This window comes from Taudactylus pleione, unplaced genomic scaffold (assembly GCF_031769625.1).
Source record: "Taudactylus pleione unplaced genomic scaffold, aTauple2 ptg000796l, whole genome shotgun sequence".
NCBI classification, from domain to species: domain Eukaryota; kingdom Metazoa; phylum Chordata; class Amphibia; order Anura; family Myobatrachidae; genus Taudactylus; species Taudactylus pleione.
Genome location: NW_028285198.1, coordinates 1,404,961 through 1,465,044, shown reverse-complemented (window position 1 = coordinate 1,465,044; position 60,084 = coordinate 1,404,961). Strand labels below are relative to the sequence as shown.

The 60,084-nt window shown below is 46.8% G+C and overlaps 1 protein-coding gene across 2 annotated transcripts; it reads left to right on the top strand.

Annotated features, from left to right (window-relative positions):
- Nucleotides 1-15,641: 15,641 nt before the first annotated feature.
- Nucleotides 15,642-59,616, top strand: LOC148474943 (cholesterol 24-hydroxylase-like). 2 transcript variants are annotated; one of them, XM_088457966.1, is made up of 15 exons: nucleotides 15,642-15,805; nucleotides 16,036-16,113; nucleotides 19,796-19,877; nucleotides 21,793-21,863; nucleotides 22,513-22,599; nucleotides 22,764-22,902; nucleotides 25,138-25,248; nucleotides 28,025-28,181; nucleotides 34,687-34,749; nucleotides 34,916-34,988; nucleotides 37,843-37,927; nucleotides 38,530-38,640; nucleotides 42,478-42,566; nucleotides 44,881-44,947; nucleotides 57,890-59,616. In XM_088457966.1, exons 1-15 carry the CDS (start codon nucleotides 15,669-15,671, stop codon nucleotides 57,908-57,910), a joined length of 1,371 nt encoding a protein of 456 aa, XP_088314092.1. In that variant the 5' UTR covers nucleotides 15,642-15,668; the 3' UTR covers nucleotides 57,911-59,616. The 2 variants fall into 2 exon arrangements, with proteins under 2 accessions (XP_088314092.1, XP_088314091.1); XM_088457965.1 differs by lacking the exon at nucleotides 57,890-59,616 and adding an exon at nucleotides 46,929-47,101.
- The last annotated feature ends 468 nt before the right edge of the window (nucleotides 59,617-60,084 follow it).

The window sequence follows — 60,084 nt, the reverse complement described above, 5'->3', positions numbered from 1 at the left end:
AACAAGCAAAGGCAATGGGGTTACACCGATGATAATCCCCACAGCATCTATCAAAATGGCATCACTACACAACACTAAGCAATGGGTTACACCGATGATAATCCCCACAGCAATCTATTAAATGGCATCACTACACAACACTAAGCAATGGGTTACACCGATGATAATCCCACAGCATCTATAAATGGCATCACTACACAACACTAAGCAATGGGTTACACCGATGATAATCCCCACAGCATCTATAAATGGCATCACTACACGAACACTAAGCAATGGGTTACACCGATGATAATCCCCACAGCATCTATAAATGGCATCACTACACAACACTAAGCAATGGGTTACACCGATGATAATCCCCACAGCATCTATAAATGGCATCACTACACAACACTAAGCAATGGGTTACACCGATGATAATCCCCACAGCATCTATAAATGGCATCACTACACAACACTAAGCAATGGGTTACACCGATGATAATCCCCACAGCATCTATAAATGGCATCACTACACAACACTAAGCAATGGGTTACACCGATGATAATCCTCACAGCATCTATAAATGGCATCACTACACAACACTAAGCAATGGGTTACACCGATGATAATCCCACAGCATCTATAAATGGCATCACTACACAACACTAAGCAATGGGTTACACCGATGATAATCCCCACAGGCATCTATAAATGGCATCACTACACAACACTAAGCAATGGGTTACACCGATGATAATCCCCACAGCATCTATAAATGGCATCACTACACAACACTAAGCAATGGGTTACACCGATGATAATCCCACAGCATCTATAAATGGCATCACTACACAACACTAAGCAATGGGTTACACCGATGATAATCCCCACAGCATCTATAAATGGCATCACTACACAACACTAAGCAATGGGTTACACCGATGATAATCCCCACAGCATCTATAAATGGCATCACTACACAACACTAAGCAATGGGTTACACCGATGATAATCCCTCACAGCATCTATAAATGGCATCACTACACAACACTAAGCAATGGGTTACACCGATGATAATCCCCACAGCATCTATAAATGGCATCACTACACAACACTAAGCAATGGGTTACACCGATGATAATCCCCACAGCATCTATAAATGGCATCACTACACAACACTAAGCAATGGGTTACACCGATGATAATCCCTCACAGCATCTATAAATGGCATCACTACACAACACTAAGCAATGGGTTACACCGATGATAATCCCCACAGCATCTATAAATGGCATCACTACACAACACTAAGCAATGGGTTACACCGATGATAATCCTCACAGCATCTATAAATGGCATCACTACACAACACTAAGCAATGGGTTACACCGATGATAATCCTCACAGCATCTATAAATGCATCACTACACAACACTAAGCAATGGGTTACACCGATGATAATCCCCACAGCATCTATAAATGGCATCACTACACAACACTAAGCAATGGGTTACACCGATGATAATCCCCACAGCATCTATAAATGGCATCACTACACAACACTAAGCAATGGGTTACACCGATGATAATCCCCACAGCATCTATAAATGGCATCACTACACAACACTAAGCAATGGGTTACACCGATGATAATCCTCACAGCATCTATAAATGGCATCCACTACACAACACTAAGCAATGGGTTACACGATGATAATCCCCACAGCATCTATAAATGGCATCACTACACAACACTAAGCAATGGGTTACACCGATGATAATCCCCACAGCATCTATAAATGGCATCACTACACAACACTAAGCAATGGGTTACACCGATGATAATCCCCACAGCATCTATAAATGGCATCACTACACAACACTAAGCAATGGGTTACACCGATGATAATCCCCACAGCATCTATAAATGGCATCACTACACAACACTAAGCAATGGGTTACACCGATGATAATCCCCACAGCATCTATAAATGGCATCACTACACAACACTAAGCAATGGGTTACACCGATGATAATCCCCACAGCATCTATAAATGGCATCACTACACAACACTAAGCAATGGGTTACACCGATGATAATCCCCACAGCATCTATAAATGGCATCACTACACAACACTAAGCAATGGGTTACACCGATGATAATCCCCACAGCATCTATAAATGGCATCACTACACAACACTAAGCAATGGGTTACACCGATGATAATCCCCACAGCATCTATAAATGGCATCACTACACAACACTAAGCAATGGGTTACACCGATGATAATCCTCACAGCATCTATAAATGGCATCACTACACAACACTAAGCAATGGGTTACACCGATGATAATCCTCACAGCATCTATAAATGGCATCACTACACAACACTAAGCAATGGGTTACACCGATGATAATCCCACAGCATCTATAAATGGCATCACTACAGCAATGGGTTACACCGATGATAATCCCCACAGCATCTATAAATGGCATCACTACACAACACTAAGCAATGGGTTACACTGATGATAATCCCCACAGCATCTATAAATGGCATCACTACACAACACTAAGCAATGGGTTACACCGATGATAATCCCCACAGCATCTATAAATGGCATCACTACACAACACTAAGCAATGGGTTACACCGATGATAATCCTCACAGCATCTATAAATGGCATCACTACACAACACTAAGCAATGGATTACACCTGATGATAATCCCCACAGCATCTATAAATGGCATCACTACACAACACTAAGCAATGGGTTACACCGATGATAATCCCCACAGCATCTATAAATGGCATCACTACACAACACTAAGCAATGGGTTACACCGATGATAATCCCTACAGCATCTATAAATGGCATCACTACACAACACTAAGCAATGGGTTACACCTGATGATAATCCCCACAGCATCTATAAATGGCATCACTACACAACACTAAGCAATGGGTTACACCGATGATAATCCTCACAGCATCTATAAATGGCATCACTACACAACACTAAGCAATGGGTTACACCGATGATAATCCTCACAGCATCTATAAATGGCATCACTACACAACACTAAGCAATGGGTTACACCGATGATAATCCTCACAGCATCTATAAATGGCATCACTACACAACACTAAGCAATGGGTTACACCGATGATAATCCTCACAGCATCTATAAATGGCATCACTACACAACACTAAGCAATGGGTTACACCGATGATAATCCTCACAGCATCTATAAATGGCATCACTACACAACACTAAGCAATGGGTTACACCGATGATAATCCTCACAGCATCTATAAATGGCATCACTACACAACACTAAGCAATGGGTTACACCGATGATAATCCCCACAGCATCTATAAATGGCATCACTACACAACACTAAGCAATGGGTTACACCGATGATAATCCCCACAGCATCTATAAATGGCATCACTACACAACACTAAGCAATGGGTTACACCGATGATAATCCTCACAGCATCTATAAATGGCATCACTACACAACACTAAGCAATGGGTTACACCGATGATAATCCTCACAGCATCTATAAATGGCATCACTACACAACACTAAGCAATGGGTTACACCGATGATAATCCTCACAGCATCTATAAATGGCATCACTACACAACACTAAGCAATGGGTTACACCGATGATAATCCTCACAGCATCTATAAATGGCATCACTACACAACACTAAGCAATGGGTTACACCGATGATAATCCTCACAGCATCTATAATGGCATCACTACACAACACTAAGCAATGGGTTACACCGATGATAATCCTCACAGCATCTATAAATGGCATCACTACACAACACTAAGCAATGGGTTACACCGATGATAATCCCCACAGCATCTATAAATGGCATCACTACACAACACTAAGCAATGGGTTACACCGATGATAATCCTCACAGCATCTATAAATGGCATCACTACACAACACTAAGCAATGGGTTACACCGATGATAATCCTCACAGCATCTATAAATGGCATCACTACACAACACTAAGCAATGGGTTACACCGATGATAATCCTCACAGCATCTATAAATGGCATCACTACACAACACTAAGCAATGGGTTACACCGATGATAATCCCCACAGCATCTATAAATGGCATCACTACAAGCAATGGGTTACACCGATGATAATCCCCACAGCATCTATAAATGGCATCACTACACAACACTAAGCAATGGGTTACACTGATGATAATCCCCACAGCATCTATAAATGGCATCACTACACAACACTAAGCAATGGGTTACACCGATGATAATCCCCACAGCATCTATAAATGGCATCACTACACAACACTAAGCAATGGGTTACACCGATGATAATCCTCACAGCATCTATAAATGGCATCACTACACAACACTAAGCAATGGATTACACTGATGATAATCCCCACAGCATCTATAAATGGCATCACTACACAACACTAAGCAATGGGTTACACCGATGATAATCCCACAGCATCTATAAATGGCATCACTACACAACACTAAGCAATGGGTTACACCGATGATAATCCCTACAGCATCTATAAATGGCATCACTACACAACACTAAGCAATGGGTTACACTGATGATAATCCCCACAGCATCTATAAATGGCATCACTACACAACACTAAGCAATGGGTTACACCGATGATAATCCTCACAGCATCTATAAATGGCATCACTACACAACACTAAGCAATGGGTTACACCGATGATAATCCTCACAGCATCTATAAATGGCATCACTACACAACAATAAGCAATGGGTTACACCGATGATAATCCTCACAGCATCTATAAATGGCATCACTACACAACACTAAGCAATGGGTTACACCGATGATAATCCTCACAGCATCTATAAATGGCATCACTACACAACAATAAGCAATGGGTTACACCGATGATAATCCTCACAGCATCTATAAATGGCATCACTACACAACACTAAGCAATGGGTTACACCGATGATAATCCCCACAGCATCTATAAATGGCATCACTACACAACACTAAGCAATGGGTTACACCGATGATAATCCTCACAGCATCTATAAATGGCATCACTACACAACACTAAGCAATGGGTTACACCGATGATAATCCTCACAGCATCTATAAATGGCATCACTACACAACACTAAGCAATGGGTTACACCGATGATAATCCTCACAGCATCTATAAATGGCATCACTACACAACAATAAGCAATGGGTTACACCGATGATAATCCTCACAGCATCTATAAATGGCATCACTACACAACACTAAGCAATGGGTTACACCGATGATAATCCTCACAGCATCTATAAATGGCATCACTACACAACACTAAGCAATGGGTTACACCGATGATAATCCTCACAGCATCTATAAATGGCATCACTACACAACAATAAGCAATGGGTTACACCGATGATAATCCTCACAGCATCTATAAATGGCAATCACTACACAACACTAAGCAATGGGTTACACCGATGATAATCCCCACAGCATCTATAAATGGCATCACTACACAACACTAAGCAATGGGTTACACCGATGATAATCCCCACAGCATCTATAAATGGCATCACTACACAACACTAAGCAATGGGTTACACCGATGATAATCCCCACAGCATCTATAAATGGCATCACTACACAACACTAAGCAATGGGTTACACCGATGATAATCCTCACAGCATCTATAAATGGCATCACTACACAACACTAAGCAATGGGTTTACACCGATGATAATCCCCACAGCATCTATAAATGGCATCACTACACAACACTAAGCAATGGGTTACACCGATGATAATCCCACAGCATCTATAAATGGCATCACTACACAACACTAAGCAATGGGTTACACCGATGATAATCCCCACAGCATCTATAAATGGCATCACTACACAACAATAAGCAATGGGTTACACCGATGATAATCCTCACAGCATCTATAAATGGCATCACTACACAACACTAAGCAATGGGTTACACCGATGATAATCCCCACAGCATCTATAAATGGCATCACTACACAACACTAAGCAATGGGTTACACCGATGATAATCCCCACAGCATCTATAAATGGCATCACTACACAACACTAAGCAATGGGTTACACCGATGATAATCCCCACAGCATCTATAAATGGCATCACTACACAACACTAAGCAATGGGTTACACCGATGATAATCCTCACAGCATCTATAAATGGCATCACTACACAACACTAAGCAATGGGTTACACCGATGATAATCCTCACAGCATCTATAAATGGCATCACTACACAACACTAAGCAATGGGTTACACCGATGATAATCCCCACAGCATCTATAAATGGCATCACTACACAACAATAAGCAATGGGTTACACCGATGATAATCCTCACAGCATCTATAAATGCATCACTACACAACACTAAGCAATGGGTTACACCGATGATAATCCCCACAGCATCTATAAATGGCATCACTACACAACACTAAGCAATGGGTTACACCGATGATAATCCCCACAGCATCTATAAATGGCATCACTACACAACACTAAGCAATGGGTTACACCGATGATAATCCCCACAGCATCTATAAATGGCATCACTACACAACACTAAGCAATGGGTTACACCGATGATAATCCCCACAGCATCTATAAATGGCATCACTACACAACACTAAGCAATGGGTTACACCGATGATAATCCCCACAGCATCTATAAATGGCATCACTACACAACACTAAGCAATGGGTTACACCGATGATAATCCCCACAGCATCTATAAATGGCATCACTACACAACACTAAGCAATGGGTTACACCGATGATAATCCTCACAGCATCTATAAATGGCATCACTACACAACAATAAGCAATGGGTTACACCGATGATAATCCCCACAGCATCTATAAATGGCATCACTACACAACACTAAGCAATGGGTTACACCGATGATAATCCCACAGCATCTATAAATGGCATCACTACACAACACTAAGCAATGGGTTACACCGATGATAATCCCCACAGCATCTATAAATGGCATCACTACACAACACTAAGCAATGGGTTACACCGATGATAATCCCCACAGCATCTATAAATGGCATCACTACACAACACTAAGCAATGGGTTACACCGATGATAATCCTCACAGCATCTATAAATGGCATCACTACACAACAATAAGCAATGGGTTACACCGATGATAATCCTCACAGCATCTATAAATGGCATCACTACACAACACTAAGCAATGGGTTACACCGATGATAATCCTCACAGCATCTATAAATGGCATCACTACACAACACTAAGCAATGGGTTACACCGATGATAATCCTCACAGCATCTATAAATGGCATCACTACACAACACTAAGCAATGGGTTACACCGATGATAATCCCCACAGCATCTATAAATGGCATCACTACACAACACTAAGCAATGGGTTACACCGATGATAATCCCCACAGCATCTATAAATGGCATCACTACACAACAATAAGCAATGGGTTACACCGATGATAATCCCCACAGCATCTATAAATGGCATCACTACACAACACTAAGCAATGGGTTACACCGATGATAATCCCACAGCATCTATAAATGGCATCACTACACAACACTAAGCAATGGGTTACACCGATGATAATCCTCACAGCATCTATAAATGGCATCACTACACAACACTAAGCAATGGGTTACACCGATGATAATCCCCACAGCATCTATAAATGGTATCACTACACAACACTAAGCAATGGGTTACACCGATGATAATCCCCACAGCATCTATAAATGGTATCACTACACAACACTAAGCAATGGGTTACACCGATGATAATCCCCACAGCATCTATAAATGGCATCACTACACAACACTAAGCAATGGGTTACACCGATGATAATCCTCACAGCATCTATAAATGGCATCACTACACAACACTAAGCAATGGGTTACACCGATGATAATCCTCACAGCATCTATAAATGGCATCACTACACAACAATAAGCAATGGGTTACACCGATGATAATCCTCACAGCATCTATAAATGGCATCACTACACAACACTAAGCAATGGGTTACACCGATGATAATCCCCACAGCATCTATAAATGGCATCACTACACAACACTAAGCAATGGGTTACACCGATGATAATCCCCACAGCATCTATAAATGGCATCACTACACAACACTAAGCAATGGGTTACACCGATGATAATCCCCACAGCATCTATAAATGGTATCACTACACAACACTAAGCAATGGGTTACACCGATGATAATCCCCACAGCATCTATAAATGGTATCACTACACAACACTAAGCAATGGGTTACACGATGATAATCCCCACAGCATCTATAAATGGCATCACTACACAACAATAAGCAATGGGTTACACCGATGATAATCCCCACAGCATCTATAAATGGCATCACTACACAACACTAAGCAATGGGTTACACCGATGATAATCCCCACAGCATCTATAAATGGCATCACTACACAACACTAAGCAATGGGTTACACCGATGATAATCCCCACAGCATCTATAAATGGCATCACTACACAACACTAAGCAATGGGTTACACCGATGATAATCCCCACAGCATCTATAAATGGCATCACTACACAACACTAAGCAATGGGTTACACCGATGATAATCCTCACAGCATCTATAAATGGCATCACTACACAACACTAAGCAATGGGTTACACCGATGATAATCCTCACAGCATCTATAAATGGCATCACTACACAACACTAAGCAATGGGTTACACCGATGATAATCCTCACAGCATCTATAAATGGCATCACTACACAACACTAAGCAATGGGTTACACCGATGATAATCCTCACAGCATCTATAAATGGCATCACTACACAACACTAAGCAATGGGTTACACCGATGATAATCCCCACAGCATCTATAAATGGCATCACTACACAACACTAAGCAATGGGTTACACCGATGATAATCCCCACAGCATCTATAAATGGCATCACTACACAACACTAAGCAATGGGTTACACCGATGATAATCCCCACAGCATCTATAAATGGTATCACTACACAACACTAAGCAATGGGTTACACCGATGATAATCCCCACAGCATCTATAAATGGTATCACTACACAACACTAAGCAATGGGTTACACCGATGATAATCCCCACAGCATCTATAAATGGCATCACTACACAACAATAAGCAATGGGTTACACCGATGATAATCCCCACAGCATCTATAAATGGCATCACTACACAACACTAAGCAATGGGTTACACCGATGATAATCCCCACAGCATCTATAAATGGCATCACTACACAACACTAAGCAATGGGTTACACCGATGATAATCCCCACAGCATCTATAAATGGCATCACTACACAACACTAAGCAATGGGTTACACCGATGATAATCCCCACAGCATCTATAAATGGCATCACTACACAACACTAAGCAATGGGTTACACCGATGATAATCCTCACAGCATCTATAAATGGCATCACTACACAACACTAAGCAATGGGTTACACCGATGATAATCCTCACAGCATCTATAAATGGCATCACTACACAACACTAAGCAATGGGTTACACCGATGATAATCCTCACAGCATCTATAAATGGCATCACTACACAACACTAAGCAATGGGTTACACCGATGATAATCCTCACAGCATCTATAAATGGCATCACTACACAACACTAAGCAATGGGTTACACCGATGATAATCCCCACAGCATCTATAAATTTATTATTTATTTATTTATTTATTAACAGTTTCTTATATAGCGCAGCATATTCCGTTGCGCTTTACAATTGGAAACATTAATAGAACAAAACAGGGTAATAACAGACAGACATAGAGGTAAGAGGGCCCTGCTTGCAAGCTTATAATCTATAGGGAAATAGGCATTGATACACAAGGATAGGTGCTATATATATTGCAATTTGGTCTGGCCAGAATCCAGAGTTTCTTGGTGGGCTGCATGATCCAGTCACACAGGAATGTCGGCAAAATGTCAGGAGTATGTGAAAGAAAGACAATATGCTGAGGTTATGTGTGGACTGTGAGAGTGGATGTGATAAGACATGGAAGCTATGAAGGTTATGTGGTCGGTTCTGGAATCTGATAAGCTTGTCTGAAGAGGTGAGTTTTCAGGGAACGCTTGAAGTATTGAAGAGTAGAGGTAAGTCTTATTGTGTGTGGTAAGGCATTCCATAGAGTGGGTGCAGCCCGAAGAAAGTCCTGTAACCGTAAATGGGAGCAAGTAATTGTGGGGTTGAGAGACGCAGTTCTTGTGCTGAGCGGAGAGGTCGGGTTGGGAGATATTTTGAGATGAGTGAAGAGATGTATGTTGGTGTAATTCGGTTAATGGCCTTATGTGTAAGTAACAGTATTTTGTATTGAATACGGTAGAAAACTGGCAACCAATGGAGGGACTGACAGAGCGGGGCAGCAGACGATGAACGTTTGGCAAGGAAGATAAGCCTCGCAGCTGCATTCATAATGGATTGTAATGGCGATAGCCTGTTTTTGGAAGACCAGTAAGGAGACTATTGCAATATTCAATGCGGGAAATAATGAGTGCATGGATTAGAGTTTTTGCAGTGTCTTGTGTGAGATATGGTCGAATTTTGTATATGTTTTTTAGATGTATGTAACATGATTTTGAGACAGCTTGAATGTGGGGAACAAAGGACAATTCAGAATCAAGGATGACACCAAGGCAGCGAGCTTGTGGGGTGGGGTGGATTGTTGAGTTATCAACAGTGATAAAGAGATCAGATTGGTAACTTATTGGCCGGTGGAAATATAATTAATTCTGTTTTAGAAATATTAAGTTTCAGGTAGCGAGATGACATCCAAGATGAAATGGCAGAAATACATTCAGTGACACGGACCAATACAGATGGTGATAAATCTGGAGAGGATAGGTAGATTTGAGTATCATCCGCATACAGATGGTACTGAAATCCAAAAGAGCGGATTAGTTTGCCAAGAGAGGTGGTATAGATTGAGAATAGCAAAGGACCTAAGACAGAGCCTTGCGGTACTCCAACTGATAGAGGTAGCGAAGAGGAGGCAGAATCAGAAAAACGAACAGAAAAAGAGCGATCAGATAGGTAGGAAGAGAACCAAGAAAGGGCTGTGTCCTTAAGACCTAGGGATTGTAATGTTTGTACGAGAAGAGAGTGGTCAACAGTGTCAAAAGCAGCAGAGAGATCTAGAAGAATTAGAAGTGAGTAATGGCCTTTAGCCTTGGCAGTGACCAAATCATTTACTACCTTAGTCAGTGCTGTCTCTGTGGAGTGCTGGGAACGGAAGCCAGACTGAAGTGGGTCCAATAAGTTGTGGGTGTTAAGAAAGTGTGTGAGGCGGGTGTAGACAAGTCTCTCCAGTAGCTTGGAGGGGCATGGGAGCTGGGAGATAGGACGGTAATTAGAGAGAGTGTTAGGGTCAGAATTTTGTTTTTTCAGAATGGGAGTAATCACTGCATGCTTGAACAGTGATGGAAAGATGCCAGTAGAAAGAGAGAGATTACAGATTTTAGTTAGGGTTGGGATGAGCACAGGAGACAGAGCTTTACTAATTTGTGAGGGTATAGGATCTAGAGGAGAGGTAATAGAGTAGGAGGATGAGAAGAGTGTAGATACTTCATCTTCATTTGTGGGGTCAAATGAAGAGAATGTGCCAGAGGGTTCAGGTAGGGAATTGAGTAGGTCACTAGCTGAGGAAGAGAATAACATTTCATTTCGGATATTATCAATCTTGTCCTTGAAATAGGAAGCAAGATCTTGTGCACAGATAGTAGCAGGTGGCTTGGGTGAGGGAGGGGTAAGAAGCAGTTTAAATGTATTAAAAAGTCGCTTGGGGTTAGAGGCTTGAGCAGAGATTAGAGATTGGAAATATATTTGCTTGGCAGTGTCCAGAGCAGTACGATAAGAGTTGTAGATAGACTTATATGTGAGGAAGTCACTTGGAGTGCGAGACTTTCGCCACTGACGTTCTACTTTACCTGAGAGTTTTTGTAGATGCCTTGTTAAGTTAGAATGCCACGGTTGACGTCTGAGTCTACGCGGAGTGTGATGGGTAGCTGGAGCTACTTCATCGAGGGCTTTTACTAAAATCTGGTTTAGCTGTGATGCAGCAGTCTCAGGAGAAGTGAGTGCAGAAATTGGTGAGAGTTGTTGTTGTAGAGAGGTAGATAGTTGTTGAAAGTTAATCACATTAATATTTCTGCGGGTTTTAGGAGGTTTCACTACACAACACTAAGCAATGGGTTACACCGATGATAATCCTCACAGCATCTATAAATGGCATCACTACACAACACTAAGCAATGGGTTACACCGATGATAATCCTCACAGCATCTATAAATGGCATCACTACACAACACTAAGCAATGGGTTACACCGATGATAATCCTCACAGCATCTATAAATGGCATCACTACACAACACTAAGCAATGGGTTACACCGATGATAATCCTCACAGCATCTATAAATGGCATCACTTCACAACACTAAGCAATGGGTTACACCGATGATAATCCTCACAGCATCTATAAATGGCATCACTACACAACACTAAGCAATGGGTTACACCGATGATAATCCTCACAGCATCTATAAATGGCATCACTACACAACACTAAGCAATGGGTTACACCGATGATAATCCCCACAGCATCTATAAATGGCATCACTACACAACACTAAGCAATGGGTTACACCGATGATAATCCCCACAGCATCTATAAATGGCATCACTACACAACACTAAGCAATGGGTTACACTGATTTCAGAAAAATAATATTTTGTGATATAGGGCCTTATTCACTACGAAACGCAACTGCGAATGCAATAGCGATTACGCACGCAGTCCCACTGCGATAGTATGCTAAGCCATTGCTATGCTATGCCCTCACAGCACTAAATAAGGATGCCCACTTTACCTTACACACATCCGAAATGTTTAGCAAGTCTGCGACACCATCGGTAACATGGAGTACCATCGCAGCCTCACGCACACTTGCACAGGCTCTGACCTTACTCAGGAATTGCTAACTTCAGCGCACGCTATCAGGCCTAAGGCTGCGTAGGGCTTCACAGTGGATAATTTATGCATGCCCCTGCAATGCCATTCAAACGCAATAGTATGCCTTCATTTGCCCGACCACCCCCCTGTTACCACCCACAAACAGCACTTCCTGTCAATCACTCTGCGATGGGTCTGCGTAGTCACTGCGACCGCAGTCACGATAGCAATGGCTGGTTAGTGCACGCGCATTGCGATGCATACACATGCGCAGTACGCAACAATCGGCCAATTGCGTGCGTATTAGCAACTGCGTTCCTTGCTGACTCAGGAGCTCATTCAGACCCATTCGCTAAGATGCATGCTCTCGCTGCTGCCGATGGTATGCAGTGTGTATGCATTGTGTGCATACCTTAGCAAAAGTTCACAATGCGTTCGCTCGCTGTGCACAAACAGCCCAGCAAAGTGAGTGATAGGAGGAGCCGTTTGTAGGTGGTAACAGGGGCTGGCCATGTGGGTGTCTGCATACACTATGTGATTGCTCTATAAGAAATACTGGGCGTGCTAATGCATTGCTGTGCGATTGCACTGCCCACGCAATTTGAATATACATCGTGTGAGCGATCGCATCTAGCGAGCACCTCTGAATCAGCTCCTCAGTCCCATAATCAGCAAAATGTCAGCCAAGTCTTTACAATAAATAATACTACATGCGTAGCTTCCTGTCCATCGGTGGAACAATATGGGTGCGGTTCCCAAGGTACCTACCTCTGGAGATCTTCATACTTACCACCCAGGCTCAGGGGTGCCCAGGGGGTGAAAAGCAGGTATAGGGCTCCTGTGGAGGCACAAACACTCCACCAAGAAGGCGTGACACCCCCCTTTAGCAAGTGGCACTGACAAGGATCAGCAGCACTAGCTGGCAGCTTCTGATTGGCTGACTGCATCTAGACCCCTCCCACTTATAGTTAGTAATTCATTAGTGGGGCTGGCATGTTATATCAAGCCGCGGCTGTCTATTGGTATTACCTAGCGGTTATTTCTGTATGGACTGCGACATGATTTGATTGTTGCAGAAAAAAACAACAGATGTTTGTATTTTGTTTCATTTAATTTACACTTTTAGGGGCTAATTCAGTGCTGTACGCAAGTCAATTTAGTGAACGGATTTTGTGACTCTTAGCTGAGCATACGCAACGCTGAGCAAGTACGGGTGACTCAGAGTCCTGCGCGTGTCAGCTGCTTCTCCACTTGTGCCTGAGGGGGTGTAACTGGGCGGCAACAGGGCACCGGCCGCCCAGTTTCCAACTAGCTTAATTAGTCCTTAATTACTCACCTTCCGAAGTGGTGTCCTCGGCATCCAGTGTCGGGAGCAGGGTCTTCTACAGCAGGGTGAGTATGTCATGTGTTTATGAGTGAGTGTGTTTGTGCATGAGAGTGTGTGACCCCTCCCCATCCTGTGTGAATGTATAGCCTGTAACGGGAGCAGGGAGAACTACATCACCCAGCACCTCCCATCAGCCGCCAGGACTCCTAGCATCCCCCTCCCCAGTGACAAGATGGAGGAAAGGCCACCGGGAGCCGCGGAGACCCCAGGTCATGTAAGTATATATATTTTTTCTTTTTCTTTCACGCAACCACTTTTTTTTAAAATGGATACCGCGAGAACGCGCATACCCGCGGTAATCCAAAATTGGGTGGGAGTTTTTTTTACCTCGCTAAATCTCGCCCCCAATTGAATATGCCCCGTACTGTGCGTTTACATTTAATTATACTTTACATGGCAAATGGGACTTTCTCGTCTATTAATAACTGTTTAGGTACTATTCTTCTTATGTATATGACACCTTATCACATTGTGTACATATCGGGGAACGCGCCTTCCACATTGGCCTGCTGTCACTGTCTAAGTGCGCCTCTACGCTATCCCGAGACTCCCTCTATGCGACCATGGGGCCTAGGTGTACACGTGTGTTGCTTGCGACGTAAACCTGACGCATAGGTGAGCGTCTCATAGCTGGCTGCACGTTGTGATACGCCCTAATGAACACATAGCTGTAAATGCGTTTTTCCTGCGTGTTTTTCTTTTCCGCGTATGTTCTCGTCACAAACGCGTCAACCGCTACTCCAGGCCCCAAGTTTTTCATAGGGAACTAGTGTTACTAATCTTACATAGTAATCTGCTTCTCATGAAATCTGCAGATATGTGATTGGTCTAGATATGATCATTTTTATAAAAAATAAATAAAAATAAACCAACCCCGGCCGCTCGATATACTGTAAGATGTTCCGAATGTATGCAAAAACCCCACTCTGTGTATATGATTTACATTCAGTGTGTGGGGGCTTGTACTGTATTAGGGGATGTCTGTATTACAGCACACACTAATCTCCATGATCTGTACAGGCCCCCAGCCCACAGTGACTCAGCACAACAAACACTCCCTTGCCTCATCTTCCTGGTTGGAGTTAGGACTCAGCCCTTATTATATAAGTGACACCTGCAGCTCTCAGACACCTGATCCTGCTCTGTGTGCGGTCACTATGGGGCTCTGGGCCCTTATCTCATGGGCCTTCCTGCTGCTACTGGGCCTGGCTGCTGTCAGCTTCCTCCTGTACTGCGCTTACATCCAGTACATCCACATGAAGTACGACCACATTCCGGGGCCCCCCAGGGACAGGTGAGGGTTCTGCCCCCCAGCATGATTATATATACAGAAAGATGTGTATGTATGTAATGTATCACTGTGCACTGAGCAACAATGTAGCAAATACTGCTCTACAATCTTATGACAGATTCTAAACAACTTTTCTCTGCACCCTCATGAAACTTTAGACCCCATGTTTACAATGCTCCCCCTAAAGTGATACACTTTATGTCAATATATATATTATTATTATTTTTTTGCAGTTTTCTTTTTGGCAATTCTCCCACTTTGATGAAATCTATGAAGGGCGATAACCTGGTGCATGAACTGTTACTGCAATGGTGAGTCCTGTTTCCCCTTTAAAAAATCATCATCCTTATTAATATCAATTTTCTGGGCCAAGTTTCTTCATATGGGCCAATCCAAGTATGTGCGAGTTGCTGTTTTCTAAACGAATTCACATTGCAAATTTATTTTGCAATCCATTTAGCAACTCGCACTGAACCAGTCAGTGTAAACTCGCATTATTTCATTCGCACCCCCCTGAGGGTGAAAGATAGTAGGAAAAATCTTTATTTTAAGGTTAAAATGTCGGGACACCATGCAGAACCCCTTGGACCCCCCTCCCCCCCTTCCCATTAACTAATTAGGCAATTGGAAGTTTCCTATGAATTAGTCCAATATTTATATGTCATTTTTTGGGGTTAAAAAAAATGGTCATAAATTACTCCCATATCAACTATTTTGTTGCTTTATGCATCCCACATTTAATTTGAGTACAGGTTGAAGGGTATACTGTATTTACTAATGTTTGATTTGGATTTTTGAGTGATTTGCAGTCGATTTTCCATTTGGATATACTTTATACTAAAGGCAAAATCGAATATCAAATGGAACATAAAACTGAATCCCACTCAAATCCCACTTCAAATCGAACATAGGAAAAACAGTACTTTTCCATAGACCAACGTACAAATCCCACATTTACTAAGATTCGATTTGAAAAGGAACACCAAATTGAACTTAAAAATTAACTTCAAATCCCCAAAATAATAGACCTGCTTCATGCTTGCAGATGCATGCACCTGTGTGGAAAGTGTTAAAAAAAATAAAATAATGTTAGGTACCCCCTAAAAGCACAACCAGCACCAGGCTTTTCAGAACCAGTTCTGGTTGAGTAAATATGGGCAACAAAAGGCGAAGGGATCCCCCGTATTTTGCACAACCAGCACTGGGCTCAGGTCCTGGTTTGGCAAATATGGGGGACAAAAGAAGTAGGGGTCCCCCGCATTTCCAAAACCAGCACCAGACTCTTTTTAGCTGGGGTGTAATGCCACAGCCAGGGGCACCCTTTCACCGGGTCCCCCGGCCAAAGAATTATACCTGGCCGCTAGTCAGCCAAGGCCGCGGATCCCTGGGGAGGTTGGGACCCCCCATTAAAGGTGCCCCCCTCTTCAAGGCATCCTAGGTCTGGGCCAATAGCAGTGGTGTCCCCACCTGGTGCGGAGAGGGATGCTGTGCTCACAGCAGTGAAAAGGGGCCGTGACCATGTGGGAAGGGACGTGGCTTCGCGTCCTGAACTCCATAGTCCCGGCTCCCGTGCTTTTTACGGGGGGCGGCCGGGGGGGTGCAGGAGGTGCGGATGGCCCTGTGTTCAATGCCGGCACCCTCACAGTGTCAGGAGCCAAGTACTGCACTTAATACTATAGTGCAACACCCGGCTCCTGTCACTGAGGGGGAGTCTGCACCTTGGTGTCACCCCTCGGCGGGTGACACCCGGGTGCGGCCCGCACCCCCTTGTGATGCCACTGGCTGATAGCCAGGGCTATCCCCGGCACCCCTGGCCGGTGGGTGCCAGGTTGACTGTTTATAAAATAAGATATAGTAACATTGTCTTTTACAGTAGAACTACAGGTCCCAGCAAGCCTCCCCCGCATGCTGGTGCTTGGAGAACCACAAGGACCATCATGCAGGGCATTAAGGGCCCGCTGGTACCTCTAGGTCACATGTAAAAGAAATATTAAAATAAACACAAGACACACACACCGTGAAAGTATAACTGTATTACACTCACACTCACACATATTCACCTACAATCCCTGGAAACTTCCTCTTGTCCATGTAGGCAATCATCCACGTCTTCCTAAAACAAAAAACGCCAAGTCCCGATCCACAAACATAAGTACCATCCTCTAAGGACGGTACATCCCGATTGCCAGCTCACTCAGCTCAACCATGGCATTTCTGATAGAGATGCCTGGGCTGAGCATTCATTGGCTGAGAGAGGTGAGCCTTCGCCTTCGCCTCTCTCAGCCAATGAACGGTTCTCACCATTGACTTTAGTGATGAGAACCGCCAGGTTACTAAAGGTTAAAAAAAAATCTATATTTTGGAATAAATGGATATTGGAGACAACTTGTACCCCAAAAGCATATTTTGTCCTAATTTTTTTTTGCATTTTTCGTTTTATTCGTATAAAAGTAAACCAAAAAAAAGATTGCTTTTTAATAAAAATTATTATTTTCTAAAAATATGCACTAATCAGCCTTTTAAAACCATTTAAATACTTCCAGTACGTTCCTTTTGTCCACTAACGGACTCCTGTCTGATTCTGCAAATTGAATTGTCAGTTATTTGGGATCCAGGAAGGTCACCCCACTTTTCATGCACTTCTCACACGTCGCATTTGGCTAACAAATCGCAAACCCCCGCTGCCAGTACTGCGATTAGGCATTTTTAATTGGATTGGAGGATACTCGAGTGCGCGCACTCGTGCGAAGTCTGTGAGTTTAATGAAACAAGCTCGCAACTTGCCCCAAATTGGATCCACCCCATAATATTAATGGCTCAGTCTGTCGTACCACTAGGAGTATAAGAGAGAACGTAGTTATGCCATAGCTCCCAACTGTCCGGGACAGTCCCTAATCATGTACCTCAAAGTGAAGCAGGGCGTATGGAGATGGATCGGGAGCAATGTTTGAATGCTAGGAGGTTTGCATACTTCCCAACACTTTATAAGCCAAAATTCTGACATAAACAGACCATGCCCAAACTCACATTATAGTGAGGCCACACTCCATCTGGGGTAGTAAATAGGTACTGTTGGGTGATATAGTTATACGAAGTATATTGGTTTAGGCTGACGTATTCCAAATACGGTGTAAATGTTGTCTCTATAACTGACAAGTTTACTAGAATATAGGGGGAGATGTATCAAAGCTTGGAGAGATAAATGCCATTTTTCAAACACAGCCTGTAAAGTGACAATTAGGAGCTGATTGATTGGTACTTTACCTCCATCCACTTTATCTCTCTCCAAGCTTTGATAAATCTCCCATTATAAAATGTAAGCTTTGCAGGTATGTTGGGCTTGATATATAGAGGTGGTCTCTGAAGCACCCGCTGCTGCATCAATTAGCGGTCGCCATCTGCGTCTTTATGCAAATGCCGATACAAAGGCCTTCCCTAGTGTGACAGGATGTGCAAGGTCTGAGACCCCCACTGTCAGCGTCCGTACACGCAGTAATACCGATTGGTGTGTCCTTAGACGCTACCATTGGTTGCACCAGCCCTGGGGCAGACGCAGTCTCTCCGTCCATGTATGGCCTCTAATGCGAGCGGCCCATCTCCTTGCTGGCGCTAAGACACCTCCCTGCCACTGCATGGGAACGCCCTGCTACATTTTCAATACACTTCCCCCTGCGAAATTACAACTGCGACTATACGGACACAATCGTATTCGTAACGCATGCGCGCTGACGCTTGCACAGTAGCAAAAAAACGCTCCACTGCGTCTGAGATCGGCAGTGCCTCCACCTGTGAATCAGGCTCCTTTGTCCGATCTATAAGCACATACAGTAAATATTAGTGCGCTGTGGCCAGCTAACTAATAGGAAAAGGTCCTGCGCCAGGAGATGTGATGGAGGATCTGAGGTAAAACCGTTATTGGTTGGATTTAATGTAAACTTGCAGTGGAAATTCTCCAATGAAATGCTCTGTTTTATCGCTCTGTTTCCTTCTCAGGGCCCAGCGGTACGGTCCTGTTGTACGAATCTACGCCCTGCACAATGTGATGATCCTTATCACCAGCCCTGACGCAGTGAAGGTACAGTACTCCATGAAAACCCTGTGCTAGGAATACTAGTAGACTATGGACTCAGGGCCTGATTCAGACCCGGACGCTATTTGCGGCTGCTCGCTCTCAAAAAGGGGCCGTCTATACAAAACATGCGCTCGCTCTCTGCGGTGTAAGGACACCTCTATGTCTTAGTGGGTGAGGGCTTATTGCGCTCGCAAGTGTTTAAAGACGCCCCCTTGCCACTCGCATCAAACGTCATCTTCGGGAAATGTAGGATTAATCGGGACCATCGGGAGCCATCGGAGCTGCTTGCAGCACTTAAGGTAGACCTAGCCTCCCGCAAGCAGTGCGAGCAGTACATGGAAAAATCATCCAAGTCACATGTTCGATGATGCTACTTTGCTAATTATGCACACCCATTAAACTCCTATCTGACGGCCAGACACACCTACGTTCACATGCACCTTCCCCTGTTACAACCCACAAACGGCACTATCTGTCACTCAAAATAGTGGCCCAACTGCGGGCTACGGGTGAGCATTTTCCCATCGCACTGACTGGTTCGCGCATGCGCATTGAGAATTATACGCATGCGCAGATTGAGAAAAATTGCTCAATGCAAGTGAGCGCAGCATAGCGAACGGGTCTGGATCAGGCCCTCAATTCAGAGTTGGACGTGATGCCGATGTTTACGCAGTTGAGTGATTATCAGTGGTCTGCGCATGTCCGATGTCGCTGGCAGCGAGAATTTGTTCGCAAAGTGATTGACAGACTGGGGCCGTTTGCGGTTGGCAACAGGGGAGGGGGTGAGTCAAATGCATGTGGGTCGCAACCACTTTTGGGCCGGGCCAACAACTGCGATCCCGTACGTTGTAAACTAGACTCCGGCATCTCAGATCTGGCGGCCATTCTGCGCGATAATAGGAGCCCGATAATCCTCTGATCCGCAAATGATTCTGCGTTGTCGCATGCAGTCACTTGGATTTACAAGGCCGCCAGCGGGTGTCTCAATGCAAATTCTGGCGGCTGAGGCATTTCCATATTTTAGCGCAGCTGCTGGGTACAAATTCTCAGGTGTGGCGACATTAGCGTCCATCTCTGAATCAGAGCCTATGTATTAACCCTACAACTGACACTTTTGAAGAGGACGCCGACACATGGTTGTACACGAGGGAGGGGCTTGTAGTGACATTTACATAAAGTCGCTGAAGTAATACCAGCAAAAGGCGCAGACACCGACCTGCAGCGTCCGACTCCGAATTCAGGCCCTGTGACATTACTTTGCTGAGATAGAGGCAGGGGCGTATCTATAATGGGTGCAGGGTGTCCGGTGTCCAGGGGGTGCCCGTACCACACACCCTGCTCCCATATTATCTAAAACTTACCTCTCCGAGGTCCCGCGTCGGATGTCTAAGCGCTGCTCAAAACGGTGGAAAATGGCTGCTGCGACCATTTTTTCGAGCATTTTGCACATGCGCAGTGAGGAAATAGATGGGAAAATGGCGGCAGCGCCATTTCCACGGCTGTCTGCGCATGCGCAGTAGACTCTGGGCACACTTTAGTGCCCAGAGTCTACTGATGCTGTGGTGGCTGGCCAGCCACCTCAGTCAGCGGCTGGCCACCGGGCACAGAGGAGGGGGCCCTGGACAGGGAATGTACACGGGCCCCCCTTCTCTCTTAACCGTAATATTTAGCAAGACTGCGGAGTCATCGGTACCATTGCACCTCCCCCAAATGTCACTTCCTGTCAATCACTCTGCGATCACAGTCCCGATCGCATCGGCCTGGTCTCGGCAAGCACACTATGATGCATGCGCATAATGAAAGAGTGCGTAATCGCAGTTGCGTACGGTAGTGAATCAAGCCCTGTACTCACTGATATTTTTTGCTTTATATGTTTTATATTGCCTCGTGTAAGAAATATTTTCTGTGCACATTGCAGGAAATCCTGATGTCACCTAAATTTACAAAGGACGTGATCTACAAACGCGCATTCAGTCTTTTCGGTGTAAGGTTGGTATATCCCGGATGTCAGACGCAGCACAAAAAAAAATTGTCATCAGGTTTCCATAGTTAATAATTACATGTCCGCATTTTTGCCAGATTAGCAGATGTTATCGCTGCTGTTCGTAGCAAGAACTGATTGATTAGCTTGGCTACTTATCACTGAAGTCATGCTGGGGTAGTGCATCTGATGAGAAGTTGTCCTGAGGATGACTTTCCCACTTTAAGACCTCCTTCACCACTTGCTTGTTGCAGCGATTATCATAGGTCCGTCTCCAGGCTACTAGGGAGGGATCTGATCTGAATATCCAGCAAATATGTAGCCTATACAATCTGAAGATGGCATTAATCCATGGGGCTATCGTCCAAATAATCTAAACTTTGCAGAGCTTGGTAGAATAATGGGGACTACGACATCCTGTGTTACTTAGATGAATGCCGGCGGAACCTCTGCTATAAATATGTTGGTAAATTGCAGGATACATAAATCACCCGGAAACTGAGGCTCCGCATGACTTAAAGGACCAATAAGCTTGATAAATAGGACCCTAAATCACCCCTTAGGACTAATTTGCCTATGGGGAAACTGTTCTAGTGGCGGTAATCCTATATCTTGTGGCTTTCTACTTGCATGTATCTATTTAATTGCTAATTTCAGGTTTATGGGGACCGGCTTGGTGACAGATCGCGATTATGACCATTGGTACAAACAGAGGAGAGTTATGGATCCTGCCTTTAGCAGAACGTAAGTTTAGATGAGAATTTCCGCTATAACCCATGAATAATTCTCATACGATATACTGACCCTTCCTGTATAGAGATGGAGAACCATGCAGATAGATTTCCCCATGAAGCCAGCAGTGTTGCCGCATAGCTATGTACTATTGGGAAGATGTTTCTCATCTCCAGGTATTTGATGGGGTTAATGGGAACCTTTAATGAGAAAGCAGAGGAGCTAATGGAGAGATTGTTTGAAAGAGCAGATGGGAAAAGTGAGCTCTCCATGCACGAAATGATGACCAAGATGACATTGGATGTGATTGCAAAGGTAATTACAGTCATGCCTCTACAATTAGGCTAATGTTGGTCCTCACCTTTAGCAGCTGGAACGTGGACACCGGTGCTTGGATGCCAACAGGTCCTGTGGCACAGTAATAGAGGTTTAGGGGTATATTTATTAAAGTATGGGTTTATCGAACCAGATCTACTTATCATTTATCTAGCACCTTATAAAAGCTAATAGCTAGAATCTGATTGGCTGCTATGGGCAACAACTCCACTTCTAAAAACCTACGCTTTAGTAAATATACCGCTTATTCTCATGATGATGTCAGGGGGGGGGGGGGGACTGTACTCTGAGCGATAACATAAACTCATGACAAGTACAACAGAACCAAGTCCTTAATCCAGGCAGTGTAGCCACAAAGCCAGATGGCCATAAGTAATGTAATAATGTCAGTGAGGGCTACGGCTGTCTCCACCTACATTAATGTATAACCATAATGTAGTAGCAAGCAGCCAATCGGAAAGCACCATGTGAAACTGAGATTTGTTTGTCAATCGCTCATGACGTTACAAATTCAAATGACCCTTCCTCAAAGGCGAGGGAGAGTAAACTGCGCCAACCATAACAATTACCCAGTACAGCATAGAATTCAGGATGCATGGCCCCCAGGAATCCCTGAGTCACCAACCTGTATTCCTGTATAAAACACAGTTATTAAGGAAATGGACAGAGATCATTTTTTGAAGAGTTCAGTATAGTTGACAGAGCTGCAATAACTTCTGTTACTTCTGATGGAGCCATAACAATGTATTCACTTATAGGGGTCTATTCATGATGTTAATTATAGGGGTCCGTTCAGACCCCGATAATCAACATTCTAAAACGATGATGAGAGCACCGGAGCGATTCATCATCATCAGTGTTGGCCTGGGGTCAGTGGGATGTGCGAATGTTGGCCTGGAGTCAGTGGAATGTGTGAGTGTTGGCCTGGGGTCAGTGGGATGTGTGAGTGTTGGCTGGGGTCAGTGGGATGTGTGAGTGTTGGCCTGGGGTTAGCGGGATGTGTGAGTGTTGGCCTGGGGTCAGTGGGATGTGCGAATGTTGGCCTGGAGTCAGTGGAATGTGTGAGTGTTGGCCTGGGGTCAGTGGGATGTGTGAGTGTTGGCCTGGGGTTAGCGGGATGTGTGAGTGTTGGCTTGGGGTTAGCGGGATGTGTGAGTGTTGGCCTGGGGTCAGTGGGATGTGCGAGTGTTGGCCTGGGGTTAGCGGGATGTGTGAGTGTTGGCCTGGGGTCAGTAGGATGTGTGAGTGTTGGCCTGGAGTCAGTGGGATGTGTGAGTGTTGGCCTGGGGTCAGTGGGGGGATGTATTTAAAAAGCCGGCGGGCTGGATCCCAGCCGCTGATATACCGCCGACAGCCCGCAAAATGCACCACTATCCCAAATGAGATCAGAATAGCGGTATTGGCATCTGACCACCAGAATCCCAAACCTGTGTGTGTGTGTGTGTGTGTGTGTGTGTGTGTGTGTGTGTGTGTGTGTGTGTGTGTGTGTGTGTGTACAGAAAGAGAACATATGTTATTATATGTGGACTGTGTAGAGGGGAGGTAATTAGAATAGCTTATGGAGGTTATGTGGGTGGTTCTTTATGGCGTTGCCCAGCAGCAGAAAGGCACGCTTTCTAATGTTTGATAAATAGATCAGACACAGCAGCCCCCATAGAATGTATGGAGACGCAGTAATGGATGAAAAAAGAAAAGCCGTAAGTCAAATCAGTGCTTTCTCTGTGGTGCCCCTCATATGATATGATGCTTATCAAAAAAAGCCTGAAAAAGGGTCCTAAATAGACCCCTAAGTCTTCTCTAGATAGCCAGAGGCTGTGTTCAGACCACAGCACACATGTGTGCCAGGCCCTGCCTTCAACACACTGCAATGGCACATTACTCTTTCTGCCTGCACATATCAAGGCGCACTGCATCATTTTCTGAGAGCCTACCAGAGAAAAGAACGCTGCTTGCAGCGCTTAGGCCAGTGGTTGATGAGTCTCTTACAGAGAAGTGCACAGTTTGAGCTGGTGGAAAGCATTAATTATATCACTACTATATCATCATTTCATATAATGTATGTACATATACTGTATGTTAGAGCATTTGGCAGCATTGTTTAGTGTGTATCATTTTTATGTTTTATTTGGCTTCTTTTTGCGGTTCCGGTCTGGATGAGATTCTCGTACATATGATATGACCCTATGACTGGATTAGCAAATGTATGAATTTCAGGTTGCGTTTGGGATGGATCTGAACTCTCTACAGAATGACCAAACTCCTTTCCCACGAGCCATCTCAATGGCCATGAGGGGTCTGGCCGAAACACGGAATCCTCTGGCAGAGGTTGGTGTCATCCTTCTTTCATGTACGGGATACCCTCTGATTTCGTTACCGGGTTTTATACATGTCAACTGCCCTTAGAATACATGTGGAAACAGCAGATACATACAGGTTGTCATACAAGATAGTAGGGAAGAAGAAAGGAACATGGGTGGGCATAGAGCTGGCACTGGAAGCTGAATGAGCTGATTAGTTCACCAGATGAAGTGTACAGAGGGCTGAGAAGAGAGTCTCGTGAAACCCCAATAAATGGGAAGAGTGGAGCAGAGGATGTGGCAACACTGGTAGAAACCTGTAGCAGCAGTTCGATAGGTAGGTAGTAAAATGGGAAGAGTGTGGAGGATGGGACCGGTGGTGCTGAAAGTGGCAGATAGTTCCAGGAAGATCATACTTGCCAGCTTTTGCTACCTGGCCTCTGGGAAATCCAGAGAGGTCCAGGTGAGAGCGACGGGGGGCGATGCCACGATCAGCCCCAGCAATGTAATGCCGCGATACTCAGGAGTAGTTGGCAGGATGCACTAGGGTTGACCACTATACCAGGAGACAGGAGAACAACCCCCACCTCCTCCAAATTCAGAAGTCTCCCAGGTGGGCAACTACGAGGAGGATAAGGATGAAGAGGTAACTCTCAGACTTTGCTGTAAGGTGATCACTGATCACTGTGTGAGGTCACTCAGTAAAATATTGGAGGTAGATGCCTGATTCTAGAGAGATGAGATGGATGTTAGAGGAGAGAAAGTGAGTAAAGTGGTTTCCTTAAAACTTGTGTGTTGAACTCGGAGGGTGGGAATGAGCTGGTGGAAAAAGACAGGTTGAAGAGCTTACATGAAGCCTTGTAGTGGGAGAGAGACAGAATGGAGAAGTTGATAGGACACCGGGCAGATAATGGAATGAGATTCAGGAGAAGTTGGTTCTGCCATGTGTGTGGTCTGGCATGAGGAGAGGTAGTGTCTATAGTATTCATTTTGTATTTGGAGTAGATGGCAGTGCCATATACTGTGAGGGAGGTGGTGCAGATAGTCGGAGAACTGAGATGAATTTGGCAAAGAGGTGCCAGATGGTTAGAGGACAGGGCTGATATTGGAGTAGTGGTTTGCCAGGCAAGTACAAATTTCCGTGTTGTAAAATGAAGTCATGAATGTGTATCCAAGGAAGTACAAGCGGACGTGAATCCCTGAAGACTTGCTGTTTGGAGAACATTGTCTAGGGCTAAAGTGAGTGTGCCGAAAGAGACAAACAGATCAGGGCAGGGCGGTGTAGTTATTGGAGAAAGGAGTAGTTTTAATGATGATGAGATGCGAATCATGTCAAGAGCATAGGTATCGCTGTATGTGGAATTGGGTGTAGGTTGGGGAGCATGAGCTACGTCAAGGCTGAAAGGAAGAAAGTTGTGGTCAGAGAGCGAGAAGGCTGACTTGGGAAAGCCGCACGTAGAGCAGTAGGAGACAACACAAGGTCAAGCAAGTGTCCAACACGTTGGACGAAAGATGACACCCACTAGGGAAGCAGTGACAATTTCTCTCCAATGGTATTTTGAATCTTTTCTTACAATTTCTTTATGCAAGTTAAAAGCTCACCAAGGAAGTTGCTTTAGTACATTTGAAATGAATAAGATGTGAAACCGCATAGTAGTCGCCAACCTTGATTGAGATCAGAGCTACTTTAGAAAAGACAGAATGATTGCATGAGAACGGCGTGGGTTAAACTTCGAGTCTGGGGGCTGGCTTAGGTAACACCATGTGACTTAGTTTGCCCTATTAGGATAGGTGTGTGTGTTTTAACTTGGTATGTGAGGCTGTGTGGGCTGAGACAAAGGGCCTGATTCAGAGCCGGTCGCTATTTGCGGTCGTTCGTTCAACAAAAAGGGGTGGCTATTCAAATGAACCGTTCGCTCTTTGCGGTCTGTTGACGCCTCTATGTCTGAACGAGCGAACAAAACTTGCGGTTGTAATTTTGAAAAAGACGCCCCCTGGCCGCTCGCATCATACGTCATGTCCGCTATTTATTAGATTAATCGAGTACATTCTTGGGGCTGGTGTTTGCTACCACAAATTTGCGAGCAGTTCTGGCTATAAAATAACCCAGTGACGTGGTCAATGACACTCCAGTAGTAATTATGCACACCCTTAAAACGCCCGTTTTGACCTTTAAGCACGCCTGCGTTCTGATTTCCACTCCAACGGCGCCCAGGGCATGCACCCCGCTCGCCCTGCCCTAGTTACGCCACTGGTATGGTGTTACACAAGGCACCCCTCTGACGATTGAAAGTTTAATGAAACTCCTGAAGAGCTACTTAAATTGTAGAAAACAAAATCTGGCTAATAAGTGAACAATTGAAGGTCATTTAATAAAAATGAAAGAAGTTTAATAATGCATCTAATTATTTCAGTGATATTGTTGTAGTTTGTCAATAAAATTTAAGCACAGGCACATTTCACTGTTAATTACTGGCTGTAAGGGGGTACGTGCAGTAGAGAGGCAACAGATATACAGTAGGCAGGGCTGTGGTGAGATTTTCCGGCAGGGCTGGCCGGGAGTAACTCGCTCCGCCGTAGCATAGACGCCGCGGTTGGAACCACGGGGAAGCACGTCAGGTGATTGCTGTAGAGGCTGCGGAAATAACCTGATGTGCTTCCCTGTGGCTCCACCCATGGTGTCGATGCCATGGGGGATCACACATCAGAGGTCACTTCCTCCTAGTTGACTCGGCAATACTGCAGCTGGATGAGCTACAGGTTGGAGACCACTGGTTTAGACTCTCCTGTTATTATTTAAACAGTACACCCCAGGAAGACAAGCTTTTCTCAGAGACATCCGGGAGAGTGTAAGGCTGCTCCGCCAAACAGGGAAGGAATGCATAGAGAGGAGACAGAAGGCGATACAAGATGGAGAGGAGGTTCCAGGGGATATACTGTCGCAGATTCTCAAGGGGGCAGGTACATAGAGAAGACCTTTTCTCCTGTGGTGGCACTGTCGTTAGAGCCTCAGATACTTCTATGCCAACCTAGGCGATCATATAGGCCACCAAGGTTTAGGAAGCATCTGAGAAAATTAAGGAGAGATGTATCAAACCTTGGAGAGAGATAAAGTGAAGAAGTTACCCATGGCAAGCAATCAGATTGTAGCTCTCCTTTATCTAGCACAGTCTATAAAATTACAGTTAGAAGGTGATTGGTTGCTATGGGTAACTTCTCCACTTAAACGTCTAATGTGACGCATTCAGTGATCATTTTTACCCAGGGGCTCCCCTTCACTGGCTGGCAGCTGCCGCAGATGGCGACTTCCTCTTCCATGTTGATGATGGGCAATGAGTCTGGCCCTCTTATGGGCATCACCTGAGAGGAAGGGCCAGAGGTGGTGATAGGGCACCCAGTGCAGCTGCTAACACACATGGGTCTATTTACTAAGCTTTGGATGGAGATAAAGGGCCTGATTCAGCAAGGAACGCACGCTAGCAGACGCACGCACCCGCCCACTGCGAGAATATGCTAATCAATGCATACGCACGGAGACCGCAGCACAAGATGCAGAGGCCCAGCCCCATACTAAGCCGCCCATCTCCCTTTACTCACAGCCTGATCAGTACGCAAGATAGCGTAAACATCGGTAACATCGAGCACTATCGGACCCATACGCACAATAGTGGTTGACCTGAGCTGTCGCAGGATTCTGGCCGCTTCCTGTGTACAGCTTACGGTATGGCTGTGTATGCTGCCGCACTGCATTAATTATGCACGCCCCTATAACGGCGTTATAACGCCTGCGTTCGCCTGACCACCCTCCCGTCACCACCCACAAATGGCACTACCTGTCAATCAATATCGGAAGGGTCTGCGTGCACACTGCGTGTAGTCTGCATACCCTAACCCGATCGCTCTGGCTAGTTCGCACACGCGCAGTACGATGCATATGCATGCACAGAGAAAAAACATCGGCCCAGTGCGTGCGTTCTCTCCTTTGCGTTCCTTGCTGTATCAGGCCCTAAGTGTACGGAGATAAGGCACCAACCAATCAGCTCCTAACTGCCATGTCACAGGCTGTGTTTAAATGACAGGAGCTGATTGGTTGGGACTTTATCTCCGTTCACTTTATCTCCATCCAAGGCTTAGTAAATAAACCCCATAGCGATTAGGCAATTTACCAGGTGCTTACCAAGAAATATACCCCTCACCAATAAACAAATAGCCATTATTGGGGCTTTTTGTCCCTCATGCACTAGTACTAAACAGGTTTCTGGGCAACGGATAGGCAGCAATGGGATTGATGTAACAAGCAGTGAAAAGAGCGGGAAAGTGAACCAGTGGAGGCGATAAGAGCAAGCAACCAATCCCCTTCTACGTATAATTTTATATAGTGTATTTAATAAATGTTACCCTCATTACCTGATAGGTTGCTATGGGCAACTTCTCCAGTCTTTTCACAGCTTGATACAGTATCCCCATGATCCCCGATCAGAGACACCAGGCAAGGAAAGGCAGGGAGACTTGTCATGTGCCCAGTAAGCTGCCATAGGTTCCCTATATATCAGGGGTGGGGAACCTTTTTTCTGCCGAGGGCCATTTTGAGACACATATATATATATATATATATATATATTAGGGGTGTGCACCGGCCACTTTTCGTGTTTTGTGTTTTGGTTTTGGATCTGGATCTTTCTTCGTGTTTTCGATCTGGATTGGTTTTGCCAAAACCACCCTTCCGTGTTTTGGGTTCTGGGTTTTGTGTTTTGGATCTGTATTTTTTTGAAAAAAAGCATAAAAACAGCTAAAATCACAGAATTTGTAGGTTTTTCTGCTCCTATGCTATTATTAACCTCAATAACCTTAATTTCCACTAATTTCCAGTCTATTCTGAACACCTCACACCTCACAATAGTGTTTTTATGTCCAAAAGGTTGCACCGAGGTAGCTGGATGACTATGCTAAGCGACACGAGTGGGCGGCACAAACACGTGACCCATCTAGGCGTGAAACTGCAGTGGCAGACAGGATGGCAGTTTGAAAAACTAGGCCCCAAACTGTACATAATGCAAAGAAAAAAAAGAGGTGCAAGATGGAATTGTCCTTGGGCCCTCCCACCCACCCTTATGTTGTATAAACAGGACATGCACACTTTAACAAACCAATCATTTCAGCGCCAGGGTCTGCCACACAACTGTGGCTGAAATGATTGGTTCGTTTGGGCCCCCACAAAACAAGCTGGCAATTAATCTGTCCCTGCACAAACTGGCTCTACGGAGGCAAGATGTCATCCTCATCCTCCTCATCCACCGATTCCTCACCCTCTTCAGTGTGTACATCCTCATCCTCACAGAGTATTAATTCGTCCCTGCTGGAACCACAGGTCCCTCTGTACGTTCTGGAGGCTGGTCTCCCTGGAAGAGTTGATAATTCATTTTATGAACATCATCTTCTCCACATTTTGTGGAAGCAACCTCCTACGCCTTTCGCTGACAAGGTTCCCGGCTGCACTAAACACTCTTTCGGAGTACACACTGGAGGGGGGGCAACTCAGGTAAAATAGAGCCAGTTTGTACAGGGACCTCCAAATTGCTTCTTTTTCCTGCCAGTACAGGTACGGACTGTCTGACATGCCTACTTGGATGCTGTCACCGATGTAATCCTTTAACAGACAGACGCACGCTTGTCGCTGCTGCTTTGAGGATGCAAGTGCGGCTACAGCCCACACAATTCACAAAAAAAAAAAAAAGAATAATTTTATTGTTTGTGGAGCGCACTTTGAGGGTTACACCACCCTTTAACAGACAGACGCACGCTTGTCGCTGCTGCTTTGAGGATGCAAGTGCGGCTACAGCCCACACAATTCACAAAGACAGAAAAAAGAAGAAAAATATTTTTATTGTTTGTGTAGCACACTTTGAGGGTGTCACCACCCTTTAACAGACAGACGCACGCTTGTCGCTGCTGCTTTAAGGATGCAGGTGCGGCTACAGCCCACACATTTCACAAAGACCGAAAAAAGAAGAATATTTTTATTGTTTGTGTAGCACACTTTGAGGGTGTCACCACCCTTTAACAGACAGACGCACGCTTGTCGCTGCTGCTTTGAGGATGCAAGTGCGGCTACATCGCACACAAGTCACAAACACATTAAAAAAATAGTTTTTTATTTTTTGGAGCACTTTGAGAGATACACCACCCTTTAACAGACAGACGCACGCTTGTCGCTGCTGCTTTAAGGATGCAGGTGCGGCTACAGCCCACACATTTCACAAAGAACGAAAAAAAAAGAACAATATTTTAATTGTTTGTGTAGCACACTATGAGGGTGTCACCACCCTTTAACAGACAGACGCACGCTTGTCGCTGCTGCTTTAAGGATGCAGGTGCGGCTACAGCCCACACAATTCACAAAGACAGAAAAAAGAAGAAGAATATTTTTATTGTTTGTGTAGCACACTTTGAGGGTGTCACCACCCTTTAACAGACAGACGCATGCTTGTCGCTGCTGCTTTGAGGATGCAGGTGGAATCTAGATGGGATTTGGAACCGAGGACACACTACCTCCATCAATTGTCTAAATCCCACTGCACTAATGGCGGATACCGGACGCACGTCTAACACCAACATAGCAGTCAAGGCCTCAGTTATACATTTTGCTTCAGGATGACTGCTGTCGTACTTCATCCTCATCGCTAGGGACTGTTGGAGGGTCAATTGTTTAGTAAAAGTAGTGATGTTCCTACTTCCTCTCTGGGATGATGAACAACTCCCAGCAGCAGCAACAGCACTAGGAGGAAGTGGTTCTTGATCTTTCCCTATTTTATTTTTATCGGAGAAAGTTTGGTCCTCCATTTATGTTATATTGATATATACGTGCGGCTAAAGCGCACACAAACACAGAAAATATTTTTTTATTTTTGCTGGAGAGTAGAGCACTTTGTGGGTTACACCACCCTTTAAGAAATGAGCCAGCCGGCTCTTTACTTATGGGACACAGGCGCACGCTTGGCGCTGCTCCTTTGTTGATGCACGTGCAGCCACAGTGCACACAAGTCACAAACACAGAAAATATATATTTTTTTGTTTTGGAGTGTACTTTGGGGGTTACAGAACCCTTTAACGGTCAAGCCAGCCGGCCCTTTACTTATGACACAGGCGCACGCTTGGCACTACTTTGTTGATGCACGTGCGGCTACTGCGCACACAATTCACAAACACAGAAAATAATTTTTTTTTTGGTTTGGACTGGAGTGTACTTTCGGGGGTTACAGCACCCTTAACGGTCAAGCTAGCCGGCCCTTTACTTATGACACAGGCGCACGCTTGGCACTACTTTGTTGATGCACGTGCGGCTACTGCGCACACAATTCACAAACACAGAAAATTATTATTTTTTTGGTTTGGACTGGAGTGTACTTTCGGGGGTTACAGCACCCTTTAACGGTCAAGCCAGCCGGCCCTTTACTTATGACACAGGCGCACGCTTGGCACTACTTTGTTGATGCACGTGCGGCTACTGCGCACACAATTCACAAACACAGAAAATAATTTTTTTTTTGGTTTGGACTGGAGTGTACTTTCGGGGGTTACAGCACCCTTAACGGTCAAGCCAGCCGGCCCTTTACTTATGACACAGGCGCACGCTTGGCACTACTTTGTTGATGCACGTGCGGCTACTGCGCACACAATTCACAAACACAGAAAATAATATATTTTTTTGGTTTGGACTGGAGTGTACTTTCGGGGGTTACAGCACCCTTAACGGTCAAGCCAGCCGGCCCTTTACTTATGACACAGGCGCACGCTTGGCACTACTTTGTTGATGCACGTGCGGCTACTGCGCACACAATTCACAAACACAGAAAATATATTATTTTTTTAGCACTTGGGGGGAGCACCCCTGATGGACAGAGCACCCCCTGGACAACACTACAGCACCCCTTTAGGACTGGGACACTGCACAGGACTTTGGAGTGGACACAGCCCCTATGGAGAACTGACTGCACAACACAGTCCAGCCAGCCCCTATGGACTTTGAAGTAGTGGACACAGCCCCTATTAACAACAGCAGCACAGCACAACACAGCCAGCCCCTATGGACTTTGAAGTAGTGGACAACAGCAGCACTACACTACACTACACTACACAGACCTAACTCCCACCCTCCCTCTTCACTGTCCACAGCCGAGTGAGAAAATGGCGCCGACGCGGGTACCTTATATAGGATCCAAAACCCGCGAGACTCGGAAGGCGGGATGATGACGTTTTGCCTCGATTTCAGATCCGAGTCAGGCGGGAAAAGTCGAGCCTGACTCGGATCGGACTCGGATCGGGGGGGCTCGGGGGGGTTCGGATTTCAGAAATCCGAACCCGCTCGCCCCTAATATATATATATATATAACATTATTCGCGGGCCTGGTGTAGGGCACACCCCCGTGTGATGTGACCCGGGGGCGGAGCCGCAATCACCGGTGATTACAGCAATGCCCGGAGCATCCTGAGGATGCTCCGGGGAGCTGTAAGGGCAGCGGTGTGACCGTCTGAAGCGTCCTAATGACTCTCGAGGCGGCACTGCTGCATAGATTCTGGCTGCAGGGTGCCAGTCTAGGCACCCTGTTAGCCAGATGAGGATAGCAGAAAAAAGCATAGAGGGCCAGACCAAATGATTCTGCGGGCCTTATATGGCCCCCGGGCCTGAAGTTCCCCATCCCTGCTATATATGTTCAACAGTCACAAAATCAACATTCCTCGCGTCGACATGACATGGTTGTAATGACATCCATGTCAGCTTGGGAGCCTCCCGAAAATCATGTGCCATTCCCCCGAAAAGGCAGGCAAGCCTCCCGGCTGCTGCCAATTCCTACGGCCCCCTCCGCGGTTTAGGAGAAACGCCTGCAGCGGGGGAGGCCGATGACGCGATTCACGCTGAATCGTGTAATTTCGTGATAATCTCGGCATTGTGTAGCAGGGGCAGGGCCAAAATTATGAAATCGTGTGGCCACGTCCCCTGCTCCACCCACGAAACTGTCTGATCACCCCCCCTGCAATGCCGATCTGGCTGCCCCCTCCTGGAAGGGGAAGCCAGAATAACGGCAACCCTGACATAGTGGTTTTATCCTGAGTCTAACCCTAACGGTATCCCTAACCCCAACCCTTCTGCAAGTGACGACATGTTGACATGTTGCAGGTGTCGACATTAATGATGTTGACATTGTAGTCTTGTCGACATCATCCATTTTGACCTTCTGGTACTTACATGCCCTAGTCGGGATCTTCAGTGATCGGGCTTATGGCGTTATTTCAAATGGCGGCTATTCAGCCGACGGAATCTCATGCCCATGCCATTGTACTGTATTTGCCCATTTCTGGTCTGCCCTCATGGAAGCTCTCTTTGATAACGGCAAAGTAAGAACTGGCCAGGAATATTTGGCGTCATGTAGGGGTAGTTATTTTATTTTTCTCTTTTGTATCTTTACAGCTTTGGAAGAAACGTGTGACATGGAAACTTTGCTGGATAATTTTGTCACCTTTTTCATTGCTGGTATGTATGAAGTTTATTGTATATTAACAAACTATTAGTACTTATCATCCTTGGCTCATATTGATGTGCTGGCAGTTACCCGCTATAGGGATAACCGTTCTGCCTGTAACCCACTGCAATGTGTCATTGGAATTGATTTCCATTATTATATTAATCCATTTTTTAGGCCAAGAAACAACAGCCAATCAGTTGTCCTTTGCAGTAATGGAACTGGCCCGGAACCCAGAAGTACTGGAAAGGTTGGTCAGCTAATTACTGACGAATAACAATGATCATTAGTGCAAATGAAGCGTTATACTTGGCCTCCACAAATGAGGACCTAATATTGCGCATATGAGTGCAGAGTAAGGTTCTGCTGAGACCGCTCCGATCCTCTTGGTGCCGCTACTTGATTTCAGTAAAGACATTTGAAAGTCCTAGAGTGGTAGTCATTGGGGGCCCTACTATGTAGACCTGCCTGGGTTTTAGGCTGAGAGAGGGGAGGGTTAGGGTTAGGCTGCAGGAAGGGAGGGCTAAGCTGTGAGGGAGGAGGGTTAGGGTTAGGCTGCAGGATGGGAGGGTTAGGCTGGGGGAGGGGAAGGTTAGGCTGCGGGAGGGGAAGGTTAGGCTGCGGGAGGGGAAGGTTAGGGTTAGGCTGTGGTACGGGAGGGTTAGGCTGCGGGATGGGAGGGTTAGTGTTAGGCTGCAGGAGGGAAGTGTTAGGGTTAGGCTGCGGGTGGCGAGGTTAGGTTTAGGCTGCAGGAGGGGAGGGTTAGGGTTAGGCTGCGGGATGGGAGGGTTAGGCTGAGGGAGGAGAGATTGGGGCTAGGCTGTGGGAGGGGAGGGATAGGGTTAGGCTGCAGGAAGTGAGATTGGGGCTAGGCTGTGGGAGGGGAGGGTTAGGGTTAGGCTGCGGGATGGGAGGGTTAGGTTGAGGGAGGGGAGGGTTAGGGTTAGGCTGCAGGAGGCGAGATTGGGGCTAGGCTGTGGGAGGCGAGGGTTAGGGTTAGGCAGCGGGATAGGAGGGTTAGGCTGCGGGATGGGAGGGTTAGGATTAGGCTGCGGGAGGGGAGGGTTAGGCTGCAGGAGGGGAGGGTTAGGCTGCAGGATGGGAGGGTTAGGCTGCGGGAGGGGAGGGTTAGGCTGCAGGATGGGAGGGTTGGGCTGCGGGAGGGGAGGGTTGGGCTGCGGGATGGGAGGGTTGGGCTGCGGGATGGGAGGGTTAGGCTGAGGGAGGGAGGGATAGGGTTAGGCTGCAGGAGGCGAGATAGGGGCTAGGCTGTGGGTGAGGAGGGTTAGGCTGAGGGAGGGGAGGGTTAGGGTTAGGCTGCAGGAGGCGACATTGGGACTAGGCTGTGGGAGAGGAGGGTTAGTGATACAATAGGGGAGGGTTAGGGTTAGGCTGCGAGAGGGGAGGGTTAGTGTTAGGATGCAGGAGGCGAGGTTGGGGTTAGGGATTAGTGATAAGCACTGCCGGAAGCACTGAGAATCCTCACTAGCCGATACTGGACCTGGAAGACACCGCTGGAGCCGGCGTAACCAGCAAACCACCACTAGACCACCAAGAAAGATTTCTCGACATTCTAATCATGCCAACATTTCATCAGTGTCAACATGATGAATGTCTAAACGTTCAGTGTCGACATTATGACCATGCCCACATTTTCATGTCAACAAAATATACACCACCTCTCCATCCCTAACACGTTGTATCTCCTCAATACTTCAATTCTTCCCCTTTCCTTTTAGAATGTAAATTCTGGAGAACATAGACCTCCCTCCTCTTGTTTCATCCTCCCCTTTAGGCTCAGCTAATAGGTATATGCTGTCATTACTATTACTACACATGTAGTCATGTCATATAGAAAATGTAACTGACTGCACACCTTGTATATTATATATATACATAATTGGAGGTGCTACCTGTGGAGACAATTGATATATGCACAAAAAGAAGAAATACAGGTGCTCAACTCCAAATTAACTGATTGTATGTATGTATGTATGTATGTATGTATGTATGTATGTATGTGTATATATATATATATATATATATATATATATACACAATCAGTTGAGCACCTGTATTTCTTCTTTCTGTACATGTAGTTATGTCAGTATGTTTTTCTGTTACTTTGTTTTATTTGTGTGATGCCTTATAAATAAATGCAAATCCTAAAAATGAATAGCGGAGACAGCTAGGGTATACAATCGGGAAGCCGGCTGCCTTAATACCGGCAGCCGGCTTCCCGACTGTATTATCCCGCCGAGGGTGAAATGCCCGGCGTCTAGATGTAGACGCCTAACATTTCCCCGATGCCGGGAGACAGGCGCCCGGCATTCCGATCGAAGGGATGCCAGACGCCGCGAGTGGACAACCACGGGGGGGGGGGGGTAGGGTTAGGTTTAGGGCACCCGGGGGAGACTTAGGGTTAGGCGACCCCCCCCGGGAGGGTTAGGGTTAGGCTAGGGGGAGGGAGGATTAGGGTTAGGCACCCCCGGGGGAAACTTAGGGTTAGGCACCCCCCCAGGAGGGTTAGGGTTAGGCACTTAGAGGGGGGATTAGGGTTAGGCACTTGGGAGGGAGGATTGGGGTCAGGCACCCCAGGGGGGGACTTAAGGTTAGGCACCCCCCCGGGGGACTTAGGTTTAGGAAGCGGGGAAGGGGGGGTTAAGTTTAGGCACTTAGAGGGGGGATTAGGGTTAGGCACTTGGGGGGGAGGTTAGGGTTAGGCACCCCTAAGAAGGGTTAGGGGGTTAGGTTAGGTTAGTTTATACTTACCTATCCACGATCGGGATTTCCAGCGCTGTCGGGCTTCCGCTGCCGGGAACTCTGCTGATATCGGCCAGGCACTGCCGGGAATCGAACCGCCGGCCATACCGATTCCACAACTAGAGAGATCGAGAGGGTGGATAAGGGGTGGTGTGGCTAAATCTGAATACATTTGATGATCTGCTGCTTTTCCCGAGCACCCAAACGCACCACACCGCCATGCATCTCCGAATGGAAGCCTCAGTGATGTGGGTGATGGGGGCTGGAGGCAGCTCTAAGAAGAGCATTAAAAAAAAATTAAAATGATTAATTAAAATATATGTCTCTATGTCTCTATGCAGAGTCCAAGCTGAAGTGGATGAAGTAATTGGTTCGAAAAGAGATATTGAATTTGAAGATCTGAATAAGCTGCAATACTTATCCCAGGTGCGTCTGTAATAAAACTGGACTATCATTAAAGACTGGTATAAACCTTGGTTTCGGGAGTACCCCATGCACCTGCAACACATCACAATCCATAAGGTCTTTCAATTTAAGGGGTCTAGTTACTAAGCAGTGTTATGAGACAGAGTGAAAATTGATAAGGTACCAGCCAATCAGCTCCCAACTGTCATTTTTCAAACACGGCCTGTGAGATGACGACAGTTAGGAGCTGATTGGCTGGCACCTTATCACTTTTCACTCTGTCTCCCAACACTGCTTAGTAACTAGACCCCTAAATCTTTTTAAACAAACGATACGTACAACCCTGCGTACATGCAAATATACAAATCTACTTCTCTGCGCGCAATGTAGGAGCGATTACGTCAGATCTGCGTCCAGCGCCACATCCGTGTTTTGGGAGTGACGTTTCGGCTGAAGCTGGATGAAGTGTATGTTTTAGTGTCTGCCTAAGTGATACCTCTTATGGCCTTACTGAAAAGGGACAGTCTGCAACATTCCTGGTTTACTAAAGTCGTTGCTACACTTATGTATCTATGAGCTGAGCGCATAGACCTATGAAACATAAATGTTCTGCCTTGACGTAGGTCCTCAAAGAGACGTTACGCCTGTACCCCACCGCGCCTGGTACTTCCCGGCTTCTGGATAAGGAAATGGTGATTGAAGGATCTTCTATTCCTCCCAGAGTCTCTTTAGTGGTAAGTTACTGTATGATCATCCCGTAATGGGAAATGTCCACCTCAGGGGCGTATCTACAATGGGTGCAGGGTGTGCGGTGCCCATGGGCCCCTGATGACATAAATACATGGCTGAAAAGCACAGACAGATAAAGCTACGTATATAGTAAAGGTTGCTGGAGAAAATGTGCAAGCCGATAACTTAAAGGTGCTTGAAAGTGGACAACTATTTTTAATACTGTATGCCACAAGGGGTCCATAGCACTGTAGGGTGATGAGAACAATTACATGAATATTACATACACACAGTGATAAACTATAGACAGTGGTGGTAGAGGGAGTAGAGGGCAGGACAGAGTGACTCGCTAGGGGGCCCATTTATCAAGGATGGCTTTTACAATGCGATCAGGCCATGCCAGTAACCACCATGAGCGCATTGCAAAAAGCCTTCCTCTCGGCCGGATGTATCATCCGGGACATGCAGGGACACGGGCTGCCGGCCAGTGCAGGAGGTGGTGCGCATGCGCAGTCCCGGGGAGGGTTTCGGCTGATCCCTCTGCCGGCTTATAGAGGTCGGTGTAACCCATAGGCTTCAGATGGCGTTAGCTGCGGGGGCCAATATCTGGAATGCATCGTATTCCGGATATTGCTAAATCTTGCAGCATCGCATCCCCCATAGAAACTTATGGGGGAGGCAGCTGCCAGAGGCAATGGAGGGACACGCCCCCGAAACGGTTCGGATACCCCATTGTCCTTTACCGCCACCGCTGCCTGCTTCAAATGCCCCCTGACTGTCAATCACAGTACGAGTAAATAATCACTGCAACTATTTACAGGGTAATGTACCTTGACACATGCGCCGTGCGACTTAGACGCATATTGGGTTTGTCGATCATCGCTCAACTGTGAAAACATCGACATAGCTTACATGTGATAAAGTCAGCTTGGTGCATTTTTACTTGTTTGGTGTTACAAAATGTGTCACGTACTCTGTATGGGGGAGATGTACCAAGCTCTGGGGTTGGGTACAAGTTCCGGCCGGTTTGGATGCTGCTGGTCAGAATACCGACAGTGAAAATCCTGATAGCGGTAAGGTAAGTATACTACCATTAACCCTAACCCCTACCCTAACCCTCCCTCCCCGATGCCTAAACCTAACCCCTGATACTTACCTTCGGAATGCTGGTGGACGAGATACTGGAGCCGGGATCCCGATACTGTCGGGATTCCGGCGCCGGTATTTAGACCGTCGGCTTCCCGCACACAGAGATGCGAACTACATCCCCTGGAAAATAATAAATTGGAGAGTTATAAAGTAAAAAATCAATCAGTTCCTGACTGTCATGTTACAGGCTGTGTTTGAAAAATGACAGTTAGGAGCTGATTGGTTGGTACTTTATCTCTCTCGAATTTATCGCTTTCCCGAGCTTAGTACATCTGCCCCTGAGGGACCTATTCATCATTACTAAACATTCCCTGGAGGTAATTAGGTTTAGAACTGGCATGGAGTTCTACCTAATTACCAGATGAATTCATCATTCCTCCTCCCCATAACTATCTATTTCAAAAAGATGTAATTTTTGCGATGACAGCTTTTCGGGAAATAGATAGTTTTCCCTCTCTACACTAACTTACCGCAGCTGTAATCAGTGCTGCGCATGCGCTGTTAAATTCGTTAACCCAGCGCATGCGCAGCACTGCCTACTCATGCGGTAAGTTGTGTCCCCCCCTCTGCTCACCTGCCCCCCCTTCCCCCCACTCACCTCCCCCTCGTCCCGCACTTACCTGTCCGCACAGCAGCCTCCGGCTCCGTCCTGCTGGTCTGTCACATAGGGCTCTATTTACTACAATCCGCATATTGAATGCAGATTGTAGTGTGATATTGCCTGAATTCGCAATGCGAATTCACTCGGTAATATCACAGGGATTTACTACAAATCCCTTGCAGGGACAGAGCTTGCGATCAAGCTCTGTCCCTGCAAATCCCCTTCGGAGCCTTATCACAGTATTTTCGCAAAAAATACCATGATGAAGTGCCCGCGCATGCGCAGACCGGTCGCCGCTGCTACCCCCCCTGGCGCTAAGCCCTGCCCCCCGGCGCTAAGGCCCGCCCCGCAATCACGGACCCCCCCGCGACCCCCCCTCCCCCTGTGACCCCCCTCTCCCTTAATTACACTTACCTGCATGCTCCGGGCCTCCGGTGATGTTCTCCATTCCTCCGGTCTGGTGATATCCCATACTGCACTGGGGCCCGATCACCTGATGACCGGGCAGCAGTGCACTATGGGAGACTAGCTGACCGGAGGGGAGTCATCACCGGAGGCCCGATCACCGGTCCCTGGAGTTAGGTAAGTAATTTTTTTTTTTACTATTTTTTTTTTTCTTTTTTTTACAGTAATCAGCTTGCTGTCTGTTTAGACCACACAGCTGATTACTGGGACCGACTCCCGGCTCTGCTCTCCCCGTTAGAGCAGGGCAGGAGGCTGGTAACCGGGGGAGACCCTGGATAACGCCACCTCCAGATGGCGTTATTATCACAGGGCTTTCCCCGATATTTTTTCACATTTTATTTTTAGTAACTCTGGTCGGATCACATTTCCCATTACAATTATGGGAAATGCGATCTGCTTACTAAAAATAAGTGATACTTAGGGGTTGGAGTAGAATTTTATGAATTCTACTCCAATTGCCCTATAGTAACTCTAGGTGATACTAAAATAATGTGAAAAGGGTGTGAAAACACCCTTTTTCACTTTATTTTAGTCAAAATAATGTTAATAAATAGAGCCCGTTGTCTCCCAGCAGACCACAGTACAGATTAGAAAAAAAATATATATATTTTTTTCTAATCTTTATTGTGTTCTGCTGGGAGAACACAGTGTCCGACAAGCCTCCGGAGCCAGAGGACACACCAGACCGCCGGAGGAAGACGCCGGGGGACCTGTCCAGCTGGAAGCAGGTAAGTTTCACATGCTATTCGCCACCTCACAGTGGCGGATAGTACCTCCATCAAATTCTGAAAATTCATAATTTTCGGAATTTGATGAAAACTATAATTTCCACATCCCAATACTAATGTACTAATGTATGGGGAGTGTGGAAATGAACACAGGGGGACTTAGCAAGGAGATATCTGTTATATGTCCTGTGCTAAGTGGCTTCATGAATACTAAAATAACGTTATTTAAGGAAAATGTCCTTAAAAACGTTAATTTAGTGTTGATGAATAGGCCCCTGAGTCTTAAAACCACTTTACCAGTTTTGTAGAAATGTTCATCTTTAGTTATACACTGTATATTGCTATGTCTGTTTCCAAAGTGTCTTTGGTGGCTTAAGCTGCTGGATTCAAAAGTGCAACAATATTAAAATACAAAACCTGGCTTGTTATGTAGAGATGAGCGGCGCGGTTTTATTATGTTCTTTTCGCCAAAATAGCGCAAGTTTGAATAACTCTTACTGGCTATCCAAAACAGGGTAAGAGCCAGATAGCCAATAAGATGCCATTTTTGAGTTCCGAACATAACCGAGTAAAACCGAACCACTCATCTATAGTATTATGTATTTAATGTTATTCCCCCTTTTAAATCCAGCGTCTGAGACCACCAAAGACACGGTAGCTTTGGAAAACGCTGTTTGGTAGATTACCCTTTAGTAAAATTTACAATAAGTAAATGCTGGGAAGATTTGTAATAAAATTGAATAAATTAAAATAAGTAAAGGAATTGTCAGTCGCAGATAGACCCCCATTAAAGTGAAAGGCGCTCATACAGAATTACGTACACATTGTGTGTTATATTTACATTAAGCCCCCCCATCAATTCACCACTGCCATTATTCCTTGTGTCCCCCTCTTTGCAGTTTAACTCGTACGTTTTTGGGAGGATGGATCAGTTTTTCAAGGATCCCCTCACCTTTGACCCAGCGCGGTTTAGCCCTGATTCCCAGAGGTAAATATTTATTTTGTATCTGTTGCGTTATGTTGTGTTACTGTTTATACTTACAAAGGAAGTGCGCTATGCTATAATAGAGATATAAAGCATCAACATCTCCTGCTTATCTTTGCACACGGCAATCCTATATATATACAAGCATGGGCGCCGAGAGGGGGGGGGGCGGATACAGTTTACCCGGGCCCGGGCTTCCAGAGGGGCCCGGCGGGGGCACGGGTCCGGCACTGCCCCCCCTCACTTCCTCCCTCCCTCTGCAGCAGCTCAGCACACAGCGGGCTGCAGTGGGAGATTGCTTGCGGCTGCTAAGTAGCAGCCACAGCGATCTCCTATGCCTGAGGGGGGGAGCGATCACACTGATCGCGCTCCCCTCTGGCTTTGTGCCGGGCTGAGGGGCTCACAGCGCCCCCTCCCCTGCAAAACAATGTTTTTTAGTTTTTTTCTCCCCAAGGTGGCGTGACCACGCCTCCCGTGATTAGGCCACGCCCCCTCTTTACCGGGATCCCGCGTGGCTCTCTACGCCCCTGTATACAAGGCCTGGTTTGCAGAGCGTTATTGCATGTCTTCGCACTGTGCGTTCTCTGGAACTGGTGACGCAGAATTGTTCGCTCTTCATTCACATATCCACTTGCAACTGCAGGGGTGTAACTGGGTAGTGGTTAGTATTGTCTCACGGCACTGAGGTCCTTTGGTTTTACTCCCTCCATTGCCATATCTGTGTGGAGTTAGTATGAGCTCCATGCAGTAGCGTTACAAGGGGGGTGCCAGCTGAGGGGGTGACACCAAAGTGCCGACTCCTCTTCAGTGACAGGAGCCGGGTGCTGCACTGTAGCATTGCGTGCAGCACTCGGTCCTGACACAGCGAGGGAGCTGGCACTGCACACAGACTGGTTCCCGGGGCCAGGGCCGTAGAGAGCCCTGCCGGGCCCAGGTAAAGAGGGGCGTGGCCTAACAGTGGGAGACGTGGCCACGGCCCCTTGCACACAAAAAAAATATAACACACTTTTGCAGCGCCGCGAAGCTCCCTCCCCACAGGCATAGGAGACTGCTGTGTGCTGGGCTGCTGTGAGGGAGAGAGAATGGAGGGGAGAGGGCGGCGCCAGGCCCCTCAGGAAGCCCGGGTATACAGTACCCGCTCCCCTCCCTCTCTGCGCCCCTGCCCGGGGCCGTCTGCATCTCCGGAACCCCATTGAGTGACTAAAATGGGGTTTTGGGTCGTGAGGCCACGCCTACTGCACGCGAGGCCATGCCCCTGACCTGCGATGTCACAGCCCTTTTTGCCGGTACTACAATACTACCAGCACCAGGTGACGCCACTGCCTCCCTGTGTTTGCATGGGTTTCCACAGGGTACTCCGGTTTCCTCTAATAATGCAAAAAACATAGGGGTAGGTTAATTGGTTTCTGACAAAGATGAACCCTAGTGTGTATGTGTGTCTGTGCACACGTAGGGGGGATACAGAGCTGCCAGCTGGGCGGAGTTGGATAGAATAAATATTATGGCTGTTTTGAAATGTATCATTTGCACCAAGTACAGACTGTTCGATGCTAATGATAAGTATCAAACTAAATGTATGTACGTGTTTTTTAAATGTATGTATATGTTTTAGATCCGCCTACGGAATGCGGGAGCAATTACGGGCGGAAGATGTCGGTGAAGGGACTTCCCCGGCCCATTCATGTCTGCTCCCTGCTGATTACTCCAGCAGCACAGGCACTCTTGGAGGCTCCGGACTGGTCCGGGGTATAAAAGGGGGGACCAAGTGTCCCCCTAGTACAACCCCTGTCACCGGGCCTGATTAGACAATACAAGCCAGGTACAGATAGCTGGACTGGCGTCCTCAGAGTGACAGACGTTCACAGCATTGCGGCGAATGGTGCGGGCATGTACTATTATTTCACTTTGTATGACCCATCGCTATTATCTTGTATATATGTATTTTATTTTTTTTTACCCCATTTGACATTAATATAACATACAGACACAATGGGGAGGAATCAATTCTTGGCTATGGCTGCGCGGTATATTTGGAACAGTTATGGCATACACTAGGCGACCATCCATATTCCCCTCCTATTTTATGCATCCCATAGAGATGTGCAGGAAAACCAGCTCCCGGTAATCAATGGTAATGAGCATCACCTAGAATTGAATCTGCCCCAATAGGAATGACATCCCCGCTCAGACGAGATTACAATCTCACTAGCTACTTCGGCTGCGGGCATGTCCACTCCATATATGCTAAAGTCTGAAAACCTGTACATGCATTTCACTATGATCTATTGGGTGATAATATGTATATTTCCCCCTCTAGGCCGCACTTCACCTACTTCCCATTTTCCCTCGGCCCACGGTCTTGTATCGGACAAGTGTTTTCCCAGGTAAGTACACATCACACTGTATGTTCTGTAATGACCGATGAGTGTCGGGGTCTTTGTGTCACCTATAGTTAATCCCCCCCCACTGTGCATTATCTGTTTCATACATTCCCAGAGGGTCTTATTCTCCTATTCCTTTCATTGGGCAGAATTCCCTTATGTTACACTACACTTTATACCACACAAAGTCACCTGACACAGTAGTTAATACGTTTTGGTGGATTACTACACGTGCCAAGGTCGGTACAGCAGGTCCTGTTTTAGCCATGAAAAAGATGAAGGTATACTGCACATACAAATCAACTGGATAATTACTGAGCATGTCAGCCAACGTGGTTGGAAGATGGCTGCTGATTATTGTTCTGTGTGGGGCGGAGTGTCAGCTTCCGGACGTTTACAGGCTCCATTTAATTTGAGGGCCAAAAGGCTCGTTCCCCTGTAATTTGGCCACTATATGTCCTGTTTGAGTTTTTCTTAGCAATTGCAGCGGTGATGGCCATTCTTGTAACTGAATATAGATCCAGGGTGGTTGGGTACGTGATCCCAGCATGCAGGTACAGTATTCTAACCCTACTCCTAACCCTCCCCTACTGCAACCTAACCCTAACAACCACAGGCCCCCGCTACCTACTTAACCTTAAACCTCCCCCTAACGCCTGCGGTATTGCAGCTGTCAGGATTCCGACCATTGGCATTGTGTGTGCCGGGATGCCAACTAATTCCATGGATGGGATGAAATGTCAGTTCCAATTACAGGGTCAGTAAGTAACCTGTTTTTCCATACCTTGTAAAAATATAGCATTCAGTACTCAGTACAACTACCTATTATAATTTATAAGCCCTTTCTATGTATTTGTATGTAATTTAACTTTTTATATGTGTTTTCCAGCAGGATTTCTAAATGAATGCACCTATATTGTTAGTCCAGCCAAGCTTGTGCATCTAGTGCTATTTTGGGATTCGTAACTCTTTACATGATATCAATAGGTGGCTAATTTTGATATTGGTGGTGTTTTTGTTTTTGTAGTTTTTTTTTATTTTTTATAGTTTTACTGAATGTGCAAGTGGGACCTTTCCACAAAACCAGGCCTGTTACTCAGGGGCCTATTCATCAACACTAAAATAACGGTTTTAAGGACATTTTCTTAAATTACCGTTATTTTAGTATTCATTAACACACTTAACACAGGATATATCACTGATATCTCCTGGTTATGTCCGTCTGTGTTAATTTCCACACTCCCCATACATTAGTACATTAGTATGGGTACATTAGTATGGGTACATTAGTACATTAGTATGGGGATGTAGAAGTTAGTCTATTCATCAATTTCCGAAAATTCTGTATTTTCGGAATTTGATAATGTTACTATACGCCACTTTCAGACGGCGTATAGCGGTTTACACTTACCTGCTGTCAGCTAGGCAGGTCCTCCTTGGCTCCCTCCGTCATTCCCTCGTCCCTCCTCTGGCTCCGGCTGCTACTCCGACTGTTGTTCTCCCAGCAGAACACAGTAAAGTTTTAAAAAAAAAATATATATATATATTTTTGCTTTTACTTTACTGTTTTCTCCTCTTCAGATGGGAGGTCGGGGTTTGCACCGGCCAAGAAGGTGGAGAACAGGGAGGTGAGCGGAGGGGGGGAGGGGGAGGGGGTTGGGGAGGACACAGAGTTACCGCAGCTATAATCAGTACTGCACATGCGCTGGTATTATGAATGTAACGGCGTATGTGCAGCACAGATTACAGCTGCGGTAAGGTAGTGTAGGCAGGGAAAAGTATTTATTTCCTGAAAAGCTGTCATTGCAAAAATGACAGCTTTTCGGAATAGATAGTTATGGAGAGGAGGAATGATGAATTCCTCCGGTAATTAGGTAGATCTCCATGCCAGTTCTAAATCTAATTACCGCCATTTATTTTTTTGTGTTGATGAATAGGCCCCTGAGACTGTCCTGTTATGTAAACTCACTTTCTTGTCTAACAGATGGAGGCAAAAGTAGTAATGGCCAAACTATTGCAAAGGTTTGAGTTTCAGCTGACAGAGGGGCAGAGTTTTGCTATAATAGATACCGGAACCCTGCGGCCCAAGGACAGCGTGATCTGCAGACTGAGACTTCGCACAAGCAAGACAGAAACTGAATAAAGATAATTATTGTATCAAGTAGCAACTAATATTTTTCACACAGATATTTGTACGAAGTTTAAGAGCTTAGCGCTATTAAAGCTTTTATTTATCAAGCTTTCTATCACAGGGATGCAATTTAGCAGTGCACCTCAGATTTCCTGTCTGTAAACCAGGGGCGGATTGGGACAGAAAACCAGCCCGGGAAATTTATGAAAGCAGCCCTATGGGGCGGAGTCTGTTGAGGAGGTGAGGTCTGTCAATAGGGGCGGGATCCCTTCTTATAGGGCCTGATTCTGAGTTGGACACAGTTGCAGCCATCTTTGCATCTTCTACTGCTGTCTGTGACTTCAGCCTAATGAGCCTACAATGCCCTTCCCTGGTGTACAGACCTGCGTCCGAATATGCAAGGACTGAGACCCCCACTGTTTGTGTCTAAAGCATACTTGCCTACTCTCCCGATTTGGTTGGGAGCCTCCCGAAAATCGGGTGCCGCTCCCGGCCTCCCGGGAAGGCAGGCAAGTCTCCCGACCTCCGGCGACGTGTCTGCAACCCATGGACTTGTAAGGATAAAGCCCGGCAGCGGGGGGGCGGTGACGCGATTCACGCTGAATCGCGTCATCGTGGCTCCGCCCCCTGATCCACAATGCCATTAATATCTGCATTGTGAAGAGGGGGCGGAGCCATGATGACACGATTGCGCTGTCACGCCCCCATGCTCCGCCCCCAATGACGAGTCACTGCCGGGTCCCGCCCCCTTTGACACGCCATGCCCCCCTGCACTGTAAGCCCGACAGCTCCCTCCCGGAAGGAGGGAGCTAAATGACGGCAAGTCTGGTCTAAACGATTGGAACTATGGAGTATGGCCTCCAATGTGGGCAATTCAGCATCTCTATAGCCAGCCCTGAACACCCAACACATTTCTAATACACTTCTTGGTACATGCAACTGAATCTGCACTGCAACTCAGACACATGTGCAGAAATAATGCATAAGAAAAAAATAAAAACACATTGGTCCTCACAGGAGAAAACACACACTTTGACCCCTACAGAAAAAAAACCACATTTGACCCCGACAGGGAAAAAAAAAAACATTTGCCCCCACAGGACACAATAAAACACACTGGCTCCTACAGGAAAAAAATAAAACACATTAGCCTCAACAAAAAATAAAATAAAACACACACTGGCCCCCACAAAAAATAACCAGACAAACACATTGACCCCTACAGGAAAAAAACAAAACAAAACACATCGGCCCTCACAAAAAAATTAAAATACATTGATCCCCACAGGAAAAAAAAACAAAACACAGATTCGTCTCCACAAGGAAAAAAATAAAACACACACTGGCCCCCCCAAAAAAACACATTGGCCCGCACAGAAAAAAAATGAAACACATTGGTCCCCACTGGAAAAAATAAACACAATGGGCTTGATTCAACTGAACGCAAATTAAATAGTGCAGGGAGGGAGCTCCCGAAGCTATTGAATTCAGCACTTTGTTAGGTCGGAGAATGCCGGTTTTCCCACCCCCTCGCACCTTAAACAGGGTGTTTAGTTGTGAGAACTCGCATTCTCCGACTAAACTTCCCGGCACGATACTGTTTCCGTCGCGCTAAGGGCAGAAAACAGCATCGCGCCTGGACTTTTGTTTTTATTCGCATCCCATGAGGGATGAGAGAAGAAATCCTTAATCAGGCTTAGCAGCGCGATTAATTGAATAATTCCAGTAGCTCATTCCCGGCGCTATTCACTTCGCGTTTAATAGAATTGAGCCCATTGGCTCCTACAGAAATCAATAAAACACAATGGCCCCCACAGGGAAAAAAAAACACATTGACCTCTGACAGGTAAAAAAAAACACACTGGTCCCCCACAGAAAAAGAAAAACACATTGGCCCCTGTAGGAAAATCAATAAAAACTAATTGACCTCTGCAACAAAAGCAGTGTATGTTCCTGCAGTGGGCAGGATGGGAGTAGTAGTCAGAAGTGGGGGCAGGATGGGAGTAGTAGTAGTGGGAAATAGGGGGGTCAATGGAAGAAGTAGTAGCACAGATCAGGGGGCAGGACTGGAGTTGTAGTAGTGTGGATCAGGGGGCAGGATGGGAGTATTCGTAATGGCAGAGCAGGGGCAGGCTTGGAGCAGTAGCAATGTGGGACAGGCTGGGAGTAGTAGTAGTAGTAAATCAGAGGAAGGGGCAGGATTGCAGTAATAGTGGCAGGGGCAGGACATGCTAATCTTGACTATTATATGTGGATATGTCATTTATTATTTCAGAAGTGTATATATTATAAATGTTTTCATAGAACTCTTTGCTTTACATTTGTTTCTCTCCTTGTGTAGTAGTGTGGAGCAGGGTAGCTGTAGTGGTGGGAATAAGAGGGCAGGATGGGAGTGGTAGTGTGGAGGAGGGTAGCTGTAGTGGTGGGAATAAGAGGGCAGGATGGGAGTGGTAGTGTGGAGGAGGGTAGCTGTAGTGGTGGGAATAAGAGGGCAGGATGGGAGTGGTAGTGTGGAGGAGGGTAGCTGTAGTGGTGGGAATAAGAGGGCAGGATGGGAGTGGTAGTGTGGAGGAGGGTAGCTGTAGTGGTGGGAGTAAGGGGGCAGGATGGGAGTGGTAGTGTGGAGGAGGGTAGCTGTAGTGGTGGGAATAAGAGGGCAGGATGGGAGTGGTAGTGTGGAGGAGGGTAGCTGTAGTGGTGGGAATAAGAGGGCAGGATGGGAGTGGTAGTGTGGAGGAGGGTAGCTGTAGTGGTGGGAATAAGAGGGCAGGATGGGAGTGGTAGTGTGGAGGAGGGTAGCTGTAGTGGTGGGAATAAGGGGGCAGGATGGGAGTGGTAGTGTGGAGGAGGGTAGCTGTAGTGGTGGGAATAAGAGGGCAGGATGGGAGTGGTAGTGTGGAGCAGGGTAGCTGTAGTGGTGGGAGTAAGGGGGCAGGATGGGAGTGGTAGTGTGGAGGAGGGTAGCTGTAGTGGTGGGAATAAGAGGGCAGGATGGGAGTGGTAGTGTGGAGGAGGGTAGCTGTAGTGGTGGGAATAAGAGGGCAGGATGGGAGTGGTAGTGTGGAGGAGGGTAGCTGTAGTGGTGGGAATAAGAGGGCAGGATGGGAGTGGTAGTGTGGAGCAGGGTAGCTGTAGTGGTGGGAATAAGAGGGCAGGATGGGAGTGGTAGTGTGGAGGAGGGTAGCTGTAGTGGTGGGAATAAGAGGGCAGGATGGGAGTGGTAGTGTGGAGGAGGGTAGCTGTAGTGGTGGGAATAAGAGGGCAGGATGGGAGTGGTAGTGTGGAGGAGGGTAGCTGTAGTGGTGGGAATAAGAGGGCAGGATGGGAGTGGTAGTGTGGAGGAGGGTAGCTGTAGTGGTGGGAATAAGAGGGCAGGATGGGAGTGGTAGTGTGGAGGAGGGTAGCTGTAGTGGTGGGAATAAGAGGGCAGGATGGGAGTGGTAGTGTGGAGGAGGGTAGCTGTAGTGGTGGGAATAAGAGGGCAGGATGGGAGTGGTAGTGTGGAGGAGGGTAGCTGTAGTGGTGGGAATAAGAGGGCAGGATGGGAGTGGTAGTGTGGAGGAGGGTAGCTGTAGTGGTGGGAATAAGAGGGCAGGATGGGAGTGGTAGTGTGGAGGAGGGTAGCTGTAGTGGTGGGAATAAGAGGGCAGGATGGGAGTGGTAGTGTGGAGGAGGGTAGCTGTAGTGGTGGGAATAAGAGGGCAGGATGGGAGTGGTAGTGTGGAGGAGGGTAGCTGTAGTGGTGGGAGTAAGGGGGCAGGATGGGAGTGGTAGTGTGGAGGAGGGTAGCTGTAGTGGTGGGAATAAGAGGGCAGGATGGGAGTGGTAGTGTGGAGGAGGGTAGCTGTAGTGGTGGGAATAAGAGGGCAGGATGGGAGTGGTAGTGTGGAGGAGGGTAGCTGTAGTGGTGGGAATAAGAGGGCAGGATGGGAGTGGTAGTGTGGAGGAGGGTAGCTGTAGTGGTGGGAATAAGAGGGCAGGATGGGAGTGGTAGTGTGGAGGAGGGTAGCTGTAGTGGTGGGAATAAGAGGGCAGGATGGGAGTGGTAGTGTGGAGGAGGGTAGCTGTAGTGGTGGGAATAAGAGGGCAGGATGGGAGTGGTAGTGTGGAGGAGGGTAGCTGTAGTGGTGGGAGTAAGGGGGCAGGATGGGAATGGTAGTGTGGAGCAGGGTAGCTGTAGTGGTGGGAGTAAGGGGGCAGGATGGGAGTGGTAGTGTGGAGGAGGGTAGCTGTAGTGGTGGGAATAAGAGGGCAGGATGGGAGTGGTAGTGTGGAGGAGGGTAGCTGTAGTGGTGGGAGTAAGGGGGCAGGATGGGAGTGGAAGAAGAAGCTGAACAGGAATTACCTCCACACTCCACAGTCACCTCAGCTCATCGGTCCCGGCTGCCTCCCCTCTGGTGGGGCCGGGAGCTTTCGGTTTCCGTAACTTGCGTTCCATAGCAGAACGCAAATACTAGAACCGCGGCTGCCGGCAGTCAGTGTCTGCCCAGCCTGGCCGGCAGTGTCGGCCAGCCCAGCATAGGGGTTAATGTGGCCGGCCCAGCGGGAACTTTCCTGCTTTCCCGGCAGCCCAATCCGCCCCTGCTGTAAACCCAGTGACTTATACTGCAGACAGCCCTTCTAGCCTAAGATGGAAAATAGTATTATCGGTCAGTTGTAGCTGGTTTTGTTTTATAACTATGTCTACCTCCATAATACCACTTCTAAGTGCTGTATGAAATTCTTTGTATTCCATTTGTTCTGTAAACTATATACATTTTAGAGACATAGTAGATTTAAAGTGACCTCTGAACAATGCAGAGAGCATTCTTGTGACCTGTGCAATGCAGAGAGCATTCTTGTTACCTGTGCAATGCAGAGAGCATTCTTGTGACCTGTGCAATTCATTTTACTGATCACTATACAGTATAGAGAGCCAGTGGCGTCGCTACCTGTTCTTACACCCGGTGCGGGTAGAGATGGGCTGCCTTGTAGAGTGTGCGGCAAAACCGCCTGTCGGTAAAATAGGGGCGTGGCCTCACAGGTGGGGGTGTAGCCTCACGGGCCGAACCCCCGTATTAGTCACTCCGGGGTGCCGGAGGTGCGGACTGCCCCTGGGGACCAGTTTGTTTTGCAGCGCCGGCTCCCTCATTGTGCTGCACGTAATGCTACAGTGCAGCACCCAGCTCCTGTCATTGAGGAGTCGGCACTTTGGTGTCACCCATCGGCGGGTGCCGTCCGGGTGCGCTCCGCACCCCCCTTGTGACACCACAGTAGAGAGCTTATTAATACAACAAAAACAATATAGAGAATATCTTGGTGACCCCAAGTACAATACTCGTACACAGAGCCGGATTCATTATGGATCACTATTGCGATCGCAGATGCGATTACGCACGGAGGTCTGCAAACACATAGCTATTATAGAGACGCCCAAGGCCAGCATAGAGACGCTCACTGCCGCCTTCGCACATCTGTAATACTTTGCAATTCTGTGTATACATCGGGAACATCGAGTAACATCGGCCCCTCGCGCAGAATTACAGCAGCTTTACTCAGAAATTGCTAACCTCGTCGCATGCAGTGAGTACTCAGGCTGCGTATGATATTTGAACTAGGGGTGTGCACCGGCCCCTTTTCGTGTTTTGTGTTTTGGTTTTGGATCTGGATCTTTCTTCGTGTTTTGGATCTGGATTGGTTTTGCCAAAACCACCCTTCCGTGTTTTGGGTTCTGGGTTTTGTGTTTTGGATCTGTATTTTTTTTAAAAAAAGCATAAAAACAGCTAAAATCACAGAATTTGTAGGTTTTTCTGCTCCTATGCTATTATTAACCTCAAAAACCTTAATTTCCACTCACTTCCAGTCTATTCTGAACACCTCACACCTCACAATAGTGTTTTTATGTCCAAAAGGTTGCACCGAGGTAGCTGGATGACTATGCTAAGCGACACGAGTGGGCGGCACAAACACGTGGCCCATCTAGGAGTGACACTGCAGTGGCAGACAGGATGGCAGTTTGAAAAACTAGGCCCCAAACTGTACATAATGCAAAGAAAAAAAAGAGGTGCAAGATGGAATTGTCCTTGGGCCCTCCCACCCACCCTTATGTTGTATAAACAGGACATGCACACTTTAACAAACCAATCATTTCAGCGCCAGGGTCTGCCACACAACTGTGGCTGAAATGATTGGTTCGTTTGGGCCCCCACAAAACAAGCTGGTAATTAATCTGTTCCTGCACAAACTGGCTCTACGGAGGCAAGATGTCGTCCTCATCCTCCTCATCCACCGATTCCTCACCCTCTTCAGTGTGTACATCCTCATCCTCACAGAGTATTAATTCGTCCCCGCTGGAATCCACAACCACAGGTCCCTCTGTACATTCTGGAGGCTGGTCTCCCTGGAAGAGTTGATAATTCATTTTGATGAACATCATCTTCTCCACATTTTGTGGAAGCAACCTCCTACGCCTTTCGCTGACAAGGTTCCCGGCTGCACTAAACACTCTTTCAGAGTACACACTGGAGGGGGGGCAACTCAGGTAAAATAGAGCCAGTTTGTACAGGGGCCTACAAATTGCCTCTTTTTCCTGCCAGTACAGGTATGGACTGTCTGACATGCCTACTTGGCTGCTGTCACCGATGTAATCCTCCACCATTCTGTCAATGGTGACAGTATCATATGTAGTGACAGTAGACATGTCAGAAATTGTTGCCAGGTCCTTCAGTCCAGACCAGATGTCCAAACTTGGTCCTGCCTGCCCTGCATCACCGCCAGTGGGTTGCTTAGGATAGCTAAGTTTTTTCCTGGCAGCCCCAGTTGCGGGAGAAAATGAAGAAGGAGCTGTTGACGTGTCACGTTCCGCTTCAGCTGACAGTGTGTTCACCAGCAGGTCTTTGCACCTCTGCAGGCTTGTGTCGGTCGGAAAGAGAGACACCACATAGGCTTTAAACCTAGGATCGAGCACGGTGGCCAAAATGTAGTGGTCTGATTTCAACAGATTGACCACCCTGGAATCCTGGCAAAACGAATGAAGGGCTTCATCCACAAGTCCCACATGCCGAGCGGAATCGGTCCGTCTTAGCTCCTTCACTTTCTCCAGCTGCTTCTGCAAAAGCCCGATGAAGGGAATGACCTGACTCAAGCTGGCAGTGTCTGAACTGACTTCATGTGTGGCAAGTTCGAAGGGCTGGAGAACCTTGCACAACACGGAAATCATTCTCCACTGCGCTTGAGTCAGGTGCATACCCCCTCCTTTGCCTATGTCATAGGTGGATGTATAGGCTTGTATGGCCTTTTGCTGCTCCTCCATTCTCTGAAGCATATAGAGGGTTGAGTTCCACCGCGTCACAACCTCTTGCTTCAGGTGATGGCGGGGCAGGTTCAAGAGTGTTTGCTGGCGCTCCAGTCTTTGGCACGCAGTCGCTGAATGGCGAAAGTGGCCAGAAATTTTTCGGGCCACCCAAAGCATCTCCTGCACGCCCCTGTCGCTTTTCAGAAAATTCTGCACCACCAAATTTATTGTGTGAGCAAAACATGGGACGTGCTGGAATTTGCCCAGATGTAATGCCCACACAATATTGGTGGCGTTGTCAGATATCAGAAATCCCCAGGAGAGTCTAAGTGGGGTAAGCCACTGGGCGATGATTTCCCTCAGTTTCTCAATGAGGTTGTCGGCGGTGTGCCTCTTACTGAAACCGGTGATACACAGCGTAGCCTGCCTTGGAACGAGCTGGCGTTTCTGAGATGCTGCTACTGGTGACGCTGCTGCTGTTGCTGCGTAAGGTGATACATCTACCCAGTGGGCTGTCACAGTCATATAGTCCTTAGTCTGCCCTGTTCCACTTGTCCACATGTCCGTGGTTAAGTGGACATTGGGTACAACGGCATTTTTCAGGACACTGAGGACACTTTTTCTGACGTTTCTGTACAGTCTCGGTATCGCCTGCCTAGTGAAGTGGACTCTAGACGGGATTTGGAACCGGGGACACACTACCTCCATCAATTGTCTAAATCCCACTGCACTAATGGCGGATACCGGACGCACGTCTAACACCAACATAGCAGTCAAGGCCTCAGTTATACGTTTTGCTTCAGGATGACTGCTGTCGTACTTCATCCACCTCGCTAAGGACTGTTGGAGGGTCAATTGTTTAGTAAAAGTAGTGGTGTTCCTACTTCCTCTCTGGGATGATGAATGACTCCCAGCAGCAGCAGCGGCAGCAGGAGGCGTAGCAATGCAGGATCCTCCGGAGGAATCCCGGATAGGAGAGTCAGTCATTCCAGTGACATGGCCTGCAGGACTACTTCCGATCCTGACTAAGGAGGAAATTGACGAGGAGGGAGTTGACGGTGTGGTTTGCAGGCACTTGGATACAACAGGACAACGGGATTTAGGTGTCCCTGGACTGCTTACGGCCTTAGCCAAAGTTTCTGAACTTGACAGTAACTTTTTATGAACGCGCTGCAGGTGCCGTATAAGGGAGGATGTTCCTAGGTGGTTAACGTCCCTACCCCTACTTATTTCACCTTTACATATGGTACATATGGCAAGACAGTTGTTGTCCGGATTTGGATAGAAATATTGCCAGACCAAAGAGGTGGAATGTTTGGTCTTCTGCCCAGGCATGACCGTGATGGGCTTTTTCATCCCACGGACAACAACTGTCTCCCCCGGAGCCTGATTTAAACAAACCACATCACCATCAGAATCCTCCTCGCCAACTTCCTCCTCAGCGCCAGCTACACCAGTATCCTCATTCTGTTGTACTTCAACAGTGACATCTTCAATTTGCATATCAGCAAGTGGACTGTGGGTGCTCCTTTCAGCACTTGCAGGGGGCATGCAAATGGTGGAAAGAGCCACCTCTTCCCGTCCAGTGCTGGGAAGGTCAGGCATCGCAACCGCCACCACACTTGGACTCTCCTTGGGGATTTGTGATATCTTCTTAGAACGCACAGTTCTTCGCTGTGCTTTTGCCAGCTTAACTCTTTTGATTTTTTTAGTGGGAGGAGGGCTTCCATCGTCATGTAAAGCTGAACCACTATTCATGAACATAGCGAAAGACCTTAGCCATTCCTTGCCACTCCGTTTCGTAAATGGCATATTGGCAAGTTTACGTTTCTCTTCAGATTTAAATGTTTTTTTCAAGGTCATTTTCCTGAACTTTGCCATTTGGGATTGTATGTGCCCTCTACTATGACATTGGGCATCGGCCTTGGCAGACGACGTTGATGGCATGTTATCGTCTATGTCATGACTAGTGGCAGCAGCTTCAGCACTAAGAGGAAGTGGTTCTTGATCTTTCTCTATTTTATTTTTATCGGAGAAAGTTTGGTCCTCCATTTATGTTATATCGATTTGATATATACGTGCGGCTAAGGCGCACACAAACACAGAAAATATTTTTTTATTTTTGCTGGAGAGTAGTGCACTTTGTGGGTTACACCACCCGTTAAGAAATGAGCCAGCCGGCCCTTTACTTATGATACAGGCGCACGCTTGGCACTACTTTGTTGACGCACGTGCGGCTACTGCGCACACAATTCACAAACACAGAAAATATTTTTTTATTTGGTTTGGAGTGTACTTTGGGGGTTACAGCACCCTTTAACGGTCAAGCCAGCCGGCCCTTTACTTATGACACAGGCGCACGCTTGGCACTACTTTGTTGATGCACGTGCGGCTACTGCGCACACAATTCACAAACACAGAAAATATTTTTTCATTTGGTTGGAGTGTACTTTGGGGGTTACAGCACCCTTTAACGGTCAAGCCAGCCGGCCCTTTACTTATGACACAGGCGCACGCTTGGCACTACTTTGTTGATGCACGTGCGGCTACTGCGCACACAATTCACAAACACAGAAAAAAAAAAAAAAATTTTAGCACTTGGGGGGAGCACCCCTGACGGACAGAGCACCCCCTGGACAATACTACAGCACCCCTTTAGGACTGGGACACTGCACAGGACTTTGGAGTGGACACAGCCCCTATGGACAACTGACTGTACAACACAGTCCAGCCAGCCCCTATGGACTTTGAAGTAGTGGACACAGCCCCTATTGACAACAGCAGCACAGCGCAGCACAGCACAACACTACTCTGCACTACACTACACTACACAACACAGCCAGCCCCTATGGACTTTGAAGTAGTGGACACAGCCCCTATGGACAACAGCAGCACAGCACAACACTACTCTGCACTACACTACACAGCCCAGCCAGCCCTAACTCCCACCCTCCCTCTTCACTGTCCACAGCCGAGTGAGAAAATGGCGCCGACGTGGGTACCTTATATAGGATCCAAAACCCGCGAGACCCGGAAGGCGGGATGATGACGTTTTGCCTCGATTTCAGATCCGAGTCAGGCGGGAAAAGTCGAGCCTGACTCGGATCGGCCTCGGATCGGGGGGGCTCGTTGGGGTTCGGATTTCAGAAATCCGAACCCGCTCACCCCTAATTTGAACGGACAGGAACGTCTACATTTCTCCAACCACTTCCCCGTCACCACCCCAAAACGCTGACGTCCTGTCCCTCGGTCTGTGATGGCTTTGTATCTGCGTAGGTGAACGCAGGTCAATCGCAATGCTAACTCTTGTGCGCGTACTGCCATGCATGTGTAGTACGGCAAAATAGTCCATCTGCGTACGCTTTCGCAATAGCAATCCGTAATGAATCAGGCCCACAGAGCATTCTAGTGACCGCATAACATACAAAATGTTCTCTGTATTGTATGTCTGTGCCTAATACAGAGTCGACACCAGAATGTTGAATGTTATGTTGTCGACATGGACAAAACGTTGACATAAAAAAATAATAATTGTTTTCAGGTAGTTTCTTTTCTACTGTGACTCACGATACAGCCCCATCCATGTGGAGGGAAGGAGATTGCGTCTGCCCCAGCGACTCCTGATGATGATGTCACCAGCGCTCAGCACAGATTCCCTCTGCCCGTATGGAGTGGGGCTTTGAAGAGCAGCCCACTGTGTCTTTACTCCATCATATCAGCAAGGCAATTGCTAGTGGAGCCGTGCAGAGCCAGTGAAGGCCATCCCAGACAGTCTACAGCTCGGTACTCACTATACGGTCTATCGTCCAGCATATAGTTCTGATGTGGAGCGTAACAATATATATTGCATGTTGTATAGTGTGTACGCCCGGATCCATCGTTCACTGCTCTCATTCATCGCATCGTCCCATGTGCTGTGCTACACGTCAGACGGGACGATACGACGAGCAATGTGGTGCATGGCCGCACATTGGGCCTGGTTCAGGGAAGGACGCTCATGCACAGCGATCCCGCATGCACGTAAAACAGGGTTGCCTAGCCTCCCGATTTGGCCGGGAGCCTCCTGATAATCGGGTGCAGCTCCCGGCAGGCAAGCCTCCCAGCGGCCGCCGTTTCCCCGCAATTTACTGTTAAACCCCCACTGCGAGGGCGGCAAAGTGACGCGATTCAGCGTGAATCGCTTCATTTTGGTCCCGCCTCCCCCTGCTTCACAATGACTGTATTATTGGCATTGTGTAGCGGGGGCAGGGCCAAAATGACACGATCACATGACCGCGCCCCATCACGCCTACAAACATCAGGCACCCACCCAGCCATGCCCACCCCCCGCTGCCCTGCCGATCTGGCTGCTCCCTCCCGGAAGGAGCAGCTAGAAAGTCGGCAACTATGATGTAAAGTGTCTCAGTACCTGCGGACATTCTGCGCGACTACACAGGCAGGCGAATGGTTTGCGACCGATGCTCGGATATGCATAGTCGAGAGGTGGGGTCTCGATACATTTCTCGGTGTCTGCGATATTTGCATATATTAAGCGCACAGCACTGCATACACAGACGCAGCTGCAGCATTAGCGTACAACTCCAAATCAGGTCCTATTTACCGAGATGAGTAATATGTTGAAGTCATGCGATATCCGTATAAATGTCCTAAACCAAGACCCATTTGTGCCTGGATATGATGCTCGCAGGTCCGACATCCCAGTATCTGCCATGTATGGGAAATTAATACTTTGCATCTGTGAATGTTATAAAATATATTTTCATATAGAGATATAAAAGTTCTATAGATTCTGCCACTTCTGGAATGTTATTTTTTTGGTCAAACAGCAGAAACTACATATTCTGTTAAACATGGTATTATAAGCCTGGAGGACCACAGCCTGGGACGGACAGGGGCTGTATTACATCCCCGGCATACCTACGTCATGCGCATGCAAATGGGGCTATGCCGGCTGAGCATTTACCAGAAGTGCCAGAAGACCAGCCGGCCCTCTCCACAGATGACGTAAATGCAGCCAGTTGGACATTAGAGACTCCAGAGATTTACATAGTCAGCGCCGTAACTACATTTCCCGGCACCCGGTGGAGGCCACGCCCTCATGTGACACCAGGCGGCACTACTGCAGAGATTCTGGCAGCAGGGTGCCGTTACAGGCACCCTGCTAGCCAGATAGAGAGATCATGGGTGAGCAGTGGTGTCGCCCACATGGCTCTGCACCTCACAAACCCCTAGTTACGACCCTGTACATTCTACAGCTACAATAATCACATGATAAATGTGTGTGTGTATTTGTGTGTGTGGTTTTTACCATACATATCTATTCATGCTTTAAAGATGCTAAGTTTCAAGCAGGTACCATGGAAACCAGTAGTATGACTGAGCAGAGATGCTTTTGCATAATCCCTTAATTCTCCCTTAGGAGTTTCCTGACTGACTGGCTCTGACTCAGTGATCAGGGTACCCCCTACTCATACCCCTTTTACACCGGAGCTAAAACCCGGGTTTTTGAAGGGTTAACCCGGGCAGCTCCCTGGTGTAAAAGGGCAGAGGGTTGGATCGCCGGGTCGAGTGACCCGGCAATCCAACCCAGGTAACTAGCAGGGTTTAACACGGGCGTAGCCCGTGAAACCCTGCTATGGGAACAGCGCACTCCGGGTCACGAAGACCTGGAGTGTGCTGCTAGCCGGCCGATTGGTCCGGCTTCAGTGGCGCTTGGAGATGACGTCATCTCCAAGC

Excerpts from the sequence above, each read along its gene's own strand:
- LOC148474943 (XM_088457965.1), top strand. The coding sequence starts at position 15,669 with ATGGGGCTCTGGGCCCTTATCTCATGGGCCTTCCTGCTGCTACTGGGC. Across the intron at positions 37,928-38,529 it reads AGCTGCAATACTTATCCCAG|GTCCTCAAAGAGACGTTACG; the intron begins GTGCGTCTGTAA and ends GCCTTGACGTAG. Across the intron at positions 42,567-44,880 it reads TTTAGCCCTGATTCCCAGAG|GCCGCACTTCACCTACTTCC; the intron begins GTAAATATTTAT and ends TTCCCCCTCTAG.